Source organism: Physcomitrium patens, chromosome 17 (assembly GCF_059467195.1).
Source record: "Physcomitrium patens ecotype Gransden chromosome 17, ASM5946719v1, whole genome shotgun sequence".
NCBI classification, from domain to species: Eukaryota; Viridiplantae; Streptophyta; class Bryopsida; order Funariales; family Funariaceae; genus Physcomitrium; species Physcomitrium patens.
This window is the reverse complement of record NC_143426.1, coordinates 10,202,184-10,274,272: the sequence shown is the minus strand read 5'-3', so window position 1 is coordinate 10,274,272 and position 72,089 is coordinate 10,202,184. Positions and strand designations below refer to the sequence as shown.

The 72,089-nt window shown below is 32.7% G+C and overlaps 4 protein-coding genes across 23 annotated transcripts; 2 read left to right on the top strand and 2 right to left on the bottom strand.

Annotated features, from left to right (window-relative positions):
* Positions 1-43,807: 43,807 nt before the first annotated feature.
* Positions 43,808-47,991, top strand: LOC112294003 (serine/threonine-protein kinase PCRK1). Of its 5 annotated transcripts, none has more exons than XM_024544068.3 (5): positions 43,808-44,137; positions 45,354-45,907; positions 46,273-46,527; positions 46,645-46,767; positions 46,887-47,991. In XM_024544068.3, the coding sequence occupies exons 2-5, from the start codon at positions 45,431-45,433 to the stop codon at positions 47,769-47,771; spliced, it is 1,740 nt and encodes a 579-aa protein (XP_024399836.1). In that variant the 5' UTR covers positions 43,808-44,137; positions 45,354-45,430; the 3' UTR covers positions 47,772-47,991. The 5 variants fall into 5 exon arrangements, with proteins under 5 accessions (XP_024399836.1, XP_024399835.1, XP_024399834.1 ...); XM_024544067.3 differs by having other exon boundaries at positions 44,137-44,230; XM_024544066.3 differs by lacking the exon at positions 43,808-44,137 and adding an exon at positions 44,249-44,919.
* A 3,631-nt stretch (positions 47,992-51,622) lies between these two features.
* On the bottom strand, positions 51,623-53,253 carry LOC112294902 (uncharacterized). Of its 13 annotated transcripts, none has more exons than XM_073540461.2 (4): positions 53,127-53,253; positions 52,623-52,671; positions 52,273-52,434; positions 51,623-52,056 (listed from the first exon to the last, which is right to left on the bottom strand). In XM_073540461.2, exons 3-4 carry the CDS (start codon positions 52,402-52,404, stop codon positions 51,832-51,834), a joined length of 357 nt encoding a protein of 118 aa, XP_073396562.1. In that variant the 5' UTR covers positions 52,405-52,434; positions 52,623-52,671; positions 53,127-53,253; the 3' UTR covers positions 51,623-51,831. The 13 variants fall into 13 exon arrangements, with proteins under 13 accessions (XP_073396562.1, XP_024401659.1, XP_073396565.1 ...); XM_024545891.3 differs by lacking the exon at positions 53,127-53,253 and adding an exon at positions 52,963-53,099; XM_073540464.2 differs by lacking the exon at positions 53,127-53,253 and adding an exon at positions 52,963-53,099 and having other exon boundaries at positions 52,273-52,422.
* Positions 51,813-56,369, top strand: LOC112294901 (uncharacterized). Of its 3 annotated transcripts, none has more exons than XM_073540454.2 (9): positions 51,813-51,954; positions 53,313-53,405; positions 53,892-53,994; positions 54,259-54,338; positions 54,474-54,797; positions 54,994-55,070; positions 55,445-55,490; positions 55,610-55,678; positions 55,838-56,369. In XM_073540454.2, exons 2-9 carry the CDS (start codon positions 53,355-53,357, stop codon positions 55,847-55,849), a joined length of 762 nt encoding a protein of 253 aa, XP_073396555.1. In that variant the 5' UTR covers positions 51,813-51,954; positions 53,313-53,354; the 3' UTR covers positions 55,850-56,369. The 3 variants fall into 3 exon arrangements, with proteins under 3 accessions (XP_073396555.1, XP_024401656.1, XP_024401657.1); XM_024545888.2 differs by lacking the exon at positions 51,813-51,954 and adding an exon at positions 53,030-53,171; XM_024545889.3 differs by lacking the exon at positions 51,813-51,954 and having other exon boundaries at positions 53,892-53,998.
* Positions 56,370-60,339: 3,970 nt separating this feature from the next.
* Positions 60,340-65,412, bottom strand: LOC112294014 (uncharacterized). 2 transcript variants are annotated; one of them, XR_002973195.3, is made up of 4 exons: positions 63,559-65,412; positions 62,748-63,371; positions 61,044-62,599; positions 60,340-60,800 (listed from the first exon to the last, which is right to left on the bottom strand). XR_002973195.3 is itself a non-coding variant. In XM_024544086.3 (3 exons), the coding sequence occupies exons 1-3, from the start codon at positions 64,501-64,503 to the stop codon at positions 61,340-61,342; spliced, it is 2,829 nt and encodes a 942-aa protein (XP_024399854.1). In that variant the 5' UTR covers positions 64,504-65,412; the 3' UTR covers positions 60,647-61,339. The 2 variants fall into 2 exon arrangements, 1 of the variants encoding a protein (XP_024399854.1); XM_024544086.3 differs by having other exon boundaries at positions 60,647-62,599.
* Between the last annotated feature and the right edge of the window lie 6,677 nt (positions 65,413-72,089).

The window sequence follows — 72,089 nt, the reverse complement described above, 5'->3', positions numbered from 1 at the left end:
AAATAAACACTTCTCTAATTTGGTATACAGTCCTCGCTCGCATATTTTCTCCAAGACCAAACGAACATGCTTTTCATGCTCTTCCTCATTTTTGGAGAATATGAGAATATCATCCAAATAGATGACAACAAAATCATCAAGGTACTCTCAAAAAATATCATTCATCATATATTGAAAGACCGTTGGAGCATTGGTAAGACCAAAGGGCATGACATTATACTCAAAATGGCCATACCTTGTACGGAACGCTGTCTTCCACTCATCTCCTTCCTTGATTCGTACGAGGTTGTAAGCTTCCCTTAGATCAATTTTTGTAAAGATCCTTGCACGTCCAAGTTGTTCTAAGAGACCAGAAATCAAAGGTAATGGATAACGATTCTTCTTTGTTACCTTGTTGAGGCCTCGATAGTCCACACACATCCGCAATGAGCCATCTTTCTTCTTCACAAATAAGATGGGTGCTCCAGTTGATGATTCTGAATGACGGATGAAGTTCTTGGCTAGATTCTCGTTGATGTACTTTTGCAACTCCGCCAACTCCATCTGCGATAGATTGTAGATTGGGCCAAAAGGTAGTTGTGCTCCTTCCTGCAAGTCTATGGCGCAATCATATGGTCGGTGTTCCAGTAGCATGTCGGCATTCTTCTTTTGAAACACGTCTTTAAAATCCTTATATTGCTCAGGTATACTTGTTGTCGAGATCTTCTCCCTGGTAATTAGAGCCGCATAAATGACAAACGGTGTGCCTTCCTTGGACGATCTTATAAACGCTCTTGCTCCAATGAATAAAGATTTCTCTATTCGGGGTTTTCTACTAGGCTTGCTCTTGGATGGTTTTGTGGAAAAGGTCATCTTCCGCAACCTCCAATCTATGGATGGTTTATGCTTTTTCAACTAGGAAAGACCAAGAATAATAGGATTTGATGGAATTCTAATAATATTGAAAATAATATGACTACTATGGTCCTTAAACATCACTTCTATAGGTTCTGATTCATGGATGACACTACCAAACAATAAAGGTCGCCCATCTATGACTTCAACATGAACATGTTTGGATTTTTGTACTAAAGGGATCTTATGACGCTTCGTAAATTCTTCGTCTAAGAAACAAGCAGATGCTCCTGAATCTAATAATACTAAGGTTCTCAGTTTCTGAGGGCCAATAAGCAAAGGGATTGTAAAGCAAAGGGCACGTTGAGTAGAAAGAAAGGAACCTGGTTGTTGTTGTGATATTTCACTATCCAGCTGCACAGTTTCTATTGTGGCTGGGTATCCTCGTTTTCCACATCAATTTGTATGTCTTCTACCTCTGAATGTGAATTCACACTGCTAGCCGACATAATTGGGACGTGGCGAACTATATATTGTCTTAAACGTTGATCTTGGCAGCGTTGGAATAGGCGATTATCACACTTCACAGCTTGGCTAATAGCTTCGTTGAGCATTTGCAGATCAGGAAGAATTAACAGCAAATCCTTCACATCATCTCTTAAATCCCAATAGAATTGACTCATCAACGCTTCTTCGTCCCAATTGATGTTGCATGCTTATTGCCTGAAGTCCGATACATAAATTGATGTAGAGCGCATCCCTTGTCGTAGTGACCGGATCTTTATTGTAGTCCATCGAACCTTATCGTGTTCACCAAATACTTCCTCAAACGCTTCCAAAAAGGTTTCAAAGTTGTTTAGTATGGACGATTGTTTCTCAAACAAAGGAGCAAACCATGATAGAGCTTGCCATGTAAGTAAGGTTCTAACAAACCCAACACGTGACTCCTCCGTTGGATAGCGTTCGGGCTGTAAAACTGTTATCAACCTGATTTGATTGACAAATCCTCGAAATTTGGAATGTGTACCATTGAACTTGTCCGAAAGGCTAACTCGGGGCTCCTTATATTATAGAACCAACGGTGCTTGTCGAACCTGAGGCAAAGTTGCTTCTCCAAGTGCAGAAGTTTGAGGCTGGTGCAACCTAGATTGTGCCATTCCAGATGCTCCATCATTATGAACCCTTGCCACGACTCCTTCAATTTCTACAGTTTTTTATGATAACGTAGTGTGGGCATTGATGATAGCATCCAACTTGAACTTCAAACTTTTTGTCATACTAATGTCTTGGCCTCCGGCTATTCTAAGAGAAGGACAGAAATGACTCTATAAGAAGACAATATTGGTTTAGAGGAGGGTACTCCGCAACCTCTAAATTGCCTTAAGAGCTTTAAGAAAAGGGGTAATCCACTCTCTCCAAGAAGAATAAGACTCCAATATTGTAACAAAAGAAGTATCAGTTTAGAGGAGAGTAATCCGCAAACTCTAAAATGCTAGTACACTTCCAAGCAGAGGGGTAATCCGCACTCTAACGAGGAAGAAATTAGCTCTGATATCTGAGGTGAGTGAAGTCTCGACAAACTGTAACGGACACAGAAATATAGACTCAAGATCTAATAAGAAGTTCAAGAAGAACTGGCAAGAACTAGATTAATCAGATGAATACAAGAACAACACCAGAGAGGTGAGTTAGATCTCCAAGAGATGTGTTGTCGAGACTGAAGAACTCTTCAGCCTCGATTCCAATATATACTCCTATTTAGGAAGCTTCTCAAGCAACTTCTACCAACTAGGAAGCTTCTAGAAGATTTCAGAGACTTGCTTCTAAAAGGTTCTAGAAACTTGTCTCTAGAAGGTTCTAAGGACTATGTCCCTAACACTATGTCCCTAACAGTTGCATATGATTCCAACCGCACAGTCTCTATTGTAGCTGGAGAAAATTGTTTTCCGACATACTATCTTCTTTGGTAATTGTGCTTCTCATTTTGTAATTGTGTTGCTTCTTTAGACAATATTGAACAGTGTGCTTAGCTTTTCCATAATATAAACAGAATCCCTTTTGACGACGTCGAGTCTTTTCTTGCTTCGTGAGAGGTTTAAAACGTATCATATCAATTTGTATTGGTTTCGACTTTGATAAATATATTTCTAATAAACTTGGGAACTGCCACCATTATTTGACTTATTCTTCTCCAACTAAATCTTTGTTCTTGATGCCTTTTAAATAAATAATTGTCGCATGCAATGGCTTGAGTAATAAATTATTTCAAAGATTCTACTTTCGACATTGTTAATAATAAATCTTTGACGCTATCCTTCAATCCATATTGAAATTGGTTGATAAGTACTTTGTCGTTCCAATCCACGTCATAAAGAAGATTTTGGAATTCGGCACGATATACAGTGGCTGATCATGATCCTTGCCATAAGGATAGAAGCTTGGTCTCTATTACTCGTTATCGATCACTTTCTCTGGCTGTGGCCGTAAACACTTCTAGAAATAAATTCAAATCATAAAAGAGTCGTGAATCTTTTTCCATTACAAGTACAAACCAAGAGAGATCACTTCTTCATAGTAGTGCGCCTATAAATCCGACTTGGATAAATCTATCAAGATATTGGAAATGGTGCAACCTTAGATAAAACTCGACTTGTTACAAAAATCCTAAAAATTTTGATCTTGTTCCATTAAACTTCTCAGGCATACTAATCCTTATCTCTGTCATACTTATAGAAGTAAAACTTCCTAGATTTGGTTGTGACATTGATCTACTTGCTTCTTTCAACTGCACAACTTCTTGTTGCAGACTCTAAACTTCTTTCATAGGCATAGGCATAGTACTTCCATGATTCACGTTGGAAATATATGAGATTTCTACTCTTAGAGTATTGACAAGCTTATGAAGATTTGTTATAATTACAAATCTATTTCCACTTCCATTGAGAGTAGCATTTATAATCTTTCCTTCCATAGACAACTCAAAAGAATTCAAAAGTTAAATTAGAGGAGGGTAATCCACAACCTCTAAAAGCAAATTCCACAAAGAGGGATAATCCACTTTCTTTAAAGAAAAGATCAGTGTTAGAAAATAAGATTTTTTTGTTTAAAGGTGGGTAGTCTATAACCTTCAAAATATAATAATAGAAGTGGGGTAATCCACTCACTTCTAGAACAAGACAAAAATAATATGTTAGCTCTCTTGTCAAACTATCAAGGGCATGAATCTCGAAGAAAGGAAATCCTCAATATACTCTTCTATCACTGAAGAGAACTAAAAAGTCACTCAAAAGGTGATGTAATATTAACTAGAATGGCTATTGCCAAAAACAAGAAGACTAGAAAGTCTCGAAACAAGACTAAGATTAGAAAGGTGTTGAAAAGAGTGAAGAAGGCTTCACTCTTGCCTCCATATATACTATCTAACTAAAAGCCATGTGGTGATGTCCTATAGGACCTCTAACATGTGTTGACTTTGCTAGCCACATGTCTTATCTTGCAAGATAAGTTATCTATATATGCACCACGTAGTTGGCTTATTCCACAAGATACTATACGGAAGTAACTTGTTCCACAAGCTATCAATACATGGTTAGCTTTTTGGCCAAGTTTCTAACCTACAAACACATCTAAAGTCAAAACCGTATCTATGAAGCTTATATGAAGCTTCTCTAGAAGACTTTATGAAATTATTCTATTTTACCTACTTCTACTTAATCATATAAGTAACTATTGAGGTAAATATATATATCCATGACAACTTGTACTATTCAAATCCCGCATAGTTTATCTAAAACTAGCATGCCTATCAATTGGTGGATGGTGGAAGAAGAAGCCCCTTCTTTTCTTATTTATGATCATATTTGAATAAGAATACATGAGGTTTTGCACATGTTGTATAATAGTACATCACTTTGAATCCAGACCCATGTTGCATCCACTATTAGATCATTTATTGTATTAACTTGAAAGATTGTATGTGATAGGAGTTCTTCATCCAATTTGTATACGTCCATCTACTCATCTATTCTACAATTTGTTTGTTCCAAGCTTAATTTATATTGCTAAGATCTATATAAAAGTCCACATGTAGCCTTTGATGCTCCTACTTTACTCAATAATAGGCCAAACTTGGATGTAGCTTTACTTGCAGTGATAAAATTATTATTATCATATATGTCATTGTAGATGTATATTCCAACATTATATAGTTATGAAGCCCTTATTTTAAAAACTTTGATCCTATTAAAATTTAGAGCCTTTGCTATAACAATATATAAAAAATATGGTACAAGTGGGTAGCCCTAGCATACACCTCTATATATTCCAAATGAAAAGATGGAGAACTATTTATTTTTAGTATAAGCCTTGGCATCATGAAATAAAAGTTTAACTATCATTATAAATTCATATGGTAATCTAATAGATTTCATGATATTAAATATGAACTTCCAATCTACCATATCACAAGCTTTGGAGAAATCAATGGTTCCCTTGATTGTTGTGCCTATATAATTGTTTCATATAGTAGGAGTAGATTGTCCAAAATATATCTCATAGATAAGAAAGTTGTCTAATTTATACTAATTAATTTAGGTAATACTAGCTAGAGGCAGAGTTGAAAGACCTTGACAAATACATGTACCCAATATTGAGTAAAATTATTTAGGCGATTCAGAACAACTTAATTTTTTTCAATAAGATGCGTCTTTGTATCAAGCTTTATAAATAATTCTATATCCAAAAAACAGTCATGAAAGAAGCGAAGGAAGAACAAGTACTCAAAAAGCTCACTAAAATTTTAGTAGAAATTAACTAGACTCTAGTGATGCTACACAACAAGGACAATTGGTAGTATGCATCAATATATTGCAAGCAATTGGTTATGAAAAAATAGTAAAACAACAACTTTACAATAGAGTAAAATGGTGGCATGTATGTGACATGAGTTCTAAAGTATTTTTTACGACATACAAAGACCAATTTGTAACCACTCACTTGATAGCCCTAGATGATGAATAGAAATAGATCCATCATAATCCAATGGCAATTAAATTTCTTTGTGAGCAATATAATACCAAAGTGTATACAACAATAAAACAAATTGATGACAAGCCTTGAGTGGAAATGATAACTTGCAATGACTAAAGATTGGAGGTGGATTGCAATCTATATACATACTCTACCACTCTCTATTTCCTCACTATTGGGATTATTTTTTTATGCTAAGGTAACTTCAATACTATAGAAGCCTACTCTTGTCCATATTTTTTTAAAGAAGATTGTGAGTTTCTACTCTTTATGCTTATATTCTTAGAGACATAAACAATATAGTCTAGCAATATATGTCATATATTAATTTTTTACAATATCCGCCTTTGTAAGGTCATTAAGATCTTGCATATTTTATAATATGATTGTAATTTTTATATAGGGATTATTTTTTGAAGTATATTGAATTATTCTTTAGGGAGGGTACTTACTATGAAGTAGAATACCTCTTGATGTTAGTAAAGTTATTATGTCCATTGGTCTTTAGAAGCTTTTATGAGTTGATTTTTGTAAGACATAGTTTGTATCAATATTCTTGATGGTAAGGATACCATAGACAACTTACTTTGTATACCTTGACATTTGAGCCACTAATAGAAGACATATAGTAAGTGTGACTTAGCCAAATGTTCTTGGTAGTTACAACTTCATTAACTTCTATAAACTTTTTCATGTTTAGTAACAAGACCCACTTACAATCATTTTTTCTTGTGATCTATAATAATTTACTTAAAATTTTTTATCACAAATCATTGATATCAACTTGATTGCTATAATATTTTTTCTTAATTCTTATCCATCTCTTATTTATTATTCGCCTTCTAGAACCTACAAAAGAGCATGTTATTAGGATCATGTATATTTGGGTGCTAATTTTTAGGCAAGGTTGGATAAGTATTCTCTTCAATTCCTTGTTCTTTTTGTGGTTTGAAAATAGTAGTGTCCTTTGAAGGCATATATGCTTGCAAGGGAACCAAATTACTTGCCAAAGTCTCTATTTCTATGCTTTGATTTTCAAGTAAGGTTAGGCATTTTTAAATAAGGTTAAATGTAGGAAGATAATACCTACATTGTACAAGTAGATTGTTATAATCTAGATAGATATTATAAAAAATTCTTATAATGAGATTTTTAATTGCAATAATGAGATCATAAGTTTTTTTTGCTTTAAGTACTATATAATTTTTTTGATCCATGTTTTTTCTATTTTGGTGGTTGTAGCTCAGCATTAGATCTAAATAGATTACAATATCTTAAAAACTACTCAAAAATTCATCCAAAATAGCTTTAAAGATAACCTAAGTTAGTATCTTTATACCAACTAGTTTGCTTGGATTGAAACTTAGAATCTAAGGATGCAGAATACAAGTGTCTTATTTTAATAAATGAGATATCCATACAAGGATTTTTTGCATGGCAGTCTTATTTTTACTAATAACTTGGAAAAATCCATACTTAAGAGTTCTTCTTAGCCATAATTCTTTATTTAATTTGGCTTTGAATAAACTTAATTATTTTTGCATGATCTTATGGATTTGCCTCCTTACAAAGTATGTAATTTTCATGCACCTTAAAAAGTGTTCTATTTCAAGCTTCACTTTGGTCTTGTCAATCTAAATTTTTATTATTATTTTATTCAAGAAGAATCTCATACAACTACAATACAAGTTAGTTGATAGTTTCTCACTTGGTATGAATTTAATTAGATGGATTTCTACATACTTACTTAAATTAATTATTGCAGTCATTAGATTGGATTCCACTTAGTTGTCATAACAAGCCTTTGTTAGTTGGCATTGTACTTCTAAGCTTGTTAAGATGATAGATGCATGAACACTTATGGCTTGACAATGGTGTTGTATGAGTCTATTTTTCTTCTTAATCATTGTAGTAATTTCACTACTACCCATTTCCTTGTCTCTTCTACAGATTACTCACTCCTGTCCAATGATATGCCTTTGTTGCTTGTATTATGCTTTCAAATTGCTATTTGTATGGATCTTAAATATTTGTTTCTTATTACAAGCCTTAATTATCTAAAATCCTAATATTAAATTGTTCTATCACTTAATAATCTTAGTTATTTATTCAAATGTTAATTGAGTGTAAAAATTAATAATTTACTTCTATTATGGTGATTGAACGTGCAGAAGTTACGAATATTAATAATAAAGAATTATGAAGTACTTTGCAATAATAAAGAACTATGAATTATACTTCATAGTTCTTTATTATCTTGAACAATTGAACTATGAATTATACTTCATAGTATTATTGAACTATGAATTATACTTCATAGTTCTTTATTATCTTGAACAATTGTCTTTGCAATACTTCATAGTTCTTTATTATTGCAATTGTCTTTGCAATACTTCATATAAACATTAATGCAAAGTACTTTGATAATATCTTGAGCAATAACTTCCTTCAATTAATTACTATTATTGAAAGTAACATCTACAATAAGAGTAGTTGTCATTTTGAAGTAAAATTCTTGCTTGTCAAATTTCTCAAAAAAGAAATGTTTTGAATATGAATGTGTCAATTAATGATGGCTTAAGTAAAATAGAGACTATAGAGCATATAATCCCACAATGTTGCTTCAATTGGCAAATTGGTTTTCCTACAAGTTTGCCTACAAGTGTTTTATCTACAATCAAGTGAACATAATGGTCACAATGTTGCTTTGTTAGCCCAAAAATATATGTTACAAATGTACCAAGTATGTTTAGAGGGTATTTTCATCCAATTCAACTTGAAATTTGACATTATTCCTTGCAAGGAATTTGCAAACAGATGGTGGGAGGGTATGGACATACTGCTACCAAACATAAATGATTCAAATCCCTGGTCACCAAAGTTGCTAGAAAGCAAGATTCTGGATATGTTGCAGGATTGGTTACTCATTATCTTGATGTGGGAGTGACAATAGCTGCTTCTCGGATGGGTGTTCAGTATTATAAACCTGAACAAACTCGCATGAGCCGGTGAACAGAAACTAGCAACTAAGAGTGGCTGCACAATGGGTTGAGGTAGGAAGAAGAAGTACAAACTCACCGACATTGGCAGTTCTATGCCATGACGTCAAGTTAGGGCGATGTGGTAGGAGGCACAGTTGTGTGAAGAGATGACACGGACAGTTTTGAGCTCTAGGAGCAAACCCGTCATTTTTTACTTCTTATTTAGAGTATTTATGGAGAGGGTGTATCATTGGCGACACACAATACAAGGACATGTGACCTTTTCCAAATTCCCCGTGAGCGAAGAGCGACAGTTTTTGAGTCAGGAGCAACGCCCTTTGCACCAGTGGAAGCAAATCTGCAACATCCGCATCCCCAGGACGACCCCGTTTTTGTCAAAGCCAGTTGCGAATGAAATCAGAAAACCTGTTTTCAAAAATTAAAACCGCGAGTTTTGTTTCATATGAGAAACGAAAGACAAAGGAATCACGAAGGAAGTATGAATCATACAAGAACAAGGGCCTGAGCAACAGTTTACGAAACACGTTGCAATCAAATGATGCAAGAACGATGTGTGACACGTGTATACACACATTAATAAAATAGTTTATGAAACAAAATAGAATGAAAGTCAAAAGAGCAGAATCCGCAACAGAACATTTACAATAAGCACAATGTTAAATACTTAAATCTCCTCTCTCACAAATAACCTCCGTTGCCCAATATAGCACAAACATAATCATCCTTTTTACAAACTAAACTCTTGTATATACTAAACAGTTATCACAGACAAGTAGATAATGCAGACATGAAATATAACAGACAAACCAATTGTTATTTTTGAATTTGTATTTGACATCCACAATAGAACATCTATGACTTAATGTTCCTTTTAAAATTTTGATGTTCCTCTTAGACATGAAAGTGAACCAAACTCGAAAATTTGAACGAAAAGATAACAATCATTCAAGCATATCTTATTAGATCTTGCAATTGGTCAGTAAAAGAACAACACACACAACTGCAAAACATTCAAAAATAGTGTCAACTACGAACATAAATCAAACTAAAACAGAAAACTTCACTCTATTCTTGATCAAGCTCCCCTCGAACAACCCACACACACACACACATCGCCTGTCTTCAAGCACACACAGTAGATGTCGAGAGAAGATGTTGAGCGGAGGAGGAGAGGCTGAATATATAGGAAGAAGAAGCCTCTTACCTCCTGCTCTAAGCCCCAATTCCCTGGTTGTTATCGAAGCCAATCACTTTCGTTCAAGCGTTAGTGACAAGCCCGCCATTGATGAATGCAATCCTCGTAATTTGCTCTCTGTGATCCAATCGGTCCAGCTCATAATCTTGTATACCAAACTAGTTGTCCATCCGGCACAGTGACGCTCGTTGGATTACTAGAAGTGAATATTGGATCCACCCTCATTGATTTCATGCAAGGTTTTCATTGCGTCTATGTAGTTTGCAATAGGTCGATCATCCCCAATTTTCCCTTGATCAAGTGTCTTTCCATATCATTCCAGGTTTTGGCACATGACATGGACCCAGTCAGTACCACTTGTCTAATCACCATTTCCTGACTCCATTGAATTGAATGATGCACCTATCAAGAATTACTAGTGGCTTTGTACATGCATCTGTTGTTGATTAAGTTCTTTAAAATCAAAATGAAATCCCTATTGCTCCTAAAAAGGAAAAATACTAATAAAACATAAAAGTACAAATTATTAGTTTGTATCCATATTCTTCCATAAGAAGGCACAAAAAAGGTTTTTTCTCCCCATTGTCAAGGTCGTTCTACTTGTAATCTAGTTGTTGTTGCATCAAGCTTAATCTCAATGTGAAGATCTACATTGACATGTTTTAGTAATCTTTGGAGGAGTTCAATCCTAACTAGTTCACCTAGAATATTTATTCAAAAAGAAACAACAAGGTATATGTCTTCATGTGTACATGTCTTAGAGGAAACAACACATCCAAGCTTCTTACAAATGTGCCAAGGTAGAATCATCATATCTTCTCATAGCAAAAACAAAAACTAGATTGTTATTACAAAGAAGAAAGATGTACATTGATACTAGAATATAAAGTGCAAATTTTCGGTATTACATATCTATTCCAATTTCCTCACAAAAAATACAATACAATCAATTGTTCAAAGTTTTGGAATGAATGCAAGAAGTGCAATGGTAGTGGCACTAGTTGTACCTATAGTGGAGGATTGCGGAATCTGTTCTCAAAAGTAATTTGCCATAAATTTTATGACACATGGGTTGGACCTCCTTTTCTCCTCCCTCTTCTCCTCTCCCCTCCTTTTCTAAGCAACTTCTATAGCTATAAATATCTCATATCCACTCACTTACTTCATTATAAATTTCTAGAGTATAGAGCATCTTCACTATGCAATCTACTTAAAATGCCTCTATCTTCTTCATTGAAGTCAACTACAATCTATCAAAGAACACCAAATTGAAAACATAAATATTATACTTCTTTGAAAAAAAATTAATTTAATTTTCTCAATCAAAAGTCCCATCTATCAAACGTCATGAAGAAGCAATATTACGAGCTTCTTTGAGGCACCTACATACCACACTCCATTTATGAGCTACTTCTATAGTACTTAGTAATAAATCAAGGTGGTATCAATGTCTACTTCTACAACCTAAAATTTCAGTCAATAAGTTTTATATTAATGCTTGAATTGGCTTGTCTTTATATCTACAATCTGTAAACTTGAGTTCAATTCTTTTTGTATCTAAAAACTTTCCATCTATGTCTTGTTGTCTAATATTCCATACCAAAATTATCCACACTTTAGATTTGAAATTCCAAATAGAAGATTCAAATTTAAAACTTTCATGTAGAGTCATCTTATCTAAGTTCAATTATATCTTTGAAATTAGTATTTGCAAACATCTTAATTTAAGCATCATTTATGGTAGTATAAATTTGTGGTGAGACTTCAAGCAAAGTAATGTAAGTCTTTTTGAGAGGCTTATGATATATAACAATTATGCAATAGAAGAACTAATTAAAAATACAATGCTCAATTAGAAAATATCTAGATTGACTAAAATCTAGTGAGGTTGGTGAAAAAAAACTTGATTAGTGCAATGGTATTTGGACACAATTTTTGATTAAGTGTAAAGGTAATACTATAGACAATGTTATAATTCATAGTCTAAGGTCAGGTTACAATCTTGAATTCTCAGATGTTATACAACTTGTCAATATACTATGAATTATATATTTAAATCCAAAGCTAGATCTTATATTCTATGTTCTCAAACTCATATCTAATATTTGGATTACTGCCAACAACAAGGATTTTTGTATTGGAGAGGAAAATTGCTAGGAAGTGATTCAACTAAGGTCTAATGATAGCTTTCTTAGTGAAGATGTTGAGCAAAGGATTGTAAAACACAAGCATGATAATCAGTTCTTTTGTTGATTTCTAATCGTTGGTTCTCTGTCTAATACCATTAATAATAAGAATCTTTCTATGTGGCAATGCTAGCATGTCTTTGAAAACTTTGCTAGAGTTTGTGATTGTCTTTGATACAACTTCCAAAGTATAGATCAAATTATTTTTGTAATATTTATTAAAGTTGCAAGTCTACAAGGAGTTGGGATAAGAATTAAGAATGGAGGGAACTAAAAGGAATGAGAATGAAGATTGGAAATATAGAGAGTAGAGGTAGAAATAAGAAGGGTCTGGTTAAAAACTATTGTTACATTGCATTCTTCATAGCTTCAAAGAATTAAGGTTCCAAAGACTAAATCTTTAGAAAACCTTAGAAGATTCTATGAAGATTCTAATATTAATCCATGGTGGTGTAGTGTACAATCCAAGTACTTCCCTTTTATATTATCCCTATAAAATTATATTTGAGAAGATCAATTCATAATAAGATTGGAACAAAAGTAAGCTTTAGTGCAATAAAGAATCATATGGATCCATACAAGTAAAGAGACTTAGAATTGGTCTTGCCACTAAACCTTAACTACTACTACACTGACCTAATCATTGTACAACTAGAAGGAATATCCATACTATGCTATGTCTATGGCTTAAGAATATGAAAACATCATTTGATCTTCCATTTATCTTCATCCATTCTTCTATTTGTCTCCAAACTTCTGCCATGCCTCTAATTAATGTGTATATTTTCCTTTAACATATTCTTTGTCTTTTCTTGTGATAATTGGAAACAAAGGAAGCAAGAACTAGAGATAAGGGGGGTTGAGATGAAAGGTAGAAACAAAGGGAGTGGAAGCTAGGAACAAGGGAGACTGAGATGAAGGCTGAGAAGGGGAGGAGCGGGGATTGGAAATGAGAGGGGTTGAGACTCTAACAATGGTTTTTGTTGATTGCACATATTGAATTTTATTAGAAACTCGATGAAGCTCAAATGAATTGTACAGCTGGTGCAAAACAAAAATCAGAACAGGGCCTGGATGAATATAACAGATGGGATGTTGCATCTGTACAGGGAAGTTGAAGTTGCTCAGTCTACAGCCTGATCTGATTCTGCCTCCACTGTTGCAAAATGCACTGGTGGGTGTTACGACTTAACTGCACACAAGCATCTCCATGCTGGTTGAGGACACATGAATCATCTACTCAATCCAGGAGATGCTGTGGACTGATACTCGGTTTTACAATATTGCAAAACCAGGAATAGGCAGCTCGGCATGCAGCAAATAATCGTAAAATATTCACCCTAGGCGTCTAGAATACCAACTTGCCACATGTCTTTTGCACAGAAGACAAACAGGATCAATCTCTTCGTGCGTATTGATGTCAGCCCGTACACAAAACTTGACAAGAGCCATCACTACCGCTGATGTTGCACTTAATGCGAACTAAACTCAGGACAAATTTTACCTAGTGATTACCTGCCAGCAAACCACATGGCTTCAGGTGCTGCATCGGTTCTGCGTCGATCTGGAATACTGATTTGCCTCACCGTTGCCCAGGGTTGTATCTATCATACCTTGCCAGAAGAAGAAGAAGAAGACGAAGAAGCTTGGAGATGGTGATGTTGAGCGAGGCTCGGAATGTGGGTAGAGACTCCGGAATAACGTGGATGTTTGAGTCAGGGGCAAAACCAGGAGTGGACGTGGTGTATGACTCGTTTGTGGCATCAACTGGTAGCTCTTCAGTTGATAGCAGTTGAAGCCACAAACGAGAAGTCTCGAAGTAACGGAGAGGCTCCAAGTACTCATAGATGTTTGGCCATGATTGTGACTTTATCAGTCTTCCCTGATGCTAGGGATACCACATACTCTTCATTAAATATGTGTTCCATAAGGAACTGAACATCTAAACATTTCATCAACCGTAACAACTCCGGATACGCAATTTCAGAAGAGACAGCCAGTTAAGGGCAAAAATTATTTGGTGCGTGTCTGGCGTTGAATTCGCCATCCCTTCTGAAAAGCAGATTTTTCAATTAAGAGTGCACTTCATGAAGGTATGATGGCAGTCTAATTGTGGCACTATCACAAACATTTATGGCAGAAAGAAAAATATCGTGTAAAACCGTAATAGGATGATACATTAAAAGCACTCACTCATGACTACTAGAGCAGCTCAACTTGACAAATGATAATTCCTGGTCGGAGGCGCATTTTCCCCTTCAACTCTGATCAAATTATCACCTAGAAATTTAGTAGCGCAGTAATGGTCAGCTGCATCAAAACCTGTCACAACATTCCACATTTCACACAAGATTGCTCATCTCCGGGACAATTCTACGCTGAAACTGACAGGAAATCCTGTGATACATCCACGTTGAGGTCAGGCCAGCATGCGTGTCGGTAGAGGCAGAGCCAGACCTGATTCTAGGAAGTGCTGAACTACATCAGATGAACAGTTGCAAATATGATTCACCTTGCGATGCACCTCAGCAGCTCAGAAGAGCTATGATGAACTGTCGCATAACTTGTAATACTGTGCAGTGCAGCTAGAAAGCATAAAAGAGAAAGCGTTACAACATGAAAAATGGTCAGAATCCTTTGTGGGTTCAATTAAACTAGCAACCACATCCTCATCATCGTCGTCGTCATATTCACAGCGTGCATCATTCTTAAGAATTCTGCGGATCCAATATTCATTCCTTATGATAAGAACCCTTTTCCTCTGAAGACAGTCTTGAGCTTCATTCACTATTATGAATAGTTAATGTATTCAAGCTGTTTCGCAAAATGCATGAGGAACTAATCGTAAACTTCATCTCAAAATTTAATGGAACGTAAACTTGCCAAGATTTCCACATGGAACTTGGATTTTATTTGTTACATTTGCATTTTTTGAATAGGTTTAAGCAGCTTGACATGTTATAAGATGATTAAACGAATCAAAATAGACAGTGGCTACACGTGTCAGGCAGACGTGTCCTGCTTCGACATAATGTGTTCTGCAACCCTGATGCAAAAACACCTTGGGATTGAATTTTAGAGACTGCTAATGCGGTACATAATGGAAAATGACCTCCACTACCTCTTAAATAGATAGGTTTTTTCAAAAGGATCCTTCATGGCCCTTAGGATTTCGATCCTTGGAATCAACTCGACTTTTTGAAAAGTTAGATGGAGGCTGCAAATGTGCAGAATAACGTCTTTCTGGTAAAAAATCCTTGACAGACCTCCAGAAAGCTGAAAAACTTGCTAATATAGATTGGAAGAGTACGTGAAAAGTTGTTGGAGGAATTCGAGACAAGAAAATCGAAGAATTATCGAACAAGGATGTGGAGTGTGACTTACAACATGCAGCAAAGCATCCTGCATGACTCCTAGTCAGGTCTGCAAATTCTAAGTTGTTGCATACTTCGCCTTGTAGAGCAACTTTTCTACACACAAATGTAAAGATCGTGTCGTTTTCATCTGAATTCTGTTTGAGTACCAATTAATTATCGACTCATTATACAATGAACATGTCAACATAAGGCAACGAACTGAACAAACTGGATCATCGCATGTCGTTCTGTCTTCGTATCTCCTGTAAGCACTTTGAATCATTGTTCAGATTCTCCCACTTTAATATCTCTAGAGCTTGGACACTCGAGCACTTTGTCAGGTTCATCTTGTGCTCTGGTGGCTATGGCACCTCATTGATCAAAACATGCCCTAAACCGTCAGCTTTGCCAGGTTGGTTCCACTCTTTCATTTAGGTCACTCCAGCTTACGTCAGACGACGCTAGGATGGCTTTAATCATATCAACATGATTTGCTGAACACATAGCAGACAATTTCAGATGCCAGAAATGACTGCTACAATACCATTCAGCTTTCTGTTCATAAATGGTTCAATCAAAACACATCATATAAAATCAACAACCTCCTAAAGACATTTGCCCCGCAAGTTAAGATGAACTAAACTTATTTCTAAATCGTAGCAATCACATCTGATAAGTTTTTCAATGCAGCATAAGAGTCTTTTCTTTTACTTTTCCGATATTATCTCAGGAGAAGCATTGGAAGGTTGCACTTGCTTCCTCAAGTTATCAACTTATTTTATTCAGTTGAAGGGGACATTGCGACCCATTCGTGCACTCGAAGTGACGTTGCACGGTTAGGAGGGAACTGGTTCAACTCGAGTTAGTTGCTTTAGTTGTATATTGAAAATAGACATTTAACACGTTGCTGCCTTGTCATTAATGCCTCGCTCCCAAACCAAAACCTGCAACTGCACGAAAAGCTCGTCCAACTGATATTCTTGGGGGGGGGGGGATTTAACCTATTTCACTATTGGAATGAGAAAGCCCCACGTTTTAAAATGACTCTTGCATACTTAATGCGCTCCTGGTAGAGTATCAAGAGTGACAAACAGAGAAGCCATTTTGGAAGAGCAGCAACAGAACGAAAGTAAGAGGTTACGCTTTTAAGATTATAGTGATTTTCTACACGTTGTCCAGTGGATTGTAGGCAGATCCTCACATGCAGACGTGTACTTCGATAGTGCAAACATACACTTGGTACTAGTGTCATAGATTGAGCCCTTTGTGGGACCTTTCTGATGTTTCGCAATGTCCGACATCTTCGGTTCTTAAAAAAACTACAGAAAAACTGCGACATCATGACCATCACCGTGCGAAGTAGTTACTACAGTGTTCGTAAAGCTGTGCTGTACTGCTAGGGGGACCTTCCAAGTACTTTCCAGGATGACAGACACATTGCTGACCTAGGAGCAGAACGTTGTAAACTTCATCACGCTTACGGCAACCCATTTGACTCTGAAGCATTTATAACAGCGAATAGGTACACTGAACATTCTCAAGTATCAAGAATTGATAAAGTTCATTCTCATCCGCTCCCCAACCTTGCCTTCTGCAGGTAATAGGCAACCACAGAGAGCGGAGGTCTTCAATTCTCTTCAGGTTACTAACAATCTAATCCAAAGTAAACCATCCATTTAGGTCTTAAACCATCCCTGAAGTCATCGTCCGGCAAAAACAAAAACTGGGCACATCTGCCCTTTTAAATAATCTCAAGAAAATTTCCGTCAACTGAATTATCAGAAACAAGTATCACCACGTTCAGAGAGAACGAGAAGTTAGCAACTACACCAAACCATCCATGCCCACAATGAGGGGACTGCACTGCGGGATAAATTTTTACCAGCGCTAATGAAGACGATCTAACACGAGGGCACCACCAACCGATACGACGACAACCGAGCAGCAGCCGCGACGAAAACTCTCTTCAACAGCAACACGGAGCTACACAAAGCAGCGTAACCCACACAACGAAGTAACTGCAAGCTAAATCGAAGACTCCGAGGTGAAATAACGCACCACTCCACAGTTTGGTTCACCCGCAACCTCCACCACAAAACCGAATCTAGACTTCCAGTCGGCGAACACGGTGTACAGTTGCAGCGTGGTCAGGAACAAAGCTGTACGACGGCCGGGACGGTTAAAACCAGTTGAATAATCAATATATCGAAAGACCAAGAAAACGGAGAGTGATAGGGTGCTTGACCTCGAAAGCAACGTGCTTTTAGTGGGTCCTGCAGTTCCTGTGTTCCTCCTGCACTTTATCCCAAATCGAAGCATCAGAGGCCTTTGAAACAAAAGGATTTTTGGAGGTTTCCGCGATTCGATGCGGGATCCGTGAAGATGGTGGGATCCCAACTGTTGCAAAAATCTACATCATAAACAAAAGCACAAACAAAGCAGGAAAGACATGAACATGGTCCACAAAAGTCGAACTCCGTAGTTGCTCCGACGCGGCAGTGATCGGCCTCTGGGTGAGATCACCGAGGTGCATCAGAAACATGACAAAGGATCATGAAGTCCTGGACAAGTACTGCACTGCAGCAAGGCACTGCAACTTCCAACCCTGGACTTCAGCTTCTTCGCCTACAATGGTGCTGGAGCTGGTGTTAGATTCACACTCCATCTATGTACCACATGGAAATGTGTGCTTGTCCTTCCATGTCATGCATTGTTTCTGCCTTATTGTTGTACCTTTTTTTTATGTGCTTTTCTGAGACAATACATGTGTGTGAGTGCTTAATAGTAGCTATCAGTGTTTTGTGTAATCTGCCGCCAAATCATACTTTGCAAACTTATAGACAACTAGCGGAAACCGGAAACTAGCGGAAAAGCTGTGGAGGCAGGCTCGTCCAGACTAGTGGCCCCGGAAAACCCTGCATTCTTTGAGTTCACTTCTTCGCTACGAATGAGAGAAGAAGGGTTCTTTGTCTTATGCTCAAGCTGTTTTATAAAATAGATCATATGTCATTTTAAAAACTTTTTGTTTTTTAATTTTTAATTTTTTTGAATGAGCGAGATAGCTTTAGAAGGTGTTGGTTTTCTTTTGATATCTAATTTTAAAAGAGAAAATATTATATATATTCCTCAAATATGTTGAAATATCAAGAATATCCATGTATTTTTTTATAATAGCAAATATATTTCTCAGATTTTTGATAGTAGCAAATATACCATCATTGGTGATAAGTTATCACCATTATTCCTTGTTTATTATCCAATTGAATGTATCAATCAATTTTGTTATGGTTAGAAAGAATATGTTTCCATATTTTTCTATGCTTTGGATGTAAGTTTAGACTAAGGTACACAACAAACTAGCACTCTTATACAATGTTTAGATAAAGAATACCATTGTTTACACAAATTGGTACCAATACATCTTGTTGTTTTAAATTCAAAGGATGTTTAAATTGGCTATTCTTTGAAGAACTAGGGTTTGAATTGCACTAAAAACATCCTTGTTTCGACCCCAAATAACAACTAAATAAGGAATGTTAGTACTAACTGATCACCAACAAGGATACATTTGCTATTATCATAAATCTGAGGGATATATTTGCTATTATTATAATACATGGATATTCTTAATATTTCAGCATGTTTAAGAGGTAAATATGATATTTTCTTATTTTAAAATAGAAAGATTAAAACTTATTAGAAATTCTTTATGAATTTTTTTTTTTTTTTTAAACTTTGGTTATATTCAAAATATATTCAAAATCATAAATATGCATTATAACATGTTGTTTTAGAATTATCAATTGCACATTCATAAATTATATTCTTTAAGAAGTTTAGATAAAATGCTACAATTTTTATCTTTTTTTTAAATATATAATATTTTTTTATTTATATAAAATATAAAAATAGTGAAGTTAGAGTTAAAATCTTAAAAATTAAAAGAGGTTGTCAAATTAGTAGATTTTTTTTTTTTTTTTTTTACTTTTTTGACAATTTTTTCTTCAAAGCTACTTTTAAATGACTAGGATCCTATAAATATGTATGTCTTAATTGCATTTTGACACATTGGCATCCAAAACAAGATATATATATTAGTTTATGTTTTTTTAAAAGAATAATTATTGAAAGCCTTCAATTCATCATTTGAATCCAACTTTAGTTTTGTTAATCTAAATCTACTTTTATATTAATTACAAATTTTTTATATAAATATTAGACTTTTTTTTTATTACAATATCTTTTGTAAAATTTATTATTATCTTTGAAATTTTTATGTTCTTCTCTAATTTTTAATCTTTTCTAAAACTTCATCTAAACTATAAAAAATATATAAATACATATCTCAAATTTATTTTATTAATTACACAAACAAATAAATTAAATTAAAACTATAAAGATGTTATTTTAGGTTTTAAAACAATGAAACTAGTTGTTGATATGAATAAGTACTATGTGTGTTTATGTTTTACAAAGATTTGGAATTCAACCAAAGAAAATATATAAGTTAAATATGAATAAATAAAAAATATGTATTTTAATTATGATAATTAACCAACAAAATAAATTCTATGTTATCAAGAGAAAAAAAATATTTCTTTTAAAAATTAAAAATAACTTGGAAAGATGTGACTTGAAGAGAATGCATAGAACTATTCACTTCTTATAATATTTTCTTGAAGGTGTTGGTTCAAGTGATATATTTTCAATCTTAATTTAATAATTAGGATAATTTTTAAATATATAAATATTTAATTTTTTAATAAAATTTTACTATTTTTAATTATATTTTTATCATTTGTATGGATTTATTTTTTTATGAAAATAAAAATAATTTTTTTTAGTAAAAAAACTTTGATAATGAGTATTAATAACTCACTTATTTCAAAACAAAAAATACAAAATTATTCAACTTAGTCATTAGAAAAAATAATTAAAAAAATAAAAAGAATAAATTATTATCATTCAACTTACACTGAACATGGATTTATATTTTTAAAATTTAAGCATATTCTTATTTCATCATACATGAATATTTTGGATGTTATATTTAAATTTTTAAAATTAATCCTAATTTTCATCTTGTTTACTACACTTGGTACATGATAAATTTAAACTATTTTATATTTATCATTAAAGATATCATTAGCCTCATATAAAAAAAAAGGATTAATTTAAATAGTTGATCAAACTTTCTAACTATAGTTGATTGTGGATTAAATAATTTAAAAAATCTAAATAAAATTAATTATTGTAATTAATATTTATGCTATAACTTTTTTAAATTAGTTTTGCACGGATTTATTTTTTTCAAAAAATAGTAATTTTAGTTAAGATTTATATGTTAATAACAAAACTATAATATTATATATATTATATTCGGTTTTAGTACACTTAAGTTATAGATCTTTTCAGCCTATATTTTTTTTCATAAACAAAGCAATTATCTTCTTTGAAAAAATTGTGATTAATTTTACTGTACAAGAGCTACTAGATGAATTATGATGTATGAATATATATATATATATATATATATATATAGGCTATAAGTAAATAATTCAAATGTTTAAAATTGAGATGAAAATAAAAATTATAATTAAACCATATTTGGTTTGAAATAAGAGTAACACTAATAGAATTAGGTTTGCTATCAATTGATTGACTACTTAAAAGATCTATTTTATATTATGTAATTCAAGTTGGTGTAAGGTTAATATATATAATTTACTAAATTATATTACCAATGACTTACTTAAAAAACATTGAAGACAATGCTCACAAGTGTGAAAAGATCACCATTGTTCCAATTATTGGAAAAATCACACTTTGAAGTCCACATGCTTGACTTCTGCCTTCCAAAGCAAAACTAGTATCCAAATGGGCTTGTGTTTGTTTTTTATGTATTTTATGTTTTTTTTATATTTTTTAATTTGTAAATTTTAAAACCTGCCACAATGATTTTAAAATGAAGAAAGCATGTGCTGTGTCTTATGTTTACAAGTGGCCATGAACACACCATTGTGCGTCATACCCTTCTAACAAATCCTCATCCAATGTATTTATGACTAAACCATTTGTTTAGGCTTTTAATGAGCCATCAAATATTTCATATATCTCGAATACTTTTTGTTATCAAATATCTGTCCTAACTTCTACAGAAAATAGTGCGAGCTTTGATCTCTTTCCACAAGTTTTCTTATTTTTTATCTTCAATTATTATGACTTGATAAAAAAAATAAAAAAAACTTGAAAAGCCTGATTGTTGCTCCATAATTTTCATTCTATGAATAAGAGTCATTTTTAGAGGCCAAATTGTCTGTAAACACTTTCCTTGGAAGAATGGCCATATTATTCTTATATGTTGTCCATTGTTGTAGACTTGCTAGGTTATTAAGTAAAGATGGGATCTAATCCTACCCCTTTTTGGAGTGTGGATATTCTTAAATTTGAAGCATTATAAAATTGGATTTAGAAATAAAACACTTTTGAATAATAAATTAAACCATCTACTAAGATTTGAAAATATAAAATAGTTCTAAAACTCTAAAAGTTATATACTATTACCAAATTCTACTTTTATTTTTATTTTTTTATTTTTTTATTTTTGTAGATATTAGGAATCTATTTAATTATAAGTTTAAAAATCTTTGTCTCCTAAATAATATCTTTTTTTAAAACAATTAGTCCTCGTGACTTAAATGTGTAATTTGTTTATAGTAAATATAAAAACTCCAAAAAACAAAATTATTATATGTTGCATAATAATATTTAAAAGTTTATAAGATGTAAGTTATAAGTTATTTTTATCTATACTTTATCTAGTATAGACATCTATTCAATCTAAGTTAATGAATATAAATTGAAGCAAATGGAATTTGATAGAAGTTAAATATAAATATAAAATAATTTTCTTCTAAAAATAAGATTTAAGCTTTATAAAATTAGATTTTACATCTTATTAATATTTCTAAATTTTGCATGAAAAAGCCAATATTGAAGCATCCTATACCTTTAGTATTTATTTTATAAGTCTTTTCAATCTTAATAAAAAAACAAATAACCTTCTTATTAGATAGTGCATTTAAAAGTAAGACATGACAAGACCAAGAGTTGGTATTATTACTATTTTTATGGTTTAGTCTTAGTTTTAAGAATTTTTAGTTTTATTACTTCATAGAAGCCATTGTAGATTTTTTTTTTAGAAGTCTTTGTGTATAAATATATACATATACATATACATCTAATATAACAAAAAACTATTAAATTTTTAGTTGGTATATTTAATTAAAAATAAATCTTTATTTTGTATTATGAACCATTTCTAAAAATATTTTTAATGATTAAAATAGATTATTTTTCTTAATCAAATCTATTTAAATCTATGAATATATAATAAATAGGGAATTTGTTTACTTACAAGTAAGCAACTAACTAAGTCCAACTAGTATCAAAATCTATAACTATGCTAAATTTATATAAAAAACTAATTATGTAAGTAATTTTTTATATTTTTATATTTTTTTCTATAGTCTAAATTGATTACATATTGATTTGGTATTAGTTTTATCTAACTTCTTAGAAATCTAAATACTTTGATGCTATCATTTGCTACTACTTACAAGGTAACATTAAGAAATTTAATTATAATAATCAAGATATACAAAATTAAGAAGCAATATTTTGAACTTAACAAAAATTAGGAGATTTTAATGTTTGTATGCTATTAATACATATTATGGTTTTCCTTCTAGAAAGTACCACTTCTACAAACTTTCTAGAGCTTGAATAAAATGTTATTTTTTCTATTCTTTAGTAATAAAAATATTTATATCAAAACTTATTGTGTGCATTTGAAACCTGATGATTTCACAATAAAATAGTTTCTAAAAATAATATAGCATAATTTATAATTGATTAGATAACTAGATTTTTCTTCAAAACAAATTTGAGAAGTATAAAGAGATTTAAAGTAGACAAATTACTCCTACAATGTTGAATTGTTGTATGTCTTGTAAGATTTTTGCAAACATTTATAAATAAACTGTTTAGAAAAATAATAGATCTGAAATTATCTAAAGAAGGTATGTCTCTTCAATTATAGATTGCAACAAATGACATTCTGATGTCTTTGTTAAATAATTAAATTTTACATAATTAAAACTTCAGCAACATTAAAAAAATTACCACATCGACGTTATAAATTGTTTAGACAATTTTTTAGTTTAATTTTTTTTGGTGATTTTTTAATATCTGTATATTATACAATAATAAGTTTAATCTTAAAAACACATATACATGGAATCACTTGAATCTTTTATTTAAAGCACTGTTGACACGTGTCGAAAAGTTTCAAAAAGCCTCGCCACTTCTCGAGATTTGGTTTTACTTGGGGCTTCACAATTTTATTTTTTTGCTTTCATTTGTTTATATTATTTATTTATTTATTTAATGTTTTAAAATGAAGTATTATTCTCCGACTCTTTTCGTTTTTTTTTTTTTTTTTTTTTTTAAAATCATATTTCTGATATTTATGAATAATCCAATTTTTAAAATGTAAACTTAGAGTTAATAAAGAAAAAGGATCAGGAGATTCTTGTTCTTTTTTGAGTTTTCCCTCTCTTTGAGTGTTACCTTCGATTAGGAGCATACTACCTCAATACAATCCACACAAACCTCAGAAGCATCGAACAGATGTAAACTAATGCTTAAGATCTTTAGCACATTAAGAAAGTAATCCAATGTGTATGTATGTTGGGATAAATAAATAAATAAATAAATATATATATATATATATATATATATATGTATCGAAATAAGTAGCTGTAAACGAATTGTGCCATTTAAAATTATGCATAGAAAACCTATGAGTTTTTGTTAACTGTGCAAAACAACATATTCACCAGAATTTTTTAAAAATAATTTAATACCGAAGCAATACTTATAATGCTTGCGTAACTGGAGATGTTAACAAATGGAGATATATGTAGGCATATGCATAATATCAAAAAATTATTATTTCTATCATCAAATTATTAATACAGTTAGTTTGTCAAAATTCATAATTTGAACAATACTTTCAATCCGAAATATCAATATAATATTTAAATAAATTTTTGGATCTAAATTAATAATTAGGATAGGAGCTACTAGCTAGTTCTTTAAAAAAATTTAGAGGTGTGTGGCTTTGTAACTAGAATCACTACCTTATTGTTGATATAAAGATCATGAAGCAACAAATAAAATGCTCAATTTTTTTTTTATTGTTATAGTTAGATTTGTTAAAGATAAACCTTTGGTTTTAAGCATTGGCTTTTAGTTCTATATATGAATATTGGACATTTAACAGATAACAATTGTTCATTTAATAAAGGTAGTTTTTTAGAAATTAAAGCAAACATCGCAAGGAGTAAATTTGTATAAAAACCAATGTTATATGTATAATATATGTATATATTAAAAACTATGATTCCTATGTAAAAGGTCTTTAATAAATCTACAATAAGATTCTAATCCAGATTACATTTTGAATACTTTCTAATGAGTTCTAGATAGGAAGTAGTGTAAAGGTAAAATGATAAGTAGTATTATTTTTAAAAAATAAAACAAAATGAAAAAAAAAAAATCTAGATCTTTTTTTTATACCACAATCAATTTTAAAAGAGAAAAGTAGTTCCTTTTTAGAGTTATTAACCTTATTATTGTTATTATTATTTAAAATAAAGAAAGATAATAATTACAACTATAATTTTTTATTAGGTCTTATTAACATTTAAAAATATATTATAATATAAAAAATTACTTCTAAAGAAACCTAAACCTCAAATTCCTTAAAAGAAAATATAAGCAATAAAAATACCAATTTTTTTCTATCAATAATTAAAATAAAGTATTAATATGGTAAATATCAAATGATTAATTTATATTATTACTTTTCTTCTATATATTTTAATACTAAAAATTATTTTAAAAAATAAAATTATTTGCAATCTAAGAATTCAAACTTTCTATATTGCAAATAAAAGATATAAAATAAGTAGGTAATTGGAATGATTATATAGAAATTTATCAAATAATATTAAATAATTATTACGAGGTGATTGAATTATAATACAAAAACAGTATAATTATTATATAATACATAAATCAAGAGTATGTTTAAATCTATCTAAACTTACAAGACCATTTTTTATCAACAAATGCAGTTATGTTCTTATATGATAGTAAATGTAATGGAATACATGTATTTATGAGATTGAACAAGCTTTGCACTACCTTATGAGTCTTTTATCAATCTTATATCTTTGATTATTATATGATTAAAATTTAAAACCTCATGTGATTACTTATTAATTTTTCTATTTAGATTATATTTTTATTTAGACATCTTATTATTTATGCATTTAAAAATATAAATTTCAAAAAAGAGTAAGATAATATCTCTATTAAAGAATATTGATGCTTCTTACACAATGCCATATTGATGCTTCTTACATAAAGTAAAAATCCAAAAACGCTTATATTTTATAGAAGCCTTTGCAAAGTAAAATTCTAAAAGAGGAGGATTAGTTGCAGAAAAGTTTCTAAAAATATGTTAAATTAATATTTGATCTAATAAATAAAATATCACTTTATAATATAAAAGAATATAGCAATAAATACCTTTGTACAAAAAACAAATGAATAATATAATAGAGTCTTAATATAAGATACATATCTATAATTATTATATTATATTATATAATAAATATTAAAAATAATATTAAAAATTAAAATCTTAGAAAAAATAAAATATAAAATAAAAACTCTAATTAAAGACAATACATTACTTCTGAATAGAGTAGAAACTATTTGAAATTATTTTGGCATATTATTTAGCTTAGTTATCTACCATTTTTTAGAGGCTATTTATTAAACTTATTATTCATATATTTATTTATTTCATAAGATATAATAATAATAAAATATAAATTATGATTTATTTTTCAAAGTCATTAAACAAGATTTTCTCCAAAGTTCTTTAAATGACATGCTCATTGATTCTATTTGAACTTATTGATTGAAATCTACTTTAATATTTTTTTATATAATATAATAATATAATAACAGTCTATAAGGCTTTGCATTTGTATTATCAATTAAATTAGATTCATATTATTTTTTAAATTAAATTATATCTTATAATTATATTAATTATACTTTTATTTTTTAAAGTTATAAAGACTTTTGGTTTTGGCTATCAATTCATCAACAAATAAAAATTGTTATATTTCAGATTTAAAGTTTAAGTGGAATAATAAGAAAAATATTAGTATATTTTTAGAATTTTTTTTATTATAAATCTTATTATTCAAAAAACATATAATATATTTTTTTAATTAATAAAAATAAAATAAAATATATTAATAACTTTTGATATAATTTAATAAAATTAATCCTAATTAAAAATTATATCATTTTATCTTCTATTATATATTTTATTATTTTATATAAAATATCTTTATAAATTAAGAAATTAATAAAGAGATTAATTGAGAATATTTTCTTGTAAAATAATAAAAAAAAAAATTGAAGCAAAGATTGTAGAATAGACAAATAAACTTTGTGGTAAGTTACTGGTTGGTTATTGATAACCTTGAGAATTAGACTGATGGCTAGGCAGTTTAGCTGGTAACAATAAGTTGTTAGAGGAATAAATGGTTAAGAATTCAAAGGTTCATAACCTTTCGAATCCGCTCGCCGACGAATCATCTTTTTGGTAGGATAAATAGGTTGAGGAAAGAGAGATCAGAGCCACACTAAGAGAGTCGTAAGCTGGGGTAAGCTTGGTGCTACCTCTTTGTTTTCTTTGCTTTTATTATTTGCTTATGAAGAATTGTGATTGAGAGAAGTATTGTTGAATTGATAGTTGTAGAATGGATTATGTGTTGAATCAAGACGGAAGTAGTAAGCCTTGGTATTTTGTAGTTTGATAATTGATTTCAGATAGCTAGAGTACAGTCAATTGTGACACTAACAGACCCAATTCTTATAACTAGTCTTTCCTTGTGTTTGAACCTACCTCTATTAGTTCAATTGCTTTGGTATACTAAAGCTTGAACACAACAAGAACAACATTTTGGCGCCACTATCAGGGAAATGATAACAGTATGAAATATTAGAAATTGATTGTATAGGAGATGGAATTATATGTTGAATGAGAAGGTGAGAAGAACCAATTTTAGGGTTACAAATATGTGAATTATAATTCAAGGAAATATTGATTTTGTAAAGAAGAATGAAAGATTATGAGTGATAATCATAGAGGGGAGAATTATCAAAGAATTAATCGATAAGCGAAAGAAAGATAGGAGCAATTACGCATAAGAAATATCCTACAAGAACGACAAAAAGAAATTGCAGGTCCAAAAAAAACCAAAGGAAAAAAAATTCAGATTCAAATAGTAAAGAGACCAATGATAACACCAATGGCCGTGGGAGTGCCAGAAGTACCAATTGCGGTACAAATGGGAGCAGTAGGAGACCAAACTAGAAGTGTGGCACCATTACCTACTTTTAGTGGTTAGTTGGGCTCTGATCTCGATCACCATATATCTCAATTCTTGACAACTTATATGGCTAATAATAGTAGAATTGAAGATATTTGGTTGAGATGGTTGGATCATGGATATACTTCGTAAATGGTCAAATAATCAAATGCCACATGCGTTTATATTATCGATATTAATTAACGGTTTGCATCCATCAGAATTAAAAATGTTTGTAGAAGAGGCTTGACCAACTACAGTAGAGGCATCGTTGGCACGAGCAAAGGTGTGGAAAGAATGTCATTATGACCAATTGTTAATAGTGGGAGCCACGATGATTCCAAATTCAAAAAGCCAACAAATACAACTAGAAAATGTATCGATGGGTAATTATCCAATGGCTGCCTCCAATGTGAAGAATGTTATATTGCAAGAACCAATTAATGCTACACCACTCTAAGCAATAGTGCCAATAACAATGATACCTTATTTTACATCGTCAACCTATCAACAACTAGAGTTGTTCACAAATGTGATTGTTAAAGATCCAAATGAAGCCTTGTTATTAAATCTAACAAAGAAGATGGAAGAATTGGCCATGAATTTGGCTAAAGATAAGGAGAAACGACATAAGCCTTCTAATACGAGACCTAATGTATGGTGTAATAATTGTAAGGGACAAGGTCATTTTGATACGGAATGTCCATCACATAGACAAATGGGTGTTCAATTTACATCTTGTGGAGGAAAGCATCCTACCCAAAACTGCTCGCATTTATAAAGGCAACAACAATTCAGTAATTAGACCATGATCCCACCGACTGAGTGGGAAGTCAATCAAGTTCAAACGGAAAATACGTATGGATGGAATAAAAATTGATCTAATCGATAAAATTGAATATTTAATAACTTTCAAAGTTCCTATTTTAATCAGGGATCTACATCAAACCCCCAGAACTACAGGAAGGAGCAGCAGAGGTATCAGTAATATGCTCCACCGGTGTCATCAAACCAAGTATCTTTTGTACCAATGAGACAACCAAGATCATTTTTTAACCCTACATGGAACAAGCCTAGTATGTATATACTGGTGGAAACACCCTATATGCTAGATGGAAGTGCAAGAAGATCACTTCGTTGTCTCCGTTGTAGACAAATTGGTCATTATACTAGTGAATGTCCCAATCCCAAAGCCACTGACAATTATGCGCCAGTATGTGTAAATTGCAAGCAGTCGGGACATACTTATTAGCAATATAATGCTCCGTTCAATTTCAATAATCGAGATCAGCAGATCCAAAGCCAAAGAACAATGAAAGAGATAAATTAAGGTCCTCAAGATTCACCAGTTCATCGGATAGAAGTAGTTCAAGCTGTCCTTACAAAAAGTCAATAGAAGAAAAAATGACCAATTTAATATTTGAGTGATCCTGAAGCAAAGGACCAATTGGACCGAATTATAGGGCCATCCAATCCAGGTCCTGACATGGGCCTCTTACTCAGTATAAGACCTGAATCAGTTGTGCATCCTAATGAGGTACTGATTACGGAGGCTTCGATTCTATGTCAAGCTGTTCTGTTCTCTACACAGTTTTGAAAAATGTCCTTTTCGTTGAAAGATTCTCTCAGAGGCGTAAATTCTAGGGAACCAATATCAGCCTGATTGGGAGAAAAATCTTACTCATTAAAAGAACTAATTTTACAGGCTCCGTCAAATTCAGTTCTAGTAGCTTTACCTATTTTCAATATAGAGAAAACCAATTTATCTACGTTGGTGTCTAGGACTGGGAAGAAGAAACGAACATTGGAAATTACCACTAATACAAAACCATATGATATTCTAAAAGAATTGGGCACCATACAGCCCACGATCTCTATGAAGTAACTATTGGTGGTAGCACCTGAGTGTCGAACTATCTTGAATTCCTCATTAATTCGTCACGGATATTGAAATAAAGAAATCCGAGAAGTAAGTTTGAATTTGGATCCGGGTGCACCATTGATTGATGTCTCAATTGATGGAGTATTACTATCGAAAGTGCAAGTAGATGGAGGATCTAGTGTAAATCTTATGAATGGCGCTACAATGGAGGAGTTGGGTTTGGATCACCTATTGCCTACTATAGTAGTTCTGAAAATGGCTGACTCCAGTCGAGTTAAACCTATGGATATTTTACGAAGTATTGATACACTAATTGTGGAGATTACCTACAAAATTGATTATATTATTTTTTAATTACAAAGTTCTATATTATCATACCTAATTTTATTGAGGTGACCATGGTTGTATCAAGCTAAAGCTCGAAATGACTGGGGATAAAGTACATTGACAATTGGAAAAAGTAATGATAAAATTGTGCTTCAAATATACCCTATCTAATATCACGGAGAAACTCAAGTTGTCAGTTCAAAATTCACGTCGGATTGTGAAGATGAGTCTACAGAAGAAGAAATTAGTACATTTGACCCAATTTATGCTAATATAAGGCAAGTTGTTGAACACACTAGAATGAAGTACCAATGTAGTGGATCGGGAGAGTACTTAGTTCCTCCAGATGTTATTGACGATTCTGATCATATGATTACATATTGGATGAATAGATGGGATGTTAATCATGTTAGTGCTATGGAATTGGAGTTGGAAAGTTCTAATGTGTCAGATTTTATGAAAGATTTTAGAATTGAGCAGAATATTATTCCAGAGACACCTGAAATTCTTCAATGTCAACCAATTAATTTAGGTATAGGAGAGGCTCCTCAAATCATTCAGATTTATGATGGTATAAAAGACAAGGAGAAAGAAATTTGGGTGGATTACTTTTTAATGCATAAAACTGCTTTCGTATGGTCGTATGCGGACATGAATGTTATTCATTTCTTGATGGATTCTCCGGTTATAATCAAGTTAAGATTGTAAAAGAAGACCAGTTAAAAACTACTTTTACTATAGATTGGAGGACCTTTGCCTATAAGGTTATGTCGTTTGGACTTTGTAATGCACTAGCTACATTTCAAAGAATAATGATGCAAGCGTTCCAGGATTATCTACAAATTTCAATGGAAATATTTCTAGATGATTTTTGTACATTTAGTATTAGAGTCAAGTATTTAGAATGTCTTGATCAATGTTTGAATCAATGTGCCAAATATGGAATTTCTTTAAATTTAGAAAAGTATCAATTTGGTGTGCCTTCTGATAAACTATTGGATCATATAGTTTCAATAGCAGGCATTGCTATAGATCCGGATAAAATAAAGATTATAATAGAATTAAAGCAACTAGACACTATTACGGATATTCGAGTATTTATCGGCCATATCAATTATTACCAGCGATTTATCTATCTATTCGTAGTTATATGCCTTCTCTTGACAAATCTCTTGAAGAAATCACTAACCAATGGAACTAGTCCATTTTGGACAAAGGAATGTACAATTGCATTCGAAACATTGAAACAAAAATTGGTTTCAACACTAATATTGGTGGCACCTTTTTGGACAAAACCATTCCAAGTTTATGTGGATGCATCTAATGTCACGATTGGTTCTATGCTAAGCCAGAAAGATGACTGGAGTTTTAATCACCCTATTTATTATGCAAGTTGTCAATTGGTAGCAACTAAAAGAAATTATACAACAACTGCAAGAGAAGCATTGGAGATGATTTATTTCGTACAAAAATTTCGACATTATCTTCTTGGTTATAAATTTATTTTTCATGTCAACCATGATGCTTTAAAATATATGATTAATAAGCCTCAATTGAGTGGTCATATTGCACGATGGATTCTACTCTTGCAGGAATTTGACTTCACTATTCAGATAAGATCAGGAAAATCACATTCCAATGCAGACCATTTATCTCGATTATCCAATATATTGGGTAATGAATCCATTAACGATGCACTACTTGATGCGAAACTGTTTGCGGTAGATGTAATTAGTCCAGAGTATAGTGAAATAATTCAATACTTGACATTTCAAACCTTCCCACTCAATTTCAATGAAAAGCTTAAACGACGCTTAATATTAAAATGTGCACCTTATACAATGATTGGTGAAGCTTTATATAAAGAAGGCAAGGATGGAGTTTTGCAATATTGTATTTATCAAACTGAAGTGCATACTATATTGGAAGGTTGTCACTTGGATAGTTGTAGTGGACATTTTGCGGGGGACAGCATGGCTCATAAAGCTTTATAGGTTGGTTATTGGTGGCCAACAATGTTTGCAGATGCCCACCAATTCGTCCGTCATTGTAACCCATGTTAGAGAACGGGTCGACCTACTGGAACTTCAGCAGTGCCATTGGTACCAATTTTGGCTCAAGTACCTTTTGAAAAATGGAGAATTGATTTTGTGGGATCAATTGCACCAGCCTCGAGAAATGGAAAAAAATGATATATACTGGTAGCAATGGATTACGTAACAAAATGGACTGAAGAAGTAGCTATGAAAATTGACAGTGCAAATACAGTAACAACCTTTTTGTATAAAAATATTATTACACGTTACGATTACCCATGAGAATTGGTTAGAGATCGAGGAATTCTTTTTTAAATAGTACAATCAAAGCACTCACGACTAAATACAAGATAAAACATCGGAAGACTACACCGTATCATCCTAGAGCCAATGGACAAACAAAAAAGACTAATGGAATTTTATGTAAAATCTTAACAAAAATAGTTTCAGGAGTGGGAACGGATTGGAACACTAAGTTGTTTGCAGCTTTATGGGCATACCATATTGCGTATAAAGTTACTAGCAATGCTACCCCTTTTCAATTGATTTATGGCCAGGAAGCAATATTACCTATTGAATTAGAAGTCAAAAGTTTACGAATTGCTATAGATACTAGATTGGGAGATCTGGATTCATTACGGCACCATTTAGAAGAATTGAAAAAATTAGATGAAACTAGAGCCAATGCATTAATGATCATGGAAACTACACAAAAATGAAGGAAGACTTATTATGATAGTAAGCTTAGACTAAAGGCTTTTATGCCAAATGATTTGGTACTTCTTTATGATAGTCAATTTAAAAAAAATTTAAGAAAATTTCAAGTTCGATGGCATGGGCCATATCAAGTTATTGACAGATTTCCAAATGATTCCGTACAATTGAAAGATTTTATGGATACTAAATTTATGATATGGATCAATGGCAATCGGCTTAAACTTTATTATACATAAATCCAGGATGAGTTTTCTGTTACTAAAAGGGGAGTTGATTCAATTGATTGGACCATAGTAAGAAGTAAGAGAGGGGCTCTTGACAAGCATCGCACTTTCTTTTGTGGTTAAGGAGAAGATGGTGAATATGGTATCTGAGAAAGCAAGGTTGGAGACCCATTGGAAGGAACGACAAGAACGGTTGTAGGTAGAGATTGCGATGTTACAGACTAAACTAGCCGCATAGGAAATGAGGCCAATAATTTAGTGCAGACTAATATGCCAGTTTCAGTGACAACACTTTTAGAGATACCTTTGAAACCGACAGAAGAATGGCAGAAGATGTTGGAGGAGGATGACAACCAAATTACTGACGTGAGTCTCAGGTACGGGAATTGGGTTTGTTAAATGAAGATCTGACAACGCGTTTGGATGGAGAACCCTCGAACACTAAGGCAGATGATGAAGATATAAAGAGGAGAAGGTCACCAATTCAAAAGGTGGTAAGCCAACGCTGCTACATCTTTATAAGTTGAGGCTAAATAATGTTTATGAGGATTCTGGAAAATTATGAGTGGGGCTATGTAGAATAGGCAAATAAACTTTGTGGTAAGTTACTGGTTGGTTATTGATAACCTTGAGAATTAGACTGATGGCTAGGCAGTTTAGCTGGTAACAATAAGTTGTTAGTGGAATAAATGGTTAAGAATTCAAAGGTTCATAACCTTTCGAATCCGCTCGCCGACGAATCATCTTTTTGGTATGATAAATAGGTTGAAGAAAGAGAGATCAGAGCCACACTAAGAGAGTCATAAGCCGGAGTAAGCTTGGTGCTACCTCTTTGTTTTCTTTGCTTTTATTATTTGCTTATGAAGAATTGTGATTGAGAGAAGTATTGTTGAATTGATAGTTGTAGAATGGATTATGTGTTGAATCAAGATGGAAGTAGTAAGCCTTGGTATTTTGTAGTTTGATAATTGATTTCAAATAGCCAGAGTACAATCAATTGTGACACTAACAGACCCAATTCTTATAACTAGTCTTTCCTCGTGTTCGAACCTACTTCTATTAGTTCAATTGCTTTGGTATACTGAAGCTTGACCAAAATGAGAACAAAGATCCCTTTGCATATTATTAGCATTGATTAATCACAAGAAAAATCTTAATGTATTAGTATCAAAGACAAGAGTTTAATAAAAATATATAAACAAGTGAGACTTTCTCAAAGAAGTATAACAAAATAGAAATAAAAAAGTATGTACATTAAAAAAGAATTAGAATGGCTATTGCCAAAAGATAAAAAAATTAGGAACTTCTTGAAAATAAACTAGAAGCAAGAAAGGAATTGACAAAAGTGAAGAGGGCTTCACTCTTGCCTCTATATATACTATCTACATAGCAGCTATATGGTGATGTTGTCATGATGTAATATGGCTAATAGATAAAAGAGTATAGAAATTATTATATTATAAAAGAGCTTAGTTCAAAATATTATTTTAATTTATCTTAAAAATATAAATAATAGTCTAAAGGATAATAAAACTAAAAAGTATTAATATTACTTTTTACAAAATAGACTTATATTTACTTTTGTAGGACCATAAATAAGATAAAAATAAATAAATTAGAAAATTAAATGATATAAGTATGAGTAGGAAAGAATTAAGAATAGATTTCATTAAAATTTACTTCAAGAAGCCAAGAATTGATACCCGAAGAGGAGCAGTTGTCAACATGGGTCGAAATCAAATCTTGAGGCACAAAACCATATACCTACGACAACTTTGGGATTCTTTTAATGATTGAAGAGTAGGATATGATAACAAACTTGATAGAATTTTTGTAAGCATTGATTTTGTATAATTTAGATTTGTAATGACATTGTAAAAATCTTATAAAGTCAAGATTGTTTTGGATGACTTGGATTTTTGTAAAGTTAAAGAGAGATGACATTTTGGGCAGTTTTAGAAGTTTGGTAGCAGATCTATAAGTAAAATTTTGTGGCTCAATAGTTATAATTGTGCTTAATATGTATTGAGAATGTTAGCTTGATCTTATGATTGAATTGAGAGTTATTGAGGTTTAAAGTGTTGGAATCTTGAAAAGTAGAATTTTAAATCTAGTGAAGGTTTCTAAATTTTCTTGCAATCTATCAATTGAATTAGAGTAAAAGTTGTATATTTGAGAAGTAGATTTATTTTTCTGCATGTTTGAGAAATTTGAGATCAATTTAATGATATAAAAGAGAGATATTAACACTTGAAGATTAATATCAAGGTTGGAGAAAGATGCCATCCAACATCTAAGCAGATTTTAGGATTTTTCTTCCATTTCATAAGTGTGGTTGTCCTCATTTTTTTTTTATTTATTTGTAAGCAAGAGATTAAAAAATGTGTAAAATTTTAAATAAGATCAATGATTTAATGAAAAAATATTGAGGTTCTAAACCACCTTAGGAATTTGATTTAGGATTTAGGATTGGTTAGGATTTGGTTAGAATTTGATTTAGGATTTAGGATTTGATTAGGATTTTTCTAAGATTTGATTTAAGATTTAGGATTTGATTAAGATTTGATTAAGATTTGGTTTAGAATTTAAGATTTGTCTAGGATTTGATCAAAGTCTATTAAAGATTCCACTAGGATTAAATTAGAACTTGGTTGAGATTTATTTAAGATATACTTTGATTATTTTAATTTATTTTTAGGACTTCTTAAGGATTTTTTTAAGATTTATTGTAGATTATTTTTTAATTCTCTTAAAATTTCTTATTATTTCTTTTGTAATTTCTTTAAGATTTACTTTTGAATTTGATTAAAGCCTATTTAGCATTGTTCAAATTTGATTAGAATTTATTTACTATTCTATTAAAATTAAGATTTTGTTATTACAATTTTTATTCCATCTTCTACAATCAGGTGCTTGGTGCACTGTCAAGCAATACTTTACATATTACGACAATATTCTATAGGATCTCTAAAATGTGTTGACTTTACACAATATATATTTTAACTTATAAGATAAATTTTTTATATGGATACCACATAGTTAACTTATTTTGTAGCATGTGGTTAACTTATTGACCAAATTTCTAATCTATCAATCAACTACAAATACATATAAAGTCAAAGCAATGTTTAAAAGCTTTTAGAAAGATTTTCTAAAAGATGTTATGAAATTAATCTACTTTTATTTACTTCTTTGTATTCATATTACCTAGATAATAATTATAATAAATATATTTTCATGACATTATCTCTTCTCCTTTCTAGAAATAAGTTTTACGAGAAGCATTGATTACATATCGAGGAAGTCTAAAATGCTGCAAATTATATTTACTATGTACTCTAATCTTTGAAGGTAGTTGATAGGTCCTCTGAGTGATCAATAATATTTGATTACAAGGCAAAAAAACCTCATTGTTATTTCATCATTGTTGAAACTTTTGTAACTTTATTCAAACAAAATATTTGTTATATCATTTGGAATTGTTTCTACTTCTAATAAAATCATGAAATATTAAGACTCTCTTTTCAAGTTGTGATAATAAATGCATTGTATCTTGCCATCTATTCAAGAAAGAACATGTTATTCTTGAGGACCTTCATCCATATTACGTCGTCTTGAAGGCTATAATAATCATAATGTCTTGTTTGATAAGTCAGTAAATGATGGTTCTTGAATTGAATCTATTGGTTGTTGATTCTCCATCTTTTTAATGCCACAAGCATATAGAAATTTCAAACAATGATTGAAGTTAGATGTAACCTTTCTAAATTGTATTTCTTTTATAAAAAAAGATTTGCTATTCTTCATCTTAGTTTTGATAGATATTATTAATAAAAAGCTTTGACCTTTGCTATATTTCTAAGATTTTTTGCTGACTTCCATGTGCATTTGCCAATATTGTATGTGTGTCCACCAATAAGATATTTCAACCTAAGTTGCCATTGCCTTGAGTCTAAAATTTCTTCTATCTTGTATTCTTGATTATTATCTACTTCTATAACAGGCAATGATATTTGTCTTCTTTCCAAGATATTCACTATCTCATATAGCTCTAAAACAAACTTGTGAAATAGACAATGGATTTTCATAGACTTCAATAGATGTAAGTAATAAGTGACTAGATTGACTTGTTTATAAATAAAAAATGGTCCAAGTCTATAGTATAATTCAACTTATTACAAAGGCAAATAGTTTTAATATTACAACAAAGTAACCATACCTTATCACTAATATGAAAATGATGTTGTTGCTTGCAATAGGCATCTACATTGTTTTTTTTTATTATTCTTAAGTCGTGCCTTCATTGCTATATATACCTCAAATAAATAATTTTTCAAATCTTTTGCCACAAGATTATTAACTTTTAAAAAGTCAAAAGCATAAAGTCATAAATGATAACTATAATTAACAAAAAAAAAAAAAAAGTATTTATTCAGTAGAAGAATGTATTGTATTATTATAAGAAAAATTTTCCAATAGCAAAAGAATTGTCCAATCATCTTGTTGGTAGTTGATCGTAATCTTAAATACTGCCTTAAAACTTGATTTACTAGCTTTATTTTTCCATTAGTTTGAAGATGGAAAGTCGAAGATAGTTTGATGTCCATCTTTAGAATCTTCAAAAGTATTCTCTAAAATCTTGATATAAACTAAGTTTTCATATCCAATATAATATCCTTAAATATTCCATAATAGCAATAGATATTGTGAAGGAAAAAGCTTAGTTGTGTCTTCACTTGTGATAGATTTTGTATATAATACAAAAGATGTTATCTTAGTAAAACAATCTACTATCATGAATATAAAGTCATAAGAACCTGAGATTAGAAGATCTATGATAAAATTTATAGAAAGAAAAGACTATAGTTGTTCTGGAATAGATAATAGCTGAAGAAGTCGATAAGATCAATGACAAGGAGTTTTTGATCTTAAGCAAATACCATAAGATTGTATATAATCTTTGACCACCTTTAACATTTGACGCCTCTAAAAATCCCTTAATATTAATTCTAAAGTCTTATTATATCTAAAATGTCCTACAGTTGGAAAGTTGTGACAAGCTTGAAAAATACATAATTGAGTTTCACTTTTTGGAATATATAAGCATTCTTTAAAATATAATAGATTGTTTTTAAATTCAAAGTTAGAAGTAGCAAGAGACTTTGAAGGATTTTTCTTAATATTACAAATAAGAAGATCACAAAACAAATTTGAATACACTTGCTTAATGAAAGTTGAATCAACAATTAGTATTGATTTCATTGCTTGAAGATGAAGATGCTTTGGTTTTAAAAGAATTGTCCATTGATTAAGAGTAGCATCTTATTCCTTTGATTCAAGATAAGAGTGTTTGAAAAGTGTGTCTAACAAATCTTATTATTTTCTTAGTTGATAAGTAATCTTGAATTTGAATCTTGATAAGGACATGCTCCAATAGACTTGGCAATAATTCAAAATACATAATGATATAAAATATTCAAGGTTCTTATGAACCATATATATAATGACTAAATTAAGAGTGTCTTTTAGATATTGGTACTATTTTTGAAACAAATCCATGATTACAAGAAGTTCTTTATTGTAAATCTCATAGTTGATTTCTATTGCTAAAAAAGTTTTGGAATAAAAAACTATTAGATGAAGTTTATCATCTGTTTCTATTTGTGATAATATGGCATCTAAAGCAAAGTCTTATGCATTTGTTTCTATAAAAAATGACTTTAAAAAGTTGATACAATATAACATTCGTACAAAACAAAGGCTTTATTCAAAACTTCAAATGCTATTTCTGTTTCTTTGTTCTACTCAAATTTGTCTTCACAAGTCAAATGTGTAAGTGGTTCTATAATTTTTAAAAAAAATCTTTGATGAAGATTCAATAGTAATTGGCAAATTTTAAAAAAATTAGACATCTGTTATTTTTTTGGGATCTTCTAATCCATAGTAATTTGAACTTTCTTAGGTTCCATCATAAGTCCATTATTTGAAATAATGTATTTTAAAAATTCAACTTGAGTAGTATGAAATATACACTTTTTTTTATCTTAGTATAGAGTCTTGCATCTTTTAGTTTTTGTAATACATAATAAATATAAAATTCATGCTTTTCTATGTTTTTAGAATAGAGTAAAATACCATGTAAATAATAAACAACAAAATCATTCAAAAACTCTTGAAAGATATTATTTATTACATGTTGAAAAGCTACTAGTGCATTTGTAAGTCGAAAAGGCATAACATTATATTCAAAATATCTGTACATGGTTCAAAATAAAATCTTTTATTAATTTCTTTTTTTGATGTGTATCAAATTATATGCCTATTGTAGATTTATTTTTATATAGATCTTAGTTTGATTTAATTGATCAAGAAGTTTAGATATCAAAGGTAGCAGGAACTTGTTCTTAATGGTGATCTTGTTGAGTCATTAATAATTGCTATACATCCACAATGATCCATCTTTTTTCTTTACAAATAAAATTAGAGCTCCTATAAGAAATTTGGAATGGCATATGAAGTTCTTGGCTAGATTCTCTTCAATATACACTTTGAATTCAGCTAACTCATTTTGTAATAAATTATAAATTGATCCAAATGGTAGTTGAATTCTTTCTTGAAGGCCAATTGAGTAGTCATAGAGACAATGTTTTGGAAGAATATTTGCATTCTTCTTCTTAAATAGATCTTGAAAATTTTAATATTAGTTAGAAATATTATTTAAAGTTTTTCTACTATTAAAAATAAGTGTGGCATAAATGACATTAGGTGATCTTTTTTTTTGCAGTATACAAGAAAGCTCTTGCATCTACAAATATAAGTTTGATTGTACTAGATTTATGACTTTTTACTTGATTAATAAAAAAAAATTATATTTTTTAAAAAATCAAGACTATAAAAAATTTGATCTATTCAAAGATTATATTTTTTTTAACCATAATAAACCTAAAATAATTGGATTAGAAGGAGATCTAATAATATTAAATACTACAAAGCTATTATTACTATTATTTACTACTTTTAGAGGAAAAATTTCATGAATAATGTCTCTAGAGTATAATAGATGACTATTTATGATTTCTACATGAACAAATTTTTTTTTCTTTATTAAAGGTATATTATATCTTTTAATAGATTCTTTATCTAAAAAAAATTAAGGCTCCTAAATCTAACAAGACAAAGGCTTTGTCATATTTAGGTCTTAAATCAACATCTATTATAAAACAAAAAGAAGATTTTGAAGAGAAAATAGAATCTTCATTAGATTTTGTGCAAGTTTTTAGCCGCACAGTCTCTATTGTGGCTAAACAAATTTATTTTTTAACATACTACCTTTTTTAATAGTCATACTTCTCATTTTATAATTTTGTCGCTTCTTTGGACAATGTTGAGTAATATGCTTTGATTCTCCATAATATAAACATAATTCTTTTTAACAATAATAAGTCTTTTCTTGCTTAGTAAGAGATTTGAAACATATTGCATCAATTTGTATATCCTCTACTTTTAAAGATATGTCTTGAAAAGATATTGGTATTGCTATTGAATTATAGTAATGTCGAGGCCTACTTATGCAATTTTCAGACCAAAATTCAAAAAGTTGATTGACACACTTTATACCAAAATCAATTGTTTGACTCAATATTTGATAATCATATAAATTAAGTATTAATTTTTTTATCTAATATTGTAATCCATAAAAAAAAAATGGCTAATAAGTACAACATCATTCCATTTGATATCAATTGTAAGTTATCTAAATTGTAAAATATATAATATTATAGATTGATTTTCTTGTCGTAAAATATGGATCTTGTTTGTTGCAACACAAATTGCATCATATTCTTTATACATAGATTTAAAATCCACCAAGAAAGCTTTTAAATTATCCAATATTAGTTCACATTATTCAAAAAAAGATAAAAACCATGATAATGCAAAACTAGAAAGTATTGTTCTAATAAACTTGACTTGTGATCTCAGAGTTGAATAGCTTTAGAGTTGAAGTTCAATTATCAATTGTACTTAATTGATGAATCCTTAAAACTTTGATCTTGTATCATCAAACTTCTCAAATAAGGCAACTTTTGCTTCTCTAGTACTTGAATGGTGTTCTAGTATAAGAGAAAGGATATGATTTGGTACAGATGTTGAAGTAGCACCAATCATCTCTATATCTCCACTTTTTGTTATTCTTGTTCTTCTTTATGGTCATAAATTGAATTGATGCATCTCATGCATTAAATTCCTTAATTATTTTTGCACTTGTGCCATTATACTCTTTATTTTGACAAGCTCTACCATGATATAACTTAAATAAAAAGAAATATTTAATATTACTCACAATAAGTATAAGAAAGAATTTGAGAACAAAAAAAATAATATTACTCTAGAAAAGGGTAATTTATAACTTTTAATATACTTTTGCCAAGAAAAATGGATAATTCACTTTTAATTAAAAAAAAGACAAAACTTTAATATTATAAGTGTACTTTTGATAATCTGTCAAGGATAAGAACTTAATAAAAATAAATAAATAAGTGAGACTTTTTCAAATAAGTATTATAAAATAGAGATAAAAATATATATATATTAAAAAGAAACTAAAATGGTTATTATCAAAAGATAAGAAAACTAGAGACTTCTTGAAACTAAACAAGAAGCAAGAAAAGAATTGACAAGAGTGAAAGACGCTTCACTTTTGCCTCTATATATACTATCTACCTAGCAATTATATGGCAACATTCAATAAGACTTCCAAAATGTGTTGACTTTACACAACACATATCTTAACTTTCAAGGCAAGTTTTCTATATAGGCGCCATATAATTAGCTTGTTTTGCAAGAAATCAACATGTATGGCACGTGGTTAACTTGTTGACCAAGTTTCTAACCTATCAATCAACTACAAAGACATGTAAAGTCAAAGGAGCATCTATAAAGCTTTTAGGAAGCTTTCCGAGAAGATGTTATGAAATTAATCTACTTTTACTTACTTCTACCTATTCATATTACCTAGGTAATAATTACAATAAATATATGTTTGTGACAATTAGTAATCAAAGGAATGTTTAAAGTTTTTATGTGAAGCTATTTTCTTTTAATTAATATTATTTAAGATATAATTTAAAGTATATATTTTTAATTTATAAATATTAAAAGATATATTTAAAAGTTAAATTTGATCAAATATTTTTTTTCAAAAGACTTGATTTTTCTTTTGTTTTGAAAAAGAATTTGAAAAATTTATAAAAAATTATCAAAGAAGGAGAAGAAGAAAGAAAGCCCATAAATATAAAATTTTGAAAATTTTTATTCAACATTTAATTTTTTAGATTAACTAATAGATTTTAAACTCTTATAGATAAAATAAAAAATATCTCTCTCTCTCTCTCTCTCTCTCTCTCTCTATATATATATATATATATATACATGGTATTTTATTTACTATAGATTCTAATATAATTTAAAATTTTATATACAATAAATAAAGCAACCTAAATATTGATTAAAATATCTTAGATTGAACACATTGAATGAACTCAAAAGAATATCACACTAAATACATATGACTTTATAGACATACTACAATATTAAACAATAAAACAACAAAACCTTTAAGTTATATTTTTAAAAATAATTTTTTTTTGGTCTTATGAATAGGTTGGATTTTATTTCCAATGATTGTTATTATTATTATTATTATTATTATTATTATCATAATTATTTTTAAAATAATTATTCTTTAAAAAATATTATGAAAATAAATAATTAATTCATTGAAATAAAATCTCTCATTTAGCTTATTTGGTACAAGAAGGGAGATATTAAATGTATGGAGACAATAAAATTGGAAGTAATATTAACAATTGTGCTCATTAAGCAAACTTGAAGCTATAAAATATGGTTTAATTTTTTTCTTAAATATTCCAGTAATTAGCAAAGAAGTTCAGTTGGTTAGGTTTCATGAGAGTATCTTTATAATAAGGAAACTTAGGTACATAACTAAGAGACAAAGAAACCTTTGCATTGATGGAAATCAAAATAAGTGTTAGCAATCAAAAAGACTTGCAAAAGGACATCCAATTTATAAATTGTAAACAACTTTTTTGTACCCAATGACTTGGATTATTTACATTTATTGATGTTTCATGTGTATTCAATAGTAATCTCATCCAAAATTTTAAAATGAAAACTTGGGACTCAACCTTGTATGAGAATGGAAATGGTGAACTATGCTCAATAATAATAAAGTTGGTGGCATGAGTCCCATCAAAAACATTGCACATCAATTGTAACTTGGGTAGCTTCCAATAATGCAGCATGGCACCACTCACTCACTCACTCACCGCCGTCGGATCTCCGACCGACTGGGGCTGATGCGACGCGACGCGATGTCGGTGGCGCAGTACCGTAGAAATGTTTTTTCTTCCGACACACCCAAACGAGCGCGCGAGATTTCCTCGCACTCGTCGTGAGTCTGCACCTTCAATTTCTCTCACGACAAGGGATCTCCTCAACAATCCCGCAGGCCGAGTCGCGCTAGCATTTGTGGGATGTGTGGGGAGGGGTCAGCGACGGAGTAGTCATGGATCCTTTGGACCCGATTCCTCGGGTTTATGGGAGAGATTAGCAAGAAATCCTGTTTGATTGATTCCTTAAGAGCAGGAATGTGAATCCACCCCCGCTTTTTTCGTGTAGCGCAAGAGACGGGACGGCAACAGGGTTGTGGCTGCAGTCGTAAATGTCAGAATCGCGGGCGGTTCGGTCAACGATGCTTCCGCGTTGCATTCCTTGGGCCGTCGATCTCCTTTCACTTACTATTTGAGGTAGGCGTCACGATAGGTTGTTGGTGGATTTGTCGAGCTTGTGTGTCTACCATCAGTGTTACTGTCGTTTATAGCGCTGCCGACAGATTGTGGGTAGGCAACCAAACTGGCGAAGCCTCTTGAATTGTTAGCAAGTGGTGTGATTACGAAGTGGGCAATTCATTGCCTGCATCCATTGATCGTTGCAGCAGCGCTTACCGATTAGTGGCGAACCTTGAGACGTCTGCGTGTGTGTTTGTGTCACTTTGGCCGTGGCCATGTCCACTTGTCTGTTCCTGGAGTTTGTTCTTGTTCTATGATGCCAATTTTTCCTGTTTCTTCTATTTTCTTAGCTTCATTGTGTATTCGGGGACGAGGATTCATGATGGGCATTTCATCAACTGATTCCGCGTGTCAGGACTTCTGATTTTAATGATTAATTTCCAGGAGATTCTTGATAGAGAGTGTTAAAGTGCTTATCATTGATTTTCATGAACGCGCTTTGCGACGAATTGGTTGAGAGATCGGTGCGCTGAGGGAGTGTCGAAGATTTCCAAAAAGTAATTAATTATAAAAGTACCACGGTTCCTATTAGAGAGTTACATCTACTACTTTGCTAGTTCGTAACCTGCCGGAGCATTTGGTACTCGATGTTGGATGTATCGGCAGTTCTCCCGGGATACAGTTATATGTTCGTTGCGCCGGGGGTTTTGGCGATGTCAACGCACAGAAATAGGCTAATCTTTGCCGAAACGTGGTGAAAATCATGTTCGACAAACTGCTGTCATCATACTTGCAAGCTGGTAACATTACCGCAAGCAATCACGTGAACTTCTTTAAATTTTAAAATCCGTTCAGGATTTTGAAACGCCTCCAGCTTATGTGGGACATTGTTGAGCCTTTGAGATTAGTCAATCATGTTTAATCTTCAACAGTAGATTAGGTTACACTGCTAGCAAAACTCTTTTTTCTTAACCTTGATCTTCATTTTGTTACAAAGTTTCTTGTTTGTGTTTTTGTTTTGTTTGTTTTTGAAGTACTTTACTATACGTGAATATCTTTGGATGTATCACTGTTGTTGTCGGTTTCTAGGGTAGAGGAGGTAATCATACGACGGGACTTGCATTCAGGTTGTCCTTGTATGCAGTGTTTTTTTCTATCGACAAGACTGGTTTAGGAAGCGTTGAAATTATAAAAACCGCTTCAAATTGACACTTTGTAGTAATATCTTTTGTAGGAAAGCTGGCCATAGATTTTGGATTCGTCGAGCAGCAAACTGACAACCTTATGAAACGAACACAAGGTTTATGAATCATGAGCTGCTTAGGAATTAATTTGACGAGACGGGCGAAGAAGTGCGACGATGGGGACAATCAGGGACAGGGAATTGATTCGGACCGGCAGGAAAATTCGAGGTTTGGGGTGAGGAAGGGCGCAGGAGGGTCCAATCATAGACACGGCTTTGAGTCGGACCCGGAGGTAGTTTCAAGGTTAAAACCATCAAGCATAGGAGAAAGGGATCATGAGTCGGGGTGTTCATCCCATCCTGGCTACTCTCGACCCACCGGGGAACACCCAGCAGACTTAGTTGAAAGAAAATCCCACGAACTGAGAGCGTTCACTGTTTCAGAGCTTAGGTCGGCGACCAAGAATTTTTCACCGAACAACAAAATAGGGGAAGGCGGCTTCGGTTCTGTCTACAAAGGAGTCATCAAACATAAATCCAAGTTTCAAGACGTCGAAGTGAAAATCGAGGTTGCTATTAAGAAGCTCAACACTTACGGGCTTCAGGTATAACACATTAGTACTCTAACATTGAGCAAACAAACCCCAGGTTATTTGCTACTCTTATCTGCATGCTAGTGATGTGTGAATGTTTTAGCACTATGTCAATGAGTTGACAGTGTTGACCACGGGACTTGTATTAGCGCTGCAGACAGACATGTGTCCTTAACTTAGTCGAAAAATTGGTTTGGCTAGTCCTCACAAATTTGCAGCAGAAACTCAACTGAGACTTTTAATCAATCACCTTCGGTGGTTTCCATTGCACAACCTTCGAATCTTAACGTCGGCACATAGCATGTAGGCTGACAGTGGGCAAGGACTCCTAGTTGTCGGAATTCAAGCAGTCTGATTCTATGTTAAATGTCTTGCAGGGACACCATGAATGGATAACCGAGGTTCATTTTCTGGGAATAGTAGACAATCCCTACGTGGTGAAGCTGATTGGATACTGCGCAGATGATGAGGGGAGGAGGTTGCAGCGGTTACTTGTGTACGAGTATATGCCAAACAAGGGTCTTGATGACCATCTCTTCCGCACCTCCCCTACAGTTCTATCATGGCAAACGAGAGTGAAAATTGCCCTCGGAGCTGCGAAAGGACTTGCCTATTTGCATGAAGACAAGGAGGTAAGCAGTTCGATACCAAATGCATCATCAATGCCCAGGTTACCGTGTTCTGTTTCGCGGAGGGCCAGTGCAGGGCGTGCAATTAATAATTGTGGACTTTCTGGATGTGGATAACAGGTAATATTTCGAGATTTTAAGGCCGCAAATGTGTTGCTGGATGACGAATTTAATCCAAAACTCTCCGACTTTGGCCTTGCTAGACAAGGACCAGAAGCGAACAAGTCCCATGTCACCACTGCGGTATGAAACCTCTTTACTTCGAAAAATGATATTCCCTTCCGGCCGAACATGATGTGGATGAACGGTGAGAAAGCATACAACTTATCCAGTGCCATTATCCTTACGTGGATTCTTTGCAGGTGAAGGGAACTTACGGATATGCAGCTCCAGAGTATATGCACACGGGCCACTTGACATTCAAGAGTGACGTATTCAGTTTCGGAATGGTGTTGCTAGAGATTCTGACAGGCCGGAAGGCCATGGAGAACAATGCGCCAAAGAAGGAGCAGAGACTCTTGGAGTGGGTGAAGCCCTTCATTCGGGACACACGAAAGTTTCACCTCGCAATGGACACACGTTTAGAACAACGGTATCCACCCAAAGGAGCTATGAAATTTGCATCGACTGCCATCCAGTGTCTTATGAAGCAACCCAAGGAAAGACCGAAGATGACCGACGTGGTCGAGGGACTGAAAAAGGTCATGGAAATGACATACGCGTGGGAGACACCCGCGCTTTCGGTACCAACAACTCCCCACTCTCATCACGCTGCTGCCACAACCACGGATGATGTCGGCAATCCATTATCACCGTACCGAAGTGCTGAGAGCAGCATCAACACCGACGTTGCACCTCCGCAGCCAAAATCACCTCGCCCGAGCACCACAAGGTCAAGATCCCCGCTACCATCTCCAAGGCACAGAGCAGCTTTTGCAACACCCCTGCCTCCTCCTCCTCCTCCTCCTCCTCCTCCCAGTGCAACTGCAACTGCAACGACGAAGCACTCTCATGAAGGGTCGAAATCTCCACATTACCTCCCAAAAGTGCAACGAACGCTCATCGCCAGAGATTCTGATCCATCAGCAGCAGCCATGGAAACTCGGCAGGCAAGACAAATATCCACCACCGCAAATGCACCCACTAGTGATGTGGAATCCAGCAGCAATGTGAGGAGTGGCCGCACAGTTGGCCACAACCCGAGACTCAATTTCGGGAATCCAAATGAGGTTAGAATACCAGTCTAGATAGCTTCCTCAACGTCAATTTTTTTCCTGTTTTTTTGTTATCTAAAGTATTGAGGGATATCATTTATTCATCGTTGGATGCACACACTCACCCACATTCTTACCATCTTCCTACTACCCAATAAGTGTATCCCAGCTTTACCATCTATAAAAAATTGTTGTGCCAAATTTGTATGCTAGCATACATGTTGAAGCATTGCAATTTTTGCCATTTGATGCACATTGTCTCAGATTTACTTGAATGTCGGTGTAATGTTTCAAAGCCAATTATTATCTTTGTTGTGCATTGTTTGACATGGTATCAAAGCAAAGTTGTGCTATGTGAAATTAATGATTGTTTTATTTTGAAGAAATGCAGTTTGAAATCTCTTGCTCACATCCTATCCGATTAGAAGTAAGATTATTTTATTTGAAACGTTCAAATTGAAGTGTTTTTTAATTTGATCCAAGTTGTTTATCATTATTGATAGTAGCAAATGTTTTGTAGGATAAAATAAACTTATAGTATTCATAATTTAGACTATTTAATATTCCAAAATAAGATTGAATATAGCTTTTTACTATAAAAATATAATATAATATAATATAACAAAGTAAAATAATTTTTTATTTTACTCTTTTTAGACTTCTTAATAAGTTTGAATAATAATCAAATAACTTGATGAACCACTAAAATAAAAATCTTGCAATAAAAAGTTATAATAAATTTTATTATTTAATCATCAATAATTTTAAATTTTTTTTAAAAAAAAATTACAGAAAATAAAAGAGATTCTTTCTAGTAAAAAAAGATATAGAATTACACCTCTTATAAACAAAGTATCTACTTCATTAAATTATGGTTCTTGATAGATTATAAATAAATATAAAAAAATGCTATATAAGAAGTAAAATTTACTTTGTTTTGTACAAAGATATCCTATAATTGGTTTAGATATTATCAAACTTGTTTAAAGGATTATTTTATGGATTACAAAGGAGTTTCTAAAATAAATAAAATATAGATTTCGAATTTACTTTGTTATAAGTAAAAAGTTGTTTCTCTGTCTAGGCATTGTAAGCTTATTTTTAATGGTTTTAAAATAAGAAACGTAGGCATTTATCTAAGCCTCATGCTCCAAATGGTTGTTCTATGTACATAAAATTAAACTTAAATAATATGTTTACAATAGTATAGTAACCTCTTATCAAACACTTGTTATTAGAGATTGAATAAAGATATAAGACCAAGAAGTTGATTTAATGATAGAATAAATGAATAAATGCTCACCACTTCCTAAGCTTAAAGACATAAATATAATTAGTAGAAAATAAATTCTTCTATTTTGTTATAATTTCAATAAAAATTAGTTAATTAAAAGATTTTTATTTAAAATTAAATTAATTCATTAAGTTTTTTAAAAAATCCATTAGATGAATCATTTATTAATACTTCAAAGTTATGTTACAGAGATGAAATTTATATGGCCTTAAATTTTCCTTTCTAGTCTTAACTTTTATATGTAAATTCATTTATCATCAACATGTACTAAATTAGATTTAATATATATAGATATATATATAATTTAGTAATGATATTCTATGTAAAAATTTATACATGATAGCATATATTTATTTTTATATATTTATGGTTTAAAATAGAAATAAAGTTAATTAAACTTCAATATTAGATTTAAATAGTCATTTTTTTCAAAAAAATTCAAAACTAATTTGAGATGGTTGAAAAAAGATATTAAAAGATGTTTATAAGTAAATCATTATTCTATTCTATATTGAGATAAAATAATCTTTGGCTTTGTCAAATTGTATAAATGTTTTAAATGTAGATCTCTAAATGTTGTCTAGCAAATATATATCTTTATTGTATAAAGTACAAGAGATTAAATAGAAGATTTAAATACAATCTTTTTTTAATATAGATTCTCTACTATTTTTAAAAATATGTGGCATTATTAAATTCTATAAGGTTATAAATTTTAAAATCTTAGATAATCTTCTTGTGAGTATTATGAATGAAAAGCAATCTTACAAATTCAAAGCTTTTCTATTTTTATCTATAAACATCAAAAACTTCTTATTTGGTTAATAAATTCTTATTGGTTGGAAAAAAATAATCATGTAATATTGAACCAATTTTCTACATTTAGTTGCTATAAAAAAGAAACTTAGTCATGTACTTTAGTACCAAAACATCATATTTTCTTTTAAAAAATCTTATTTTTGTATCTACAAACACAACTATGTATCCTATGTTTTTTTTTATATTAGAAGAAGTAATACATAAAAAGATACTATTTCGTAGTACTTATATTAAAGCTCTCTATATTAATGGCAAATACTTCAAAGTAAAAAAGATGACTTGATTAACGATTACATTTCTACTTACAAAAAATAAATAATATACATATGACTTATTTAAATTAAAATCTTCTATTATCTTTTTTCAAAAATAAGATTTATAAATAATTATAGTGTTATTTTATTTTTTAAAAATACATTTGGTAATGACTTACTACTTTCATTTTTTTTAAAAGTAATATATACTTTTCAAAACACTTGTCATTCTATATTGATTCATTTTGTAACCTTTTCAAAGCATACATATTTATAATCTAATAATTTATTTTTTATTTTTATTTTTTATTAGATCACAAAATATCACTTTATTTAAATATTATTATTCTTTAGTATAACTATGACTTGCTATTGTCTTTGTACTACAATTAGTTGATCTTCACATAGTTTATATACTACTTTGATAATGCCTTTCTATATTGGTTCTAATTATCTTTGATGTATTGATGAAGTGTTTGATAACTTTTTGTTGTATTTGATTGATTTATTCTTCTTGTATAAACTTGTATTTGGGTTGTTATTTATCTACAACTACCTACACCAACATAGAGAATAAAAAAAGTTATGAAAAAGTTACAAAAAACCAAACTTTTCAATTTGAAGTTCTCTTCAAAACATGCTAATGGTTTGTATAATCCTCAACAAGAAACACTAGCATTGTACGAAACTAGAGACAAGTTAATGGTTTGTAAAATCCTCAACAAGAAACACTAGCATTGTACCAAACTAGAGACAAGTTAATGGTTTGTAAAATCCTCAACAAGAAACACTAGCATTGTACTAAACTAGAGACAAGTTAAGTGATGTTCAAAGGAATTGAGACAACTGATTAAAACTCAAGAATGAGGTTCAAAGTTGTTCCCTTCTTTCTCACCAGCACAACAATGAAGAACTTGGTTTGTACCTTACTTGAAACCTCTTGTTAAAATTAGGTGATCAATAAAGAGATTGCACAAGTGGGCCAAAGCACAAATAAAACCCCTAATGTCCAGTCATGGCACCACTATGTTGGCGTATTGAAACCGGAGCAATGGACGCAATCTTAACTCTCCAAGGAGCGTGTCAATCTGCCAAGCTGGGTAATCCACACTGCTCAAGTAAATACAGTGTTCCTTGAAGCGAATAGTTACTTATTCTAATCCACGAACTGACTTGTAGACTAGATTTGATTTGACATAATCTGAAACACATCCCTGATTTGATCTGTTGCAGGTGGGAGATTTGAGGAAGGGCTGGAATGAGAGGTTGTGAAGAAGTATTCTGGATCTACAGCAGCATAACAACATCACATAACCGTTGTAGAGATTGCCTGCAAGTGTGAGTCAACATTGGAGGAGCACATTCACAACTTACAGACAGAGTTGTTTTTCACTTACCTGTACCTCTGGCTGGCTTGTAAACCGAGAGTGAGACGTCCATTATTACTAACAGCAGCATCACCTTCTAGAAGGCAGGCTCTGTCTCAGTGCAGTTCTCACACGACGTTGGACATCATCACCAGTAAGCTTCCTTTGTAAGTCCACCAATATATAACAGTTGACATACTCTTATGGTTCCATGTCTTTTGATGTTGCAACATGGGTAAGAGTCCATTAGAGAGAAAGTTTTAGATCAACCCTAAGTTTTGGGTACCTCTGCAACAGAGTGAGAATCGACAGTGACAGTGGAGAGGGGAAGCTCGGTGAACTTTGTTACTGAACTTGGATCACACTTTGTAACCCACAATGGTGCCCCCACGCCCAATGATTTCGCCCACGCAAAACCACCCATAGCATTCCAACGCGAAGAGGACGCTTATGCCCACATCTTCCAGTTCGAGATCGTTCCGGTGAGTGAGCTTAACCTTCAGATGGTCGATTTCTTTTAACATCGCTTGGTAGCGAACAGGGAAGCTAGCCAGCTGCGTAAAGAACAGTTTCTTGGACAGTTCCTGTCATCAAGACGACGAGAAAGGTTATGGGTGATTTTTGAACCCAACGAGCAACAAATCTCCTATTCCTTGATTGCCTGCAGTTGCAAATCAAATAGTTGAGATCGATTATACACAGTTGTGTGGATTTTCTGAAGAAAACCGCGCATTACAGTGGTGGAGGATGAAATTGAATAGTGTGCTTGACGCTCAAAAGAGTTGATGTTAGGGCCTCGCCTGACATTTCTCAGGGGTGGGATTGTCGGCAATGTAATGCTTGTTTTTTTCCAACATTTGTTTGTTGTACTTGGTCACCACTTCCGTTACCGTGGCCACCCTGGATTGCAACTGCCGCAACAACGTCCCCATAGCTCTGTACTCGCCTTTCTGGTCACAATTCTACAATAGAAATTGCAGTTTTATTTTCGGTGAAAACGTTTTCACCCTTCAACTGTAGACAATTGTTCAACGCAAGACTAATCAAAAGCAGTGCAATTCGATGACACGTATGTGATCCACACACAATTTCATAGATAACTCCTGTGGCAAGGTGGTTGCCAGAAAATAACAAAATATGAATGAAATACCTCCTCGAAGTCTGCTCTTGGCCGGTGCCGGACTCAGAGTGATTCTGTTCTGGAAACATGCAATGGCATTACAACACACACCAGGCTGAGTGACAATTTGAATGGTATTAGAATACTCATAGAATTCATGGGGGATTTAATATACCTCAAATGGGAACAGTTGTGTATGCAAAACAAAAAAAGACTAAAAGAAAACCACATACTTCGGCTCTAGTGTATTGAATTTCTCAAATCCTAACCGGGACACATTTCAGTAGGTTGAAGCATTTCTACGTGAATACCAAGGAAACGTCAGAAAGTTGGATTCTATCATGCAACGAAGCAGGCTTATCCTATTTACTTGTGTGATTAGGGACCGAGTGCATGGCCAAGAAGTGAGCGATCCATGGGATTGAGGACGACTAATTCTTATCGAGAACGGGCTCCACAAAGGGTTATATTAGGGCTTGAATTGGGCTTTCGTGAACTTCATCCAGAAGCATTCGTTTCTGCGGAATAACTCACCTTGGAGCCTTCATTAGAAGAAATCGTAGAACCGAGTGTCTTTCGGTAACGTTCGATTGTGGCTTCAGTGATCTTTGACCTTGGGATCCTGCAAATCGATTGCGTTTGTACTGACGCTGTTCTATTGTTAGTTCCATTGCATGTTCTCACTGCTGATTCTAACTTCGATACGTATGTTTCCGGTAGAATCCATCGGAAAGAGGACGATAGACTTGTGATTGAAGACCCATGGATCGTAAGAAGCAGTCCAGCAAAGAGAAAAAGCTCAAGCGGAAAGAGGTTCTCTTACTTTCAAACCTTGCGCCCTGTTGATTTTTGTGAACTGTGATTGAGCATCTTTCCTTGTGATGAAATCGATTGGGACCGGTATGGTGTAATCCCGCACCATTATTCTGGAGGGTTTGCGATGATCGACACTGGTGTAATCTCGCACCATTATTCTGGAGGGTTTGAGATGATCGACACGCCGCGTTGTTAAGTTCATTTCTACTGTATTGTTGAGTAGTCAATAACCATTCTGATGCTGGGTCCCGTAATTTAGTTGAAATACAAACTCTTTTCTATCGCGGAATTCGTTCGCGTGACAGTCGATTGAAAACCTCATCAGAATTTTGGTGTTCAAGCGACGGCTTCCAGTTGCTAACTTCTTGTCCTCAATGACCTTTTTGCGCATTTGCTGGACTGGGATTAAGAATGGGAGTAACAATCCCCCATATCATCTTATGAAATTGAAAACCGGGTTTTATGTGATTGTGTTACTATCAGGAGCTAGCTAAGAAGCAGAGCATTGATGAATTCGTGAGAGTTGCAAACGCCAAAGCAGCTCCCATCGAGGAGTTTCCCTCTTTTCTCAAATACGAAAGGAATGGTAGGTGAGCCGCTTATTCCGGCTGTTTTTGGCGTTCCAAGCTTTCAACTGACACTTCCATGGTCTTCTCTGCATTTTTGATGCCTTTCCTTTTCTGCTGCAGTTTTTTTAAAAAGCTTAGTTCAATCAGTTGATAGCATAGAACATGAGAACGTGTTGAATGCAAACTTGTGTGATATCAACTTCGTCTTGAAAACAAGTGATCTCTTTAACCCTAAATACAAATCTCTGGATGATTGCACCTCATTTCGTGTTATCTCGTAGGCTTGAATTTGATCATGGAGGCAGGACGCGGTGATTCTTTGTCCCCTCCAGTGAAGCAATACGTTCAGACTCTGCTAAAGGTTACACTTCGTCCGTAAGCCTTGAGAAACAGTCAATCAATTGATTCTGGTTTCATTTTCTTGTTCTCTGCCGCACAGGAACTCTCATAGTGCTCGCTAATCTCTGATGGGAACGACCTTTTTTGCGCAGAGCAGGTAAATATGGAGGAGCCATATGGTCCTGAAGAATGGCCTGCGGAGGAGAAGAACAAGCGTCGTGAAATGGTATCGCCAGATGCACGCTACATTTTCGTCAAACAGCCGTGTAGTAACTCCACTGAAATTCTGCCTACGGATCGGAGTAATAATTTGTTATGGAAAGGTGAAGGTGATCCTATTGTAGCATTTGTTCACTACAGATTTGTTGTGGAACATGAAGTCCCAGCATTATACGTGTATGAAATCCAAGTGGAACAAGCTGTGCAAGGGAAGGGGCTTGGCAAGTTTTTGATGCAGTTTCTTGAGTTGATTGCCCGCAAGGTTGGCTGTCTAACCCTCTGTAGGTCTAACCTTTCATCAAGTTTTTAGTTATTTCTCTCATTTAAGACCATAGCTTCATAAACTTGTTAATTCTGCATACCTTTTTGGATGCGAAGACCGGAGCGTCCATAAGTAGAACCAGCTGCCTTGTTGCTATTTGATTGCTAGAATGCCTCCTATTTTTTGCTGTGTGCAGAACGGTATGAAAGCAATGCTCCTGACCTTGCAAAAAAGGAACGTTCGGGCTTTGGCTTTCTACACTGGGAAATTAAGGTGAAGCGAAATCGTCTTACTCCATCAAATTCGGCAAAGTTTAAAAAATTGCATCTGAGGTTTTCAAAATTCAAGTGGGAAAATTGTAGTTCTAAATGGGACTTGGGACAAATCGTTCAAACATTTTAAACCTGCGGGCTGTGTAGAGTTTTAAAGCCATCCAGTACACCTGTTTACATTAGAGGAGTAAAGAACCACATAGAAAATGTTAGCTTCTCTTGAATTGAGCTTGTAGGTAGGATATTTTAATTGCGTAGATGAGTCTGACTTGGACAATTAATATTTCTTCATCCGAAGGAAAGATTTCATTGTCGAGTAATTTTTCAGTGTTTTTGCAAGGATCCTTATGAATTCGACCTCCGTTTGTTTTGTAGATTCAAGATTGCAGCAATTTCACCATCGAGATGGGCGAATACACTGGTATGCTCCTTAGTCCAACATATGAACTGGTTCTGCAGACTCAACCCTGTACGGCACTAAGTATGCGTATAATAGCTGAATTTTGGTGTGTAAACTGATGATGGTGTTGTCCTTGCCAGATTGGAGCTGCCAAGTCCTATGAAATTCTTTGCAAGACTTTTGATCCTGATGCGAAGTCCATCTTAGAGGTAAATCTCTCGATTTTTGTAAGCTGCTTGCCACATGAGTCAATACCATCTTTTCAATCACAAAACACCTACATTTATATATGCTTAATCGAAGAATAGGACCACCAATTTGAAAATTCCAAGTTACATACCGAGCTTCGTACTATTGTTCTTGTGCAGGATGGCAATTGATGCTAGCAGATGATAGGCGCATCTAAACTGTGCCTCTTTGTAGTTGGATCAGCTTGTCGTTGGATAAGCTGAATCCATCAACAAGTTGGAAGCCTATTTGCCAATTCCTCAAGCTAAGTGGTGTTTGCCTCCACCCGGTCTAACTTGCGAATGAGTTCGAGTCGATGTGTGTAGCACAGAAATGCCATTAGTTCAGTGTTAGAGTATTTGACCCGCCTCTGGAGTCGTTTCATGTGAAATGTGAAATGTTTGAAAACGTTCCGCAAACGAATCATTTGTCAACATTAGGTTATATCTGCTTGATAAGTTGTCTTTCTATAATTCCAGACAAGAGGTCTTCCAGAGGTCTTCTATGAGATTCTCTGCAAGACTTAGACTTATCTGGTCCTAATCGTGAAGCTGGTGACTAGTCTGGTCCAGTTGTTTTTGATAGCACCATAAATTTGCGGCTCCCTCCGGACTGCTTCAAATGTTGATTATCAAACACCTCTAAACATACAAGCGAATACATTAACATGCATATGGTATTGATAATGGAATGATAAACATTGTACAGCATTCTGTAAAACATACGTCAAACTGGATGGCACTGCGAAAGGAATCTGCAAAATGCTCAACCTTCTCTCGACTTACAATCCTACACGCTGCGTGAAATCCTCAACCACTCGTTAACAAATCAGAGAAAGGCAATATTTCCCTGTGAGCTCGATGTCGGTAGCTCACGGGAATTCGTCACCTGTTGGAGCATCTGGTGGGTTTGCATGTGACCCATCTAGAAACATGATCCACCGCATGTTATCACGTCAGATAGAGCTTCAAGCTTGACTCATCAGAGCGAGTTCTGGATCCAACATCTGATACAAGGATCAACCAAACGACACTTACGTTCGACAGCAAGAGATGTACAAAAGTTCAGCAGTACGACCTCAGTTCTGCCCATTATGAATACAATGAATTTTATTCAATGGATGTCAGATCTAGTCGCCCTATATAATGGAAATCAAAATAGCACACTCTATGTGTTAGAAATGGGTGGTGGTTGACAATGGGTTGATTACCTTATTGATCTGGAATGTGTACAAGACTTGATGACAATAAGTAATAGACTTAGACTGCACATCACATCTCCAACCATTAGATCCATGCAGCATTGAAGAAACAGACTTACACATGACATCTGAAGCAATGAAGGTGTGATATTCCTGTCAAGTTCTGCAGCAAGCACTAGAGAAGTAGTTAAATTTGCTGAACCCTCTTGCTTTGATTACAACCAAGATGAATAAACAAATATGTGGGGTGAAGTTTACAGGTCTTACAAGGTAATGTTCAAACCCCATTCTGGCTTTGATTATTGATATGCATGGCTATTGGCTTCCATTATGGGCATTCTGTGTAATTTTAATTAATAGTAATGGAATACTGTTTTAGTTGAGACATGAAACACTGATGTACATTCATTCTTTTTTGTACAAAAATAAAACTTGAAGCAAATGGATTGTTGCTTTTATTGGCTTAACTTGTATAGTGATTTTCCAAACAAATAAAAAAAAATAGATGGATATGAATTGTTATCCATCCATGCTTCACACCTAATTTGTTTTTCACTATTATTATTTTATTTTGATTATATACATATGCAATCCACATTCATAATTGTTTCAATTTTGATTTTAGATACTAATATATTTTTGGGTGCATTTCAATGAAAAATCCTCTGTTGAGTAAATATTAAACACTACTGTTAAACCAAATAAGTTATATTTTTAGAGTTGTTCCATTGAAAAGCCAAGTTCTTACTATTATTTTAACAAAAGATTCCAATATTAAAATTATTCTCTTCAATTTTAAAATTTCATGAAAATTTTCACCCAATAAATAATTCAGCTCATAAATTTTTTTAAGTTGAATATGTTTTGATCAAACATTTCTTTTTGAATTTAAATTTTTTTAAAATACCAACTATTGAAACATTTATAAAACCTTCAATTAAAATTGTATAAATGATATTTTGAGTTTTTTTAGCTGTTGTGTTATATATATATATATATATATATATATATATATATGTTTATACTATTTTAAAGTAATAATATCATAATTAAATATGTCAAAAAAATGAATTTTTTTAAGATGTGCACAACTTAATTTTTAAAAATAAAAGTTTCAAAATAAAATAGCACTCTGTTTTATGCAATTTTTACACTATATATATATATATATATATATATATATATTGATTTATCTTTTAAACCTTTATTAGATTAATAAAATATTTCAAAATATAAGCATTAAAAATCCATAATATGTTATATTATTATGCATAAATTAAGTTTTATTTATTTATTTGGAATATCAAAAATTCCATGGGAAATAAGTATTAATTTTTTTTTGGATGCATAAATTGTATTAGTTTTAACCTTTCTCACTTCGATTTTATATTAAATAAAATATTGAGATTTTTTTTTTATAAATATATCACAAATATTTATGTTATTCAGTTTAATATATATATATATATATATATATATATATCTACAAGCAAGTAGAAGTAGAATTTATTGATACTAGCTGTCCTGTAAACCATTACAAAAACTCCTTAGATGAGGGTTGGATCTACAAGTGTCTTTAGATACACCATGTGACAATAAAATTTATTTTAACTGTTATTTTAAATCTAATCAGTTGTTATTAATTTTTTTTATAAGTTTTATATTTATTCTGTAAGCGTAGCAATCCTTAAAACGATTTTACATGAATTTCTTTTAAAGTAGTATAATTAGAGAAAACAATAATGTTATCTCTATTCTTTTCTTTTGTAAGTTTATTTATATTCTTGTAGCTGATTATTTTATTATAGTTAATATCATTATTAATCAAATAATTTAGATCATACAAAGTTGTTTTTTAAAATATTTTTGGTACAATATTCATTGAATATAAAGGACAGTTCCTTCCCGTAAATTACATAACTTTTTATTCAATTCACATTTTATTTTATATATTATTCACAACAATAAATTCTTAATTTTTTTAAAACTCTTTTTGTAATAATTATACTTCAAAACTTAAGAATAGAAAACATATCTTTATGTTTAGTTTTATAAATTTTAATAATATAAATTTTTTAAATCATTACTATTTGTTAATAAGAATATATATATATATATATATATATATATATACATATAAAACATTTATGGTTATTAAAATATTTTAAAATAATAAAAATTTATATAAGGTTTTTAATTTTAATTTTTTTCAGTATTCAGAAAGTATTTTAAATATTCAAAACTAAAAATAATTATTGTGTAATAGGTATAAATTTTTAGTTTTTTTACATCTTTTTTATATTATGATAGATTGTTTGAAGTTATTCTACAATGTTTTAAACTCTGATAGATTTTTAAAATTTAAAATTCTTTTAGAAAATTTTAGACTGTAAGTCTCTTTAAGAATCTATAAAAAAATTACTAAATCTCTTGTATATCAAGTTACTAAAATTACAAATAAAAATATTTTAGTTTTTAAAATTTTATAAGTATTAAAAAAATCTGACAAGTGCTTTTAGAGTTTTATTTATCTCAAGGCTTATGATAATTTTTGTACTTTGAAATAGCTATTTGGTTATTTTTTCATGTTTTAAAATAAATATTTATTTACTTCTTTGTTTTTTTAAATAAATTATTATATCTATGTTGGTGCATTTTACTACAACCTCAAAAATGAATTTGTTGGTTTTACAGAAACTTAGTACAGGAAGTTTCTTATGTATTCTTTTACTTTTTAATTTAATCAAATTCATAAAAAACAATATCTTGCATATATACATATATTCTAATTTCTGGAAACATAGCAATAATAGTAATAATTATCAAGCTATGGCTCTATTTTTTTATTTTTTTACAAATTAAAATATTACCAATCTTTCAATTCTTTATTCTTTATTTCTTTACTTTTTCAATTCGAAGTTTACTTATTTGGATTGTGTACAGTTCAAAAAAAGAAAAAGAAAAAAACTCAAGGTTGATTTAAAATTTTCATTGACAAAGAATTCAAGTCATATTTTTAAATATAATCTTCAAACATAACTTACTATGCACATACATACACGCATGCACACGAAATCAAAGCGTATTACAATACAAGTTTATAATTAAAGTATCATATTTTCTTTTCTCTACCCTGTCTCTTCTCCTTTTTCTACGTTTTTTTAAATTTTTTCTGTTTTTTGTTGTTTTGCCTCGACTCTTGACTCGAAAACCATCCTGGAGGACCATGTTAGAATTAACCCTTGCTGGTGTTGAGCATGAAATGGACGCACATACGTATATATATATATATATATAGCCATGCATCTGTCTCTGTGTGTGTTTGTATATATATGTATATATGTGTGTATCAGTGATTTGTGTGGCTTGTGCTTAAGACCTGATAAACCGGTGCGTTGTGAGTTCAGCAGCCCAAATTTGCCAAATTATTCGAGCGAAGCAAAGTTAGAAGTTCTCGCACCGAAATGTAATGCACGCAGATTACAATTAACTGGGTACAATTGAGGCAGTAAACTAGGTACCATCAAATCTCTCACGCAATCAAACAGTCTCCCCTACACATTATTCAGGAGACACTAAGTTCCTAATTGTCACATTGCTACACTGAGTGTTAGTGCACAGTAATGAAGAACACGCTTCCACACTTTTGCATGGCAATAATCTGCTGCCCAGATCTTCCTGTAGCGCTCAAACGTATTTTCAAGCAAGACCAGGCAACTTCATCTTCGTGAATTTGCACACAAGGCTGTTTCCTCCGAAAGATTCATCTTTATATCAAAACGTTCTCCAGCACAGTGCAGGATTGACCTAGTCTGAGGGCATCTCTCAAGTTCGGTGTCGTCAATCCGGTCTACAATGCTGGTAAATCATCACTCAACTGGATCAAAACATGTTTTCATGCCCTGTGAAAAAAAGATGACACAACCCACGTTGAAGATAGCCACCACGATTGAAAGACCACCAGAACTAGCCGTCCATCTGCAAGCAGACCCTCGGTCGATGACCTTTCAATCCTTAGCAATGTAAAACGGCCAAAGATACAAACACTCGAGAAGTAGAAGTGTAGGACTAACCAAAGCCAAAATAGGCTTAATGTATTTCGCAAAGTACACTAGTAACTATACAGTCAAGGTGCAGCTGCCTACTCATAAAAGGACCTCCGAGGCAGATGGTCGAACCAAGAGATAGCTTGCATTGCCGGAACAGATAAAATGGGGTCTTCGTCATTGTTGTCAATCTATGGTAGCTGCTTCGAAGAAACGCCCTCACTGTTCCATACCCCCAAGTGGACGATGAAAGAAACTGAGTAGATCATCAGACTTGTACCCTTGACGTCTCAAACTTGGAGTTCAGAGTCCTTGGCCAAGTCTCTGAAAGGCAAAGCATCTCATTACAAACAAACTCTCCGACTAATCAGAAACAAAAATGCCCGCCGACACTTTTATCTGGTCTGCTGCCACTCGATGGGGAATTTCTCAACCCCACGTCCCGGAATGGTGGCCCAGCGAATGGCTGTCCAGAAGTCGAGCGTCCGAATGGATTCATTCCAATGCCTCCAAATGGTTTCTTCCTCTCGAACACTCCACCTTGCCTCAGAACTGAGGCGGTGCAGGATCCCCAACCGCATCAACTTCGTTTGCGTTCTCACATCCCTCACTACGCCATGGAAGTCTCCTTGTGGCCCACGGAGGAGGATCACGTCCCCCTTCACGGGCCACGGTGGGATGCACTTGGGGTTCGAGCCCAGTGTGTTCGCTCCAGCCAGTCTTTCGCCTTTGATGCTCCGGTACAGGCTCGCCTGTTGCGTAGCTGCTGGAAGGTCCGAGTCAAGCATGAAAGAATCCTTGTCCTCTTCCATGTTTTCTAAGTCCTGCTGTGGTGGTATCTGTGGTGTCATAATGGCTGGCATCTTTGGTGAAAGTTTGGGAGGAGCATCCATGGTCGTGAGTCTTGGAGATTCGGCGACGCCTGGCAAGGATGACTGCACGATGGCAGGCACTGCAGGTTGGTGAATTGGCAAATTCATGTCATTCCGTTGCGGGTAGTGGTCGTTGCGCATGTCTGTTGCTGGATCGCTGATACAGTTGTTGTGTTTGAGTTGATGATCGTTCGAAAGTTTGAGTTGCTGATCGTTGGAAATCGGGTTTTTCTGGCTGTTAAGCTTGTCGTTCTTGTCAGAGTTTTTGTTTTCAGGATTCGCAACGCATTCACTAGCAGCGAAGGCTGTCATAAGACGACGCGGAGGTTGGATTGAGGCTTGACGAACATTCAAAGGCTCTGGTTCAACGTGACCTTGCAGCATGTGCAAAACGCGGCTCATGGGGGGACGTGCTTCGGGATCATCTTGGATGCATAGCAGCGCGACGTGAATAGCACGCACAGCATCTTGTTTATGGAAGTACTCCACCTCCTCGACGTGCAGCCGATTATCGAGGAGCTCCATTGTGCGACCCTCGCCCATGAGCTTAAAAGCCCACGCTGGAAAGTACCACTGATCCTTGCCTAGAGAGAAGTTCGTGTTCTCGCGTCCACTTAGGAGCTCCAAGAGCACCATTCCGAAACTGTACACGTCCGTCTTGGCAGTCACAGCAGCGTGGGGGAGTAACCATTCCGGGGCTAGGTATCCAGGTGTGCCGCGCATGCTTGTCACCACCCTACTCTGCTCTCTATCCATCAACTTCGCGAGTCCAAAATCCGACAACTGCAACAAAGCCGACAGAGGAACTTAGTACAGCTTAGCGATTAGGTGAATTTCTTTGAAAGTCCTACACCGAGCGCAAAATCTTCACTTAAACAATTGAACGCCTGATTTCCAGTCCATTGTAACTTGTGTGGCGTCGATCGCTTACCTTGGGGCAGAACTGATGATCAAGCAGAATGTTCTCTGGTTTGACATCTAAGTGAATAATGTGATCGCTGCACTCTTCATGCAAGTATGCCAAGGCTCTCGCGGTCCCAACGGCAATGTTAAGACGTTGCGCCCAATCCAGCAACTTTCCACCCTGTTTTTTGCCGAAGAGCCAACTATCCAGGCTGCCGTTCGGCATGAACTCATACACTAGCAGGCGGTGAGTGCCTTCGGAGCAAAATCCATGTAATCTAACGAGATTGAGGTGCCGTATCGCACCCATGGACGCAACCTCGGCTCTGAACTGCTTCTCTCCCTGCACGGAAGTCTTCTCGAGCATCTTCACAGCCACGCGGATACCGTTCTGTAGTGTACCTTCGTAGACGGATCCAAACGCGCCATCCCCTAGCTTTCGAGAGAAATTTCTTGTAGCTCTCTGTAATTTGGTGAACGAGTAGCGAGGAGGAAGAATAGGAACTGTGTCTAAGAATTCAGCTGGAGATTCATGTTCCTTTTTTCCCGCACACAGTATTGCTAACATAGATATTCCAGATAAAGTGAGAAGTGTCCCTATGACGAAAACGCTCCATTGAGTAATAGAATCGGCTCTTTTGACGACTCTAGCCTGCCATAGCCTTGATTGGTTAGAGCCGAGCTCAAACAAAAGGCGCTTCTATGAAACCAAATTGATAATGCTTAATAAAAAAGAAAGAAAGACAGAAACAGCAATCAAGGGCAATAGCATGATAATTATATCAACCAACAAAACGCTTAATAACGTGAGCAGTAAACTCAGGCCGGTGGCTGCTTACCAGCAATGATCGACGTCCCAAATGAAATGCGCCTTCTCCAGGGGTTTCGATGCTCAACATTGGGCTCAATGTGGACAATGAAAAGTAGAATATCTTTGTGCTGGAATTGCTCTGGAGGGTTCGAATGCGAGCGGATTCAACTGAGCGCATTATTTCTGTCTGGAGACTTAGAGCAGCTTCATACTCCTGTGACAGTAGCACATGCTTCTTATTCGACAAGGCGCCAAACCACTCCACTGTTCCCAAATACCGTGGCGAAAATTTCATGCTCGAGACTTCCGGCACACTTGACCGGGATCTTTTGCTAATGGTCAGCCTACAAGGAACACTCGAGCATTCTCCTCGGGTTTGCACTGACGCCAAAAAGGGTGGTCTGTTCGCGCTTCCCATATCAGACAAGGGGACCAGCCAAAACCACTTCAGGTACAAAGACAAAGAAAGCACAGCCTCCGCCTTCAAGTCGCATCCAAAGCCCTTCTCATGTTCACGTCCAGAATTTCCCACAATGTAGCTGGTATTGAGCGAAAAATTAGAGCGCAGACAAAAATCTGGTGACGAAGTAGCGCCACTGGAGTCAATAGTATCTATACCGGGATAAGGAGACAAGATGCTGCAGTTCAAGCTGCGACTCCGCCGTGTTCCAACTCCCAAATCCTCGACACTCTGGATCGCTGAATCAAGCACAGCAGACCAACAGCATTGTAAAAACTCGCTCGTCTCTTTACTCTCTTCCGTTAGGTTACCTCCAACCAACCCATTTCTGTACGTCACTTTCACCACATAATCGTCTCGTATCTCTCTGTCATGGCGCGGAACGAAAAACTCCACCGGACCACAATCACTATGCGCTTCAGCAAACTGCAACACCATCCGCGACACAAGAAGCATCCAGCCGATCACCGCCATGTTGGAACTCCACCATGATGACCATCCCCTCGTCCTCATTGTCGCTACCAATATTATATTCTTTTTTCAAAAACATAAAGTTTCAAAAACAAAATGGCTACAAAACAAACCAGTTGCTGAACGCTGGTGACATCAAACTCATCAATCTACCCATCCTAATTGTCTCCCCAGCTAGGTCCTAGGACATCACCGCCAAAATACTCTCCGAAGCCTAGCTCGCTTCGTCCGAACGCTGCCACGAGGTCATCAGAAGGCGAATGTACACTCCAGCACAAGCTTCACAACCGTGGCGCTCCTCCTACTGATGTACGGCCGCAATCAGCAGCGTAAGAGAGAAACTAAAGCTCAGGGACCAGAGCTCGGATGTAGTGACTGCGTGGTAGACGAGTTGTCCACTTGCACTTGGGCCCGCAGGCATGTGTCAAGTGTCATTGAGTCACGCCCTCCGTCATGCGTGCGATGTCACGTGCAGCCCCATATGGCCACTTACCACCAACCTCTCGCAGCTATAATCTATCAGCAGTCGTTTCCGGCGTCCAACAGTAGCGTCAATTTTTCAGCGGTCCCACCGGAGACGGTTAGAAAGGCTCTATTCTGTCTCTGCTATAGGTAGGATCGAACTCTGAGGGGATGAATCTGTCCCGAAAAGCCACATGGCAACTTACTTCTATAGGTTTAGGTTTGACTGATTTACGGCCAGTTACACTATTTGGAGAGGTGGGCATCGCAAGATTTCCGACCGTAAAATAAGCTGCTGCATTATAGTTGTAGAGTGACCGTCTGTGGATTTACGGAACCCTAAAGAACCCTGCGACCCCACAGATCATGTTCGTCTGCGAGCTCGTAAAACCCTCGATTGTGCGAATCTGCGCTCCGTGCAAGGAATCCATTATTTGTGATTAAAGCTGACGTTGTGAAAGTTGCCAGTGTCACAGTCGACGTGAAGACTACTGCTGTGCCACATTTTGAGCTGGAATGAACAAGGCAATTGTTGCGACAGTACAGTGGTGTTAGAGTGCATTGTATCTGATCCGAATTCAGGCAGCATTGTCGACACCGACAAGGATGCATGCATGGGAGTTATGAATGTAAGTGTCTGGTTAGAATGGTTGAGGTTCGCATTTCGAGACTCAGGGTTGGACTCATCTACAGTATATTTCAAGATTTCTAACCAACGATATCGAAGAATTGGGTTTGCTCTTACTTTTTGATGGTGTCCACATGTGTTGGATTCGCAACAAGGAGTGGCTCTTGACGGCAAACCTGGGTAGCTTTGGTGTCAAATCGACCCCACTTGCTCTAAATCTCCTCTGGAGCTTCGCGGCTGTCTAAGTGCTCTGGTTGTACCTTTTCTTGTTTGCTTTAATTCTATTGAGGGCACCAGATTACGTATTCAAGCGAATGAATGTATTAATTATCATTGTCATCTTCAAAAAACTTGTTACGCAGTAAGACCTATTTTGAAAATAATAATAATTAGTAATCTACATTAATGTGTTTGTATATACAATTTGTTTCAAAATGTGGATTCAAAGCCATGGGTTTGGTCGCAATCATTCATATGAGGCCGGCCAAGTCTTATGTAATCTTCATTCGCCAAATATGACATATGATTAAACAAGGAATTGAAACTGTTGTCTACACCATGATCACAAAAATTCGACAATGACGGAATTTTCTCAGACCGGATCGGATTGGTATACACTAGCCATGTACTGTAGTGACGGGCGGCACCAAATAAAAAACAATTTACTAATCAGCCGAGCTTGCTGACACAGTACCTTTCCATTTGTTTGTTTATATCTACATAAGATACATCAGAAAGACCTACAGATGATACAATCTAACTGTGTCACCAGCGCCAGAGTTCTCGCACAAGAAAGGACTTGTAGGCCATCCTGCAAGCTCCATGGTGTGAATCCCCTTGTGGTAGGTCCATACCTTCAACTAATCTGACGCCCCACTCGTCTGCGCAGGATGCCTTAGCAGTCACGATAATAATTGCGCCGAATATTTCAGTTTATAGTCAGCAATGTAACAACGTAAAAAACGGAGTATATAGAATGTCGTTGTCTAGAGTCATCACGTGATTTCGCTTGCAGTTGCCGGCATAACCTGAGAGATACATGCCCACTGCCATCGCCTGCTCCAACTGGCACTGCCACGACACGACTTCTCGGGCTGCATTGGCATCCACTTGTACACTCTTTGTTGTGGTATCGCACTAATCCTGGAACATCAACAGAGAAGAAAGGCAAGGAGGTAACAGCTGATTGTAGAGCTGAAACATTCGGCTGGTCTCCGAGGACGGTGCAGTGATTGACGATCTAAACCAGGGGGTGAGAGCAGCAGTTGCACGAAGTTAATGGGGACCCATGTCCCTCATCAAGAGCTTCAGTTACTATTACTGAACACATTGGTGGGGAGCGAGTAACAATGCGGCAGGGAGGAGCATTACGTTGATCGCGGAGTGGACACACCAGAAGGATCGGATTGTACATGCACACACGCTTGAGGCATCGAAGGATAGGGCTTCGCATGCATGGGTGGGTGTCACATTGTGTATGATCATTTAAAAGGTCATGAAGCAGAGGGTCCCCTAGCTTAGCTTTTGCTTCATTGGGAGCTAGCAGATGTGTGGACCCTTTCTCATACAAGTAGTTTAAATCGTCAAGGTAAGTAAAAGCAGTAGGCTATGGTACATGAAGTCTCCAGTTTGATTCTAGGTGCTAACAATTTATTTTATTTTACACTTAGGTTATACTTATTTATATATACATATTAAGTCAAAGTATTTCACCTTCACTCATCATTTATTTGTGGACAGATGGTTCTTGGTGATAATAAAGGAAGTAGACAAATCCAAATTTTTGAATTGGATGAAATTCTATAAGGTTCACTTATCCACAAAGCCATCTATCTTAGATACAAGCTTAAAACTTATCATGTCTTATCTATTTGAAATAAGAAGATATGTAGACCAAATATTTATAAATAAGGCATGACACTTGGTGAACTAGTATAAAAAGAGGGTGTTTTGTAGATTCCTCATAGAAATCTATTCTATTCACAAATTAGAATGGATTTAAAATTTTTTATCTTATTCAGTTGTAACATAGCATACAAATAATAAATGTTTAATATTGAAACAATCTATTTAAAAAATTATAATTTTTATATAGATAATAATTTCTAAAATAGTGACTATAGTCATATTTATATTGGTAAAATGAAGGATGTTTTAGATTTAAAAGATTGATTCTACTTGAAGGTAGTTCTAAGTTTGTTTAATATAATACAAAGTTTATCCATTTATTAATATCCTAAGATATTAAAAGCTTTTTATGTTCTATAAACTATTTAAATTATTAATTAAAAAAAACTTGAGTAATATCAACTATAAATACACATATTACTATATATGATAGGATCTTAATTTTAAATCTTCAAAACTATAACACATTTATCAATTACTTATATAGTAGATTATTCATAATATTAAATAATAAATATTATAAAAGTATATAAAATTTAGGATTTTATTATAGATATAATCAACATTCATAATTATCTGAATAAAAAAAATATTTATAAATAAGTAAAAGTAAATAAATTATAAAATATCTTATGGACAAGCTTCTTATAAGCTTTATAGATGAATATTTGACTTTATACATGTCTATAGGTGATTGAAAATTTGGCCAACAAGTTTGCTACATGTTGTATATGTTGGCCACTTAAGGAATAAGTCGGCCATGTGGTATATATATAAGAAACTTGTCTTATAAGTAAGACAAATATTTCGTAAGTTGGACATGTGTTGGAGGTAATATAAAACATTGTCATGTAGTTCTTAGGTAGATAATATATATAGAGGCAAGAGTGTGATTTTCATTTTTTATTTTTATCATTATCTTTCTTGTTTTTAGTCTTATTTCAAGAATCTTTAGTCTTTTTGTCTTTGGCAAAAGCTATTATAGTTTTAATTCATATGTTTTCAAGTATGAAACACTTATGAGTTGTCATGATAACTTGTTATTTTAAATATCTTACTAAGAAAAAAAAAGACTCAATATTGTTACGAAGGATTATGTTTGGACCATAGAGAACTTAAAGACATTGTTTAGTATTATCCAAAAAACAATGCAATTACAACGTGAGGATCATGGTTTCTAAAAAAAATAATGCGTTAAGAAAGAAATTTGTCTAACTATAATAGACATTGTGTGATTGGAGTCTTGTAAAATACCAAGTAAAGATTATATTCTTTTTTTAAATCACCTTGCTTTACAAAAGATGTTTGTTTATAACTAAAAATGTACAATGCCTTTGTATTATAAGATTCAAGAGCTTTAACTTATTCTATAAACAAAAAATTTGTTAAACAATAAGAAAATTTTTTAATATAAAAAATAGAATAAGAACATATGCATGTAGAAGTTATAAAAAGTTATTTGTTCTTTCTAAAGATGTTATTTATAATTTTTTTTCTATAGATGTAACAAATAAAGGTCATAATAGCTTAGTAATATTTAATGTTATTAGATCTCTTTTCAACCTAGTCAATTTAAGTTTATTGTGGCTATAAAAATAAAATCTTAAAATAGATAAAATTTCTTGAATTTTTTATTTTTTATTAGTATAATTTAGAATTTTATTATTAAAAAAATATTCATAAATCTAGTACAATCAAATTCTTATTAATAGATGTAAGAATTTTTATGTAAGAAATTTTATACCACATCCATTTTTTATGATAGAAAGACTTCAAATAATATTTTGAGCCAATGTAAAGGTTTTATAGACGTCTTTAAAATGAAGAATGTAGATATTCTTTCAAAGTATCATTCTTATAATTACTTAATTAATCTTCAAAAGAGAGCTCAATTACTATTTTGACCAATTTATAGAGTATCACAAAATAAGTTGGCTATATTTAAGGAATATATTAATAAAAACTTAGCAAAAAACTTCATATGCAATTTAAAATCTCTAGTATAAGTTCTTAACTTATCTGTGAAGAAAAAAAACAAATCCTTATAGATGTATGTGGAATATTAAGGCTCAATAAAATCACCATGAAGAATAGGTGTCCTCTATAAGACTTTTTGATCAATTGAATAAAAAAAAAATCTATATCTAAATAGATTAATGAAAAATATATAACATATTATTTAATTTTTAAAAAATATTTTAAATTAAATATAAATATTTTAAATATAATGTCATACCTTTTGAATTCACAAATGTACCAATTATTTTTCAACATCTAGTAAATGATATTTTTAAAAAAATTTAGATGATTTTAATGTCTATTATCTAGACAATATTTTAAATTACTCTAAAAACAAATAAAAGCATGAATTTTGTATTTTTTGTGGGTTACAAAAATTTAAAGATGGATAACTACATGTAAAGTTAAAAAAATAAAAAATAAAATTATACAATTTAAATTAAATATTTTAGATATATTATTTCAAATGATGATCTTATAATGGATCTTAAGAAAGTTTGGACTATTATTGATTAAAAGATTTCAAAAATAATAAAATAATTTCAATATTTTTAAAATTTATGAATTTCAATTAAATTTTTATTAAGATTATTTTTTAAATTATACCTCTAATTATATATTTGACTTAAAAAGATAAAATTTAGTAGAACAAAAAAATTGAAGTAATATTGGTTGTTTTAAAGATAGATTTTACAATAATGTCAATTTTCTATTGCATCAATTTTTTTAAGATATTTTTTTTATAGAAAAAAATAAATTAGACTTTATTTTATGTATAATGTTATCATTTATGGGAACAAATAATAAAATTCATCTAATAGATAGTTATTCAAGAAAAGTTTTAATGATTGAAATAAATTATTAAATATATAACAAATAATTACTTGTAATTATAGATTAATTTTAAAATAGCACTATTATTTAAAAGATGCTCTTATCCAATAATTGTTTATATAGATCACAAGAATCTTGAGTATTTTATGTCAGCATGTATTTAAAAAATTGCCAAGCTTGATGTAAAATATTGTTATTAAGATTTGATTTCAAAATAATTAAGATTTGTTTAACTAAGAAAATATTGTTATTAGGATTTGATTAACTAGGAAAATATTAAGGTTTGTCATGCATCATTTTTAGATGAATTTATCTTGCACTAAAAGAAAAAGGTAAAATTTTTTATCAATAATAAATGATTCTTTTGAAGCCAAAGTAATTTTGTCTTATAGCAATGAAATTAACATCATTTTTTGTTTTAATCTTTTTTAATCAAGTTCAATTATGTATGTTCTTAGCTCATCTTATTCATAGTATTAAAAATTATTCCTCTAAATCTTATTTTATTTATAAGTTTGAATTCAAAAACAATCTTTTTTATTATAATGAATGCTTATATGTTCTAAAAAGTGAAATATATTTATGTGCTCTTTAAGCTTGTTATGATTTTTCAACTATAGAATAATTTAAATACAACCAAACTTTGAAATTAATGTCTAAACATTTTTAGTGGATTTAAATGTAGAAGGCAATTAAAGACTTTACACACTTATGTGATATTTTTTTAAGATCAAAAATCTCTTGTCATCCATCTTATGACTTTTTCAACCACTATCCATATTAAAACAACCATGGCTTTTTATTTTTATGGATTATATAACAATTATTTTAATCTCATGTTTATATGATTCTATATTTATGATAGTAGATTGTTTCACCAAGATGACACATTTTGTAATATATACAAAAATTATTATATGTGAAGAAAAAATTAAACTTTTTCTTCATAATATTTATTATTATAACGGATTGTTAAAAGATATTATATTAGATAAAAAACATAATTATTATTATTATTTTTAAAATTTATTTATTAAAAGTAGATATGAAACTATCTTTAATTTTTTATTCTTAAATTGTTGAATAAACAAAACAAGTCAATCAAGTTTTGGAACAATATTTGAGGTATACCATCAACTACCATTAAGATGATTAAATAATTCTTTTGCCATTGGAAAAGTTTATTTATAACATCACAATAAATTCTTTAACTTAAAAATTATTTTTTTATATTAATTATGGTTATCATTCATAACTAGATGCTTTAATTTTATAAAATTTGATAATCTTATAGCATAAGATTTGACAAATTGTTTATTAGAACTATATGTGATAATGAAGGCATATTAAAAGAAGCATAAGAATAAAAAAAGATTAATACAATTATCCATTGTAAAGAACAACATCAATTATATGTTGGCAATAATGTATGGTTACTATATTGTTATATTAAGTCTATTTTTCTTTATGAAAAATTACTTTATTGTAGGCTATGACTATTTCTTATTTATAAATATGTTAATCTAATTGCTTATAAATTACACTTATTTAAGTTTACAACGATCTATCTTGTATTCCATGGTTCTTTCTTTGATCAATATAAGATAGTGGATATTCTAAGAAGAAGATAAATACCACTTTTTTTTTATAAAAATAGTCAATAATCAAGAATTTGAAGTCAAAGAAGTTGTAGACTCAAAGTGATGCCAAAATAAGTTTAAACATCTCATAAATTAGCAAAAATATGATATCAACGAATGCACTTGAAAGCCATCTA

Coding starts and splice junctions, on each gene's coding strand:
- LOC112294014 (XM_024544086.3), bottom strand. CDS start 64,503: ATGAGGACGAGGGGATGGTCATCATGGTGGAGTTCCAACATGGCGGTG. Junction 63,372..63,558: donor TGGGACGTCGATCATTGCTG/GTAAGCAGCCAC, acceptor AGGCTATGGCAG/GCTAGAGTCGTCAAAAGAGC. Junction 62,600..62,747: donor ATCATCAGTTCTGCCCCAAG/GTAAGCGATCGA, acceptor GCTTTGTTGCAG/TTGTCGGATTTTGGACTCGC.
- LOC112294003 (XM_024544068.3), top strand. CDS start 45,431: ATGAGCTGCTTAGGAATTAATTTGACGAGACGGGCGAAGAAGTGCGAC. Junction 45,908..46,272: donor TCAACACTTACGGGCTTCAG/GTATAACACATT, acceptor AATGTCTTGCAG/GGACACCATGAATGGATAAC. Junction 46,768..46,886: donor AGTCCCATGTCACCACTGCG/GTATGAAACCTC, acceptor GATTCTTTGCAG/GTGAAGGGAACTTACGGATA.
- LOC112294902 (XM_073540461.2), bottom strand. CDS start 52,404: ATGGGGACGTTGTTGCGGCAGTTGCAATCCAGGGTGGCCACGGTAACG. Junction 52,057..52,272: donor CCACCCCTGAGAAATGTCAG/GCGAGGCCCTAA, acceptor TCTTGATGACAG/GAACTGTCCAAGAAACTGTT.
- LOC112294901 (XM_073540454.2), top strand. CDS start 53,355: ATGGATCGTAAGAAGCAGTCCAGCAAAGAGAAAAAGCTCAAGCGGAAA. Junction 53,406..53,891: donor AAAAGCTCAAGCGGAAAGAG/GTTCTCTTACTT, acceptor TGTTACTATCAG/GAGCTAGCTAAGAAGCAGAG. Junction 55,071..55,444: donor TTCTACACTGGGAAATTAAG/GTGAAGCGAAAT, acceptor TTTGTTTTGTAG/ATTCAAGATTGCAGCAATTT.